General features: G+C 41.2%; 4 protein-coding genes and 1 long non-coding RNA gene across 5 annotated transcripts; 4 read left to right on the forward strand and 1 right to left on the reverse strand.

Moving 5' to 3' along the window:
• The first annotated feature begins 22478 nt into the window (after nucleotides 1-22478).
• On the forward strand, nucleotides 22479-23800 carry LOC135496640 (uncharacterized). Its single transcript, XR_010448705.1, has 3 exons — nucleotides 22479-22610; nucleotides 23143-23235; nucleotides 23779-23800. It is a non-coding gene; the product is annotated as an uncharacterized LOC135496640 (long non-coding RNA).
• A 20779-nt stretch (nucleotides 23801-44579) lies between these two features.
• Nucleotides 44580-45750, forward strand: LOC135496642 (uncharacterized). The gene is made up of 3 exons (XM_064786070.1): nucleotides 44580-44691; nucleotides 44943-45091; nucleotides 45527-45750. The coding sequence occupies exons 1-3, from the start codon at nucleotides 44672-44674 to the stop codon at nucleotides 45679-45681; spliced, it is 324 nt and encodes a 107-aa protein (XP_064642140.1). The 5' UTR covers nucleotides 44580-44671; the 3' UTR covers nucleotides 45682-45750.
• A 662-nt stretch (nucleotides 45751-46412) lies between these two features.
• Nucleotides 46413-47269, reverse strand: LOC135497223 (P2X purinoceptor 7-like). Its single transcript, XM_064786986.1, has 2 exons — nucleotides 47109-47269; nucleotides 46413-46809 (listed from the first exon to the last, which is right to left on the reverse strand). Exons 1-2 carry the CDS (start codon nucleotides 47267-47269, stop codon nucleotides 46413-46415), a joined length of 558 nt encoding a protein of 185 aa, XP_064643056.1.
• Nucleotides 47270-50599: 3330 nt separating this feature from the next.
• Nucleotides 50600-51870, forward strand: LOC135497224 (nuclear apoptosis-inducing factor 1-like). The gene is made up of 2 exons (XM_064786987.1): nucleotides 50600-51028; nucleotides 51415-51870. Exons 1-2 carry the CDS (start codon nucleotides 50600-50602, stop codon nucleotides 51868-51870), a joined length of 885 nt encoding a protein of 294 aa, XP_064643057.1.
• A 14983-nt stretch (nucleotides 51871-66853) lies between these two features.
• LOC135497358 (uncharacterized) lies at nucleotides 66854-69825 on the forward strand. The gene is made up of 4 exons (XM_064787187.1): nucleotides 66854-66923; nucleotides 67241-67314; nucleotides 68987-69068; nucleotides 69386-69825. The coding sequence occupies exons 3-4, from the start codon at nucleotides 68998-69000 to the stop codon at nucleotides 69786-69788; spliced, it is 474 nt and encodes a 157-aa protein (XP_064643257.1). The 5' UTR covers nucleotides 66854-66923; nucleotides 67241-67314; nucleotides 68987-68997; the 3' UTR covers nucleotides 69789-69825.
• Nucleotides 69826-72089: the final 2264 nt, after the last annotated feature.

Below are 72089 nucleotides of genomic sequence, written 5' to 3' on the forward strand. Positions count from 1 at the left end.
CGGTACGAAAAATACTCACTGATAACTGGCAGTCTTTATCTAAATCTATAAACATTTGTTCCCCATACGGAATGTTACGTTTTCCACCTAAATGTTTATCGAAATGCCCATATAAAACCTCTTGCCATCTCAGTGTGTTATGCGTCATGAAAACAATATCACAGGGTGAATACGTCACCTGCCCTTTAATAATGTCACGACTATAGTCTATAAACATATGATCAGGCTGTTTCCTTATAATTCCATCTCTAAGGGTTTTCCTCCGTTTTGAAGCAAGCTCGGGGTTAATATCAATTTTTGAAGAGAACTCATCTATTCTAGAAACTAGCAAATCCTTCCTCCCAGTACTCACTGTGGGCTTGTGGTATTCGACTCGATGACTCGACGACGCGATGACTCGATGACGCGATCAAGTTGGAATCTTTTTAAAGAATATCACTGCCTGGACTGTAATTTATACATAGAATCATAAGTGGAGGAAAATAAAAAAGAACCGATCATTACCAACCCCTTTCCAGCTGTTTTCACCGTATCTAATCCGACCATTTTTCGTTTCCTACAAGTTCGCATTTTTGATAAAACCATGCGCCATGTTGCTATGCAAGCTTACCGTCATACAGCTGAATACACCTAAATATAGCTGGTTCAGATCAACCTCCTACCCAGGTTCTTTACGAGCAGAAATTCCAATGTTAAAATGACACGCGAGTTCCTGGAGACAAGGTTGGCTCTGGATGTCCGTTCAGCACGGCAATATTAAATGTCCTATACACCTTTCCAGAATTGGGGCGCTGAGTGTCCGAAATAGTGATGTCATAAGGGGAAACTAGGCCTGTGGTGGAGGGACAAAGGAGATAGTCATGGTTGACCAACACACTTGGATGCCTTTAATGACGGACAAGGGGGAAAAAGTTAGTTCCAATGCAAGCCACCAATTTCGGAAAGCATGTATAGGGGCTGATGTATTGGGGGGGGGGGGGGGGGGGGGGGGGGGCAGATGTCAAGGGGCGGAAGAGGGACTGAGTGACTGAGTCTAAAAAACGAATGTTGACAGACTACCACATGACATCTTACATTGGCCACTAGAAGCTTGTTTGTCAATTAAATCTCCGGTCATTTTGCATGCTATGAAACTTCCGCGAGTCCTTTAAATATCAAAATCAATCGCGGGGACCAATCTTCAGTGGCCATGGCTGGGGGGAGGGGGGCACATCCTTCTACATACCGTAGCTGGGTATGGGAAGGCCGAGCTAAAACCTCTGCTGTTGCAGCGGTAGCCCGGACACCAGGATCATGGGATTCCGTATTTTAGCAAAATCCATAGCAACGATCGCGTCATCGAGCCATCGCGTCTTCGAGTCGAATACCACAAGCCCTCACTGTGGACCCACAGTCTGACTCGTAATGTATATCGGGTCGTATATCATTATTGACCTCTACATTGTGTACATCCCTACATGATCCTATGGAATTAGCCCTTGTCCTCCTACCTGTACCTGTATCTGTACACAGGTCAGCAGGCTGTACATTGTCCATGCTATTAGCCATGCCTGGCCAACACAGCCAGACTATAGCTACGAAAAACACTGCCAAATACACATTATTGTCCAAATAATCGGGATAAAAATGGAATTAATCGTATCCTTGGGATCCACTCTTTCATATGATCCAGTTCAATTCATTTCTTCATACATTTTAAAAGTCAAAACAGAAGAAATTATTGGAGCACCTCTTTTGCATGTATTTGCATGTATTCCATTTAGCGAATTCCATTTAGCGAATCATTTAGCGAATTTTTAGAAAAATGATAATTCATATATCTCCCTGATCGAATCACTGTCTCAACCCAGCTATGGTCCCAGTTTCTTGAGTTCGTCCTGTTCCAAGAGAAACTGCCCGGCACAGTAGTAGCCAGGATGCTTCTTCCGACTTCTTAACGGTTTATCTAACTTTTCCTGATTTATCCGACAAAGGTCCTCCTGAAAGGTTGGATTTCTAGAAAACGTGTGAAAAGTTCCAGTGCTTCCCAAATTAAGGACATTTATAAAGATCGAATGCCTGTGTTTAAGAGAGTAAATGAGGGGTGTGCCAAACACTCAGAGTGACCTAATGAGTGAGCTAATTAGTATTCACATTGTGGAAACTGCACCCTGATATACTATAATGCGAAACAAAAGATAGAGGAGACAAGTACATAACCATGTTCATATCACTGCAGCACGCCCTGACGCCGATCACTGTATTGCAGCACTGTTATTGTAATACAGAGTTTTCCATCACAGGTAAGCGCTGCCATCCAACCCGCGTCACGCCCTGCGGGACTGACCAGTCAAGCAATGCGGCCTGAATACGATTTACAGTCTGAACTGGTGACGCAGATTATGACATAGGATTATCAAAGATGCCGATATCCAAGATGGCGGCAATTGATCAATTTCAGTGGCTGAAATTTTTCAATTTCGGCACTCTGTGAGTTTATTTCGAAGGGTCCTGGATAGGTGCCGATATTTTCTTATGGCTCTTTTGAAATAAAATTATAGCGCATTTGAAGTCAAACATGTAAAAAATAGCCTGAAAGTTTCAACCAAATTTGTCAAGTGGTAGCGTAAAAAGGACAAGAATCATTGCCCTTCGTGAATGTACACACATACATACTAAAACAATGACTCGTAACCATAGTTACTGAATTGTAAACATCCTCTTGGGTCCAATCCTCGAAAATCCAGAGTCAGCCGTATTCTCAACCCCTCGCACACGTTGGGATGCTTGGGTCCTGAAATAAGATGAAAGAAAAAACAAACATGGTGTAGTCACTGTCCACTATGGTTACAACAGCGCTAGTAGACGACAATAACACATTTGAAAACTCCGACAGATTCAATAGCGAATAATTCTTGTTCTATTGCACTCGGCGAGGATTTGCTGGAAGGCATTTCTTGATGATAACTTAAGACATCTGCTCGTAGGTTTATGTTGATGTAGCTGTTTTGAATAAGTAGAAAAAAAGTAGACCTATGCCTAGTTCAGGGTACGAAATGCGTTTATTTCTCCGGTATCTGCCTAAGTTGTTAGGATTATTGCATAATAATAATAATAATAATAATAATAATAATAGGTATTGGATCAGGATAGTACGGGGAAGAAAGAGCCAATTTAGTTGGTTCGTACTATTCATCATTTCCGGTATTATATAGGTGAGTTAGTATGTTAGAAAATGGAAGAGTGCTGAATCAGAAAGGTTCTGATGGAGGCATGGCAAGAAGCCATTATGGAAAGTGTGCAAGTGAAAAAGGTTTCACACTGTCGAGGTCCTGAAGATGTTAATATTATTGTTAAGGGAGTTTGGAGAATGGGGTCACGGCCGGTTATAGACCGGCTGCCCAAGGCAGCATTTTTCTGAAAAGATAAAAAGATAAAATATATACATATTATAGAATTTGGAAAGAAATTTATTAATTTTATTGACGGTTTCTACTGGTGTCTCTTTTCTAAAAGAAGAAAAAGAAAGATAATTTGTGATTGGGAAAAAATGTTGTTAAAAAAACTGCATGGGAAAGAAAGTTTTTTTTTTTTTTTTTTAAAAACTACTAATTACTGCATAGGGGGAAAAAAGAACTAGTGAAACGAGGGATCCGTCGCCCACCTGATTGAGAGCTGGGACCCCCTGCTGTCAAAAAGGAGATATCTTCACTCTAGTGTGGAAGAGATAATTGGCAGACTAAGCGATATCGACAGAGAAGACAAGATCGTCATTGTCATCAATGTCGCAGAATACATTAGTATGACACCAGAAGACCAAAAACTTGTTTAGATTGTTTGTGTGACGATAGAAATCGAAATCAGTCCTTATGATGTTCTTGAGATATGATTTGAAAAGTTTGTGAGAGTCTGTTGGGCCAGTGCCAAAGCTTTTGTTCGAAATGGCTTTATAGGTTGCCGCCTTGGACAGCACAAATATAAGATTGAGGTGCTTTCTAACAGTCGAAGTGGGTGCAATGAGAAATATGTAATCAGCTTGAGTGAAAACATAGCCTGGGTCAAGACCACTGGTCAGTCGAATTACAAGTGCGCTGAGAGTATTAATGGACGGGCAGTCTAAGAAAGTATGCTTTAAATCGTCATGAGCATGGCAAAATAAACATCCAGGGGTCCGGGCAAAACCAGCATTATAACGGAAATCTTGGTTTGCTATCGCACCATGTGAGATACGCCACTGCACGTCACCGTGCTCCTTTGGTATAGGTTGAGTATAAAAAGCGGAGAAAAATGGGTAGTTTTCAGACAGTAATATATCTTTCCACTTATAACCCGGAAGATTGACATTTTTGTGTGAGTAGTGTATTCTACATAGAGTATTGTAGAAATTCCTGGTAGACAAATCCTGAAAGTTAAAAGAATTTTCTGAATCAAAGGGTTCTATGACGCTTAAGGGCGTGCATTTTAGTTCGTCCCCAGGGGGAGTCTCCGGAAGCCGAATGGCTTCAAGCCAGGTATCTGGAATGGCATTGAGTAGTGCATTGTGCTCTTTGTGCAATAAGCGAAGAGAATGGTTGCTCGCGAGCTGATGGATATCTTCCACGGCTTTCAGGGAACCATCTGGTTTAAAAAGATCAGAAATAGTGGAGATATGAGCAAGATATAATATTGAATTTGTTGGAGTTTTGTCCGGTAAGATGCTAGGGTTGAAAAAGATTGGTTCGCAGAGAATATAATGCTTTGTAGCAACATAGCTCAGTATAGTCAAAAGGGATTGAGAAATGAGGCACTCCCGCATGTATTGATTGAGTTTTGTGAGCGGAGGCCAAAACTCCACCGGTGGAACACATAAAAACCACTGAATATCATAATTCAAGGCCAGATATTGTCGGAAAATGTAACGGCACATTCCAAAAGCGGGATGGTCCGCCTCACTGAAAAGCATGTGTTTGCAGAAGACAAGGCGAAACGACGAGATCTTGGACGCAACATCAACCAAGCCAAGGCCACCATCATCCGGGTGAAGCGATAATATGCCTTGGTTGACCCAGTGACGCTTGCCATGCCAGAAGGAGTTGATAAAAACATCTTGAATGTCAGATACGAGTTTCTTGGGAGGCGACAAAATATGAAACTTATGCCACAGCTTCGAGGCTACTAAACAGTTAATAACTAGGACTCGCCCTTTTAGGGAGAGAAACGGAAAAATGGACTTCCAGCGAATAACTGCACGTTTAACAGATTCTAAGGTATCGTCCCAGTTTTGATATTCGTAGAACGCGCTATTTCCAAGATGGATTCCGAGGAACTTGAGCCCATGACTAGTCCAGACGAGATTGAGTGGCGTATCCGCTCTCCCCTTCCAGGCGCCACACCACAGACCCTTTGTTTTTGACATATTTATCTTTGCAGACGAGGCGAGCTCATACAGATCAAGACAATTTGAGAGGATCATAAACTCTGAATTTTTGACTATGAAAACGTCAATGTCATCAGCATAACCAGAAAGTTTTTGAAAGTTTTTCCCGTCGACCGAAAAACCGGAGATACCAGGGTTTCCCCTAATGTAATGAAGAAGAGGCTCTATACAAATAGCATAGAGTGAACCTGAAAGAGGGCAACCCTGACGAATACCCCTTGCGAATTTGATAGGGCAAGTAAACTCCCCGTTTAGTTTAAGAAGGCACTCAGGGTCCCTATAGATAAGTTTGACGCAAGATATAAACTTCTCACCATACCCTAGGGCCGAGAGAATCTTGAAGAGCCAATCGTGATCAACACGATCAAATGCTTTCTCCTGATCAAGTGAGATTATTGCCAAAGGAATGTTCTGGTCATTAGAAAGGTTGATAGAATCCCGAATCAAAGATAGGTTGTGATATATGGTTCGATTTGGGACCGTGTATGTCTGATCTGGGTGAATTACTTCATCCAGGGACTGCCGGAGCCTGTTTGAAAGCACTTTGGTGAAAAGTTTGTAATCAGTACACAACAAAGAAACTGGGCGCCAGTTTTTGATAAGACCAAGATTTCCAGACTTAGGTAAGAGAGTAATGACAGATCTAGTACAAGACTTGGGAAGTTCATTGTTTTCGACCGAGTAGATGAACACCTCGAACATATCCCTCCCCAAAGTGTCCCAGAAAGTTCTGTAGAACTCAAAAGGAAGACCATCTATTCCAGGCGTCTTGTTCCGTGGACTTTCTTTAACTGCCTGAGCGAATTCATTAAAATCAAGGTCTGCATCAAGGGTATCCCTGGATAACTCTGAGAGACGAGGCATATCCTTGAGAAGGACATCCTGGGCTTTTTCATCCGTAGGAGATTTTGTGTATAGTCGTTGGTAAAAGGCTTTGGCAGTTTCCTTGATTTCCAAAGGGTCTCTTGTCATTTCACCGTTTTCCTTTTCTAAGGATGATAGGGCTCTCTTGCTGCCGTTTCTGCGCTCTAAGTTAAAGAAAAACTTCGTGGGTGAGTTGAGGTGATGCAGGAATTCGAACTTGGTCCTAATACAAGCACCCCGGACTTTGCTGGACGTTATTTCTTCAAGCTGTTGCCTTTTTTCAGATAAAAATGCAGCCTCCTCTTCCGAAAGTGAAGATTGGTTTTCTAGCCTGTCGATGGAGCGTCGTAGATTACATTCAGCGTCCCGGATCAACTTGCTGCGATACGAACAATAATCTTTGGTAATTGCCCTTACATGGTTTTTGCCTATTTCCCACCACATGGAAAGAGACTGAAAATCGCCACGACTATTCTTCCAGTCAGACCAAAACGACTTAATTTCATCTGTGTATTGCCGTTCTGTAAGAATTGAGTGATTAAGACACCAATGACTTGAAGATTTAGATTCAGCGCCAAGCTGCAGAGACAATTTGACTGGATTGTGATCAGACCTAAACGACGGGAGTATGGACGAATGACGGGCGAAAGGAAGGAAAGGTTTGTTGATGTAGAATCTGTCAAGCCTTGCTGCCGAAGAACTTGTGTCTTCACTCCTTTTCCAAGTATACTGAACTAAATTGGGATGATGATCGCGCCAGACATCAATTAGGTCATGTTTGACGAGAAGGGCTCGAAGAGCGACACTAGACGGAAGATGCGTCTCCTTTTTACTCTTTCTATCCAGTATAGGGTTTATGGTTGAATTATAGTCTCCACCCAGCAGGATCAAGTCATTTTTATCTAAGGTGGAGAGGAAGACGTCAAGCGTCCTGATAAATTGAAGGCGGTCCCCTCCTTGAGTAGGGGCATGAACGTTGACTAAATGTATATTTACCTCCTCTAATTGGAAAGCAAAATGAACACACCTCCCATTAAGTATAACATTGGAAGATATATTCTTTGGATTTACCCTTGGGGAGAATAGGAGTGTCTGACCACCAGAAGCAGCTGTGCCATGGGAGAAAAAACACTGACCCCCCCAAAGAAGTCTCCATCCGTCTTCATCCAAAGTAGTAGCGTGAGTTTCCGACAGTAAAATCACGTGCGCCTCGGTAATTTTCAGAAATTGAATCACTTCATCTCTTTTGGTTTGCTCACCGCAACCATTCACATTATATGACAGAAACGAAAATGCCATTAAGCACAGCGAGAATCGACAAAAACCTATGAACGTGAATGTTAAAGAGGGAGGAGCTACTCAGGTGGATTGTTGAGGTTTTTAATGACACGTTTAATTCTTCTTTCCTCATTCTGAGATAGCTTAACTGCTTTCCTGTATTTGTTGAGGGACCGAGCGAGCTTCGGAACGTCGGATGTGAGTTCTCTCGCTTTGTCATGGACTTTGCGAACATTTTTTAACTTATTGAGGAGGGCAACGCATTGGGCGATTGTGAAATACTCTACATGCGATTGTTCCAAATCATCGTCCAGGTCGATCGAGGCTACTGAGAGACAATCAGACTCATCCATCATCTCGACGTCATCACTTGCGATCGCGAACAAGGACTCCGGAACCTCGGAATCCTGGGAAACCATGGCACCGTCCTGTCCCGGTTGAGCGTTACCAACAAGAGGGTTCGTGCTTTCCGCAGCGGAAAAGGGGTCGGTAATTGAGAAATCCAGTCCTGTTTGGCTGTTACTGAGAAGTGGGTTCGTGCCCTCTGCAGCAGAACTGGGCAGAGTCTTCGAGACATCCTGACCTGGTTGGCCGTTGCTGCCAGCTGGGTTTGTAGTTTCCTCACCGGATGTAGGCTGGGTATTTGGGACAACACGCTCTTGTTGACCTTTCGCGCTTTCTGCATCGAGAGGTGGCTGAGAGGAAACGACGGAAGCGGGTGTATTTGAGACCTCACGCCTTGGCTTTAGTTGAACGCGAGATAGCACAGTTGGATTAGGAGCTAAGACTTCCGGTTGAGATGTTGGTTTTGTGGAGGGGACATCCGCAGGTTTTTTGGAGGGGGCATCGGCAGGGCGAGTCCCAATGGAGGCAACATCCTTACCTTGCGCAATTGCAGAGGGTGCAGTGGGTTTGTCCCCTGATGTTTCATCAGAAGAAGTTGTCGGCGCAGAGGACTTCTTGGATGGTCCACTTCTGCCTTTTTGTTCTGGTTCTTTGGGCGTTGAAGTATTTGGCCTCAACTTGCAACGATACGTTGAATGGCCTATTTTCTTACAGAACTCACACCTCAAATTGGAGTCTGTGGACAAGTATACGGTGTACAAGTCGGTGCCGTACGGCACCATGAGTTGATAGGGCAAATCATTTCCTGGTGTCAACGAAATTCTAGTTGACCGTCGAAATGACTTGACATGACCAAGACCTTTCCTTCTTGTACCGAGTGGTATATAACGCAGACTTTGCAGGGTCCCAAAGTCTCTGAGCTGCATTTCTAAAACTTCATTTGGGACGAAAGGTGGCACGCCTGAAATTATGAGGTTTGTACTGGGTTTACCAATCTGGTGTACATCCAGGAACTGACCATTTATTGGCAGGCCATGGGCCGTGACCAAGTTGGCCAAATCCTGTGTCTTTAGAAAAACTTTGGCCTTGCGATCACATTTCGAAGCAGCAATAATATTGTCTGGGCCTACTAGTTCTGCAATTGCGACCAGGTAATCATCGATTCTGCTATTGTCTAAGAACTTACATTCAACGCCATGTTCGCGTCCGAGACCCCAAAAAGGATCATCTCGTAATAGTTGACTCATAGGATCATTTTGGAGTTCATTGACAGCGTCAGCGAAGGTCTTTTCGCCTGACGTAATGGTAGAAGGCCTACGTTGTTTATCTACATGTTCTCCATGCAGTGCATTGGCCCCAGTGCTTGGGCCAGGGTTTTGTGAAGGCATTTCGAAAAATGCAATAAAAACTCCACAAACCCGACAACAAAAGCAAAAATTAATCACAAACACCAGTGTACCTTCACTGTATGTTCTTACAAAAACAGATACGAGCAAATATATATGAAAGCAAATCAAATAGTACGAATAAAACGAGAAAAAATCGGGAGCTTTGAAGAAGCACGTCCGTCCTCTTCAACGAATAATAATAATAATAATAATAATAATAATAATAATAATAAACGATATTTGCATGGCGCCGTTCATGTATATATCGCGGCGCCTCACAGAGATAAAAATAAATAGGCCCAGATACATTACTTAAAAACGTTACGTATTAAAGGTATTAATACATATTATAAAATGATTTGAAAAGGTGGGTCTTCAGACTCTTCCTGAAAGCTGGCAGCGAGCTGGCAGATTTTATTGACAGAGGGAGATCGTTCCAGAGCCTTGGGGCTGCAACTAAGAAGGAACTATCTCCAATGGTACGCCTAGTGCGTGGTACTGCCAGCTTCAGGGAGTCTGAAGACCGTAGTGATATGGTTGGAGTATAAAACTCAAGTTTTAGATAAAATGGTGACATGTTGTGCAAACACTTGAAGACAAGGACGAGTAGTACTGAGTGTTATCAGTCTAGCAGAAAGATTTTGAAGTCTCTGGAGACGTGCAATGTGTGCAGTAGAAGCACCAGCCAGAAGTGAGTTGCAGTAATCTAAACGCGATGTCACGAGGGAGTGGACTGCAGTCTTGCAGGTGTCAGTGTCAATGACACTCCGAATCTGACCAAGCTGTCTAAGGTGGAAACTGCAACTTGACAAGATGCTACTAACTTGACGTTGCATGGTCAGTTGGGAGTCGAGCTCCACACCCAGACTTCGAACATGACATCTTGGCTTAATCATTGCATCGCCAACTTTCAGCACAAGAGATTCACAGAGCTTGATCTGCTGTTTGCTGGCTGCAAAGCAAATAAATTCCGTTTTAGGGTCATTAAACATCCGTTGGTTTAGAGTCAGCCAAGAACGGAGCTCATTGACACCATCGACAAGTGAATCCATGGCTACAGAAATGGCTGCAGGGTTGGGGTCACAGAACTTGTAAACATCCTCGTCGTCAGCATATTTGTGATATAATGTTTCACACGCGCTCATGATATCCTGGGTTGGAGATGTGTAGGCGTTAAAGAGTATGGGTCCTAGAACCGATCCCTGTGGGACACCATACTGCATGTGCTGTGCTGTGTTGCACAAACACCAGAATATAGGAAGATATGATAACAAGCACTTGGCTCAAAGTGTTCTATAAAATGTCGTAAAATGCAATAAAAAAGGCAGACGGTCCGCTATCGTTACCTGTGTCACTGTCATGACGGTACAAGTGTAACCATAGTGGACAGTCATGGCAGAGCATGAAAGTAACCAGAGCGGACAGTCTGCCGTCTTATATTGCATTTTAAGTCACTTTATAGAACACTTTGAGTCAAATACTTGTGATCATATCTGCCTATTCTGGTGTACAGTCCTGATCATATTAATATCAACACCTTCTTCATTCAATATCTCCCAATCGAGTGCACCAATTCCAATGCGGTTTTCAGGATATTATCAGGAAATATCGTTTTCTATTTATTCATTATGGCAGGAATGCGAATGCACGAGTCTTTCATTATGTAATCAGCCAATTAAAAACCCTAACAAAAAACTTTTTTGTTTCAAACTTTTTCGAAATATTTTTACGCTAGAACGATAGTACTCAAAATTCTAAGGATATACTGACAAAAATCATCAAAATCAAACGAATGAAAATGAAGATAGAACCATTAATACATTTTTGATAAATCAAGTGTTTCACTCCCAAAAGCATGTTTTTCTCGCGAAAACATGCCATTTGGCAATGAATGCGCTGATAAAAATAGCACTATCTTCATTAATACTCGTTCGATTTTGATGACTTTTTGTTAGTATTCTTAGAATTTTGTGTTTTATCGTTGTAGCGAAACGGCCAAGGGCCATTGTGCTCACCGGATATTTGGTGGTAAATAATTCAGTGATTTTTTATTTTGAACATTATTATTGCAATGACTCACAGTTTTTCTCTCCTGTAAAGTGTTTTTCCGGTAGATCTGGCCCAAGCTACTTGGCTGACCTCTTTTCACTAAACTTTAATTATGTGATCACAAATAGTAGTTGAGCGTTTTTGGTTGATACCGTGGAAGAGCATTAGTTTAGCATACCCTGAGGATAATCTAGTGTTGTGCAATACCTAAATTGTGAACTGGTGACAATCCTGATCCTGAGTTGAACTGAAGTACTTTTTGCCATAACGATACTCATGTTGTGTTAACACCAGCATCGTGAAATATTATGCTGTTTAAACAGCAGAAAAAGCAGTAACGTAAGCTATAATGTTATAAAAGTCACATTATATATGTTATAGAATTACTCACCGTCATTTCACCAGACCTCTTTTCATAAGCGGCATTTGCAAATACACGGATGATGGACTGTGGTGAATGTACCACCTAATTTGTATATACAGCAAAGTAAGGCTACACATTCATACAATTCATATCAACAGGCTTAGTACGCAGAGACGACTGGATTGTCGTCGCATGGAAAATGTCAATTTTCATTGCTCTGAACGACGTCGATGTTTGAATCTGAATGCAGTTGGCATATTTCGAAATAATATTCTTGATTCATGGATTATATCAACAGACAGGTCTCTCAATCTGCAGTATGACTGAGTCTGAAGTACTCATCTGCTTGTCATGTGCTAATTAATTGACGTGATACTCGTAAATCACTGAGATGATGGTGGAATCGGGGAGTTCGTTAAAAAGAGTCATCTTCGACAAAATACATTTACATGGCTCTTTGTACGACTTTCAAAATCTGCCTTTTATACCACAAGTTGTCGACCACAAACGTGCGCTGTCTTAGAAAAAAAGATTTTGGAGCTTTTGAAAAACCATTAAGGGTTTTTCGGCCAATGCAAGAGATGCACCTCGCAGAGGTTTTTCAGTGAAGCTCTTGGGGTTTTCACTATCTCATAGACCATTTGAGTTTCATTCTTCATTTTACCAAAAACCTCTTCTGGGTGCATATCTGTGTGTTTATGTCCTATTTCCTATGTATATTTTCGATAACTGAGCGACTACAACTGATACAACCATGACAACAGAGCAATTGGAGCTGCAAACATCTGAAGCATCACCTGATCGGACGATCCAGAATCTAGAATTTGCCCTCCAAATAATGACACAGTATGTGTGGGTTGTTGTCGTCGTGCTTGGAATTCCAGGAAACATAATTTCTGGCTTGGTCGCTGTGCATGCACAGAACCAGCAGGTGTCAATGTGTGTCTACATGCTAGCTCTATCTATCTGTGACGCATGTGTTTTATTGCAGTTTGGTTGGCAGTGGCCGCTAACCTACTACGGCATCGACGAGACAGAACTGTTTCTTCCAAGGGAGTATATATTCAAGTAAGGGAGTTTCTCAATATTGGTTGAGGTTATTATTCGCTTCTTGCCCCCCCCCCCCCCCCCACCACCGCTCCAACTTTTGAAAGACGAAACATAGAAAGCGAAAACTTCATTTCATTGGCGGAAGTTTCATCTTCTTCGATTGGTGTTATGTTAAGTCACAGAGAGAAACACAGAACTACCATCAAAACTTGACCTTGGGCTCTTGACGTAATCCGAAAAAAGGAGTAAAATAGGTCATCACCAGCTAGATTTCGAGTAAAATGTGTCTAAATGTGAAAAGTTAGGCATTTACAAAGAAATTTGCAAAACGCATCAACTCATAATCTCTGCCTCCTCCTGGCCAACGCGATGAATTCTTGTCGAAATTTCTAATCAATAAATTTTTCGAATCGATAACAAGCATGACAAGGTATACCCCAAGGTACTGTTCAATAACAGATATTCACTGCTGTTTTTTGTTGTTTTTCAGAATCGCGTGGTATTTTGAGTACATATTCGCAATGGCATCTGGGACTTTCCTTGCCATGATGTCATGTGACCGCTTAATTGCTGTGAGATTTCCATTGGCAGCGCGCCGCCTATGCGATCCAGCTAGAACTAAACGAATAGTAGTAGTCAGTTTTATCGTCATTACTGTTCTGAACTTAAATTTTTTCTTTACCTATCAGTACGTTAAGGATGAAACTACAGGTATGTGTGACTTAAGAAATTGTTGCGGAACTGGCTTTCTTTCGTCACTCGGATTGATATAGAAAATGCTGGCCAAAACACGAAGCGTCCGCAAACAGTTTTAAACGTACTAGTGTACTTTGAGATCTATCCTAGTTATCATGATCAAAAGAAAAACTAAACGGACCAACGGCAAGGTGTTTATTTTTATTCTAAAATGGCTCAGGATCAACCTTTGCCTTCAAATTAAAACCAAGGGGTCCTTTCGCTGCGATACTTTGCTTTAGAAAACCCCACTCTGCCTCAATCGGATCAACTCTCCAATTTACAAGTTACGGCTGGTACATTCATTTCAAAGAACAGACTAACAGATACCACAGAAAATAGCAAATTCACGACATGGAAAACTTTCAACATATCTTACCACCCGTAACTCTATATCCAGGAGTTTTGTGGCTGTTTATAATGGTTTATAGAAATGATCTGCAGTTTGTACCTCCATATTTTTCAGGATCCGATATATTAATTATATTGGTTCCGAATCAGCCTGCCATCGAAGTCCTCACCAGTACCTTTTACATTGTGTTTGGAACATTCCTGCCTTTTACCATCATCTCAATCTGCAACATTGCAATATTAATCACAGTAAAACAGGCCTCTAAACAACGGCTGAAGTTGGACCAGTCCGGGAACCCAAGTTCAAAGGATCGTCACCAGAGGGATACAGCGCATTTAACCCGGATGTTGATCTTCATTTCTGCAGGTTATGTTGTGACGACACTTCCGCTCCGGATGCATTATTTTGTTGTAGAAATACCGGATGTTGCGGCAAAGTACGATATGAGCGACCCCTATTGGAATCTGAGGTATACACTTGAGAATCTAACAATCGCCATTATTTGGGCAAGTAATCATGCCATTAATTTTTACCTTTACGTGGTGGCTGGTGGGAGGAAATTTCGACAAGACATCAGAGAGGTTTCACGAAAGTTGGCATGTTGCTGTCGGATGAAAACACGTTGAAATCTCCCAGCAAAACATTTGAAGTAAAATCTTCGTGGTGACGGAATATTTATGTTCTGGAATTTGTCAAATCGAAATCGACTCATTTACGAAATACTCTAGTGTAAGTGAATCTGTGTGGTGTCGAAATGAATGATGAAATGTTACAAACTTGCGGTGGTTGTTCTTTTTAGAAAAATGATAATTCATACATATCCCTGAGCGAAGCACTGCCTCAACCCAGCTATGGTCCCAGTTTCTTGAGTTCGTCCTGTCCCAAGAGAAACTACCCGTCACACTTGTAGCCAGGATGCTTTTTCCGACTTCTTAACGGTAAATCTAACTTTTCCTGATTTATCCGACAAAGGTCCTCCTGAAAGGTCGGAATTCTAGAAAACGTGTGAAAAATTCTAGCGCTTCCCAAGTTAAGGATATTTAAGATCAAATGCCTGTGTTTAATGGAGTAAATGAGGTGTGTGCCAAACACTCAGAGTGACCTAATTTGTGAGCTAATTAGTATTCACATTAAAGGTCACTCTTTGTGTCGGGTTCACATGTCTTATAAATCAGGGAAAAGATAGAGAAGTCGGAAAAAGCATCCTGCCAGTGTTACCTATTGCCGCCTGATTGCATTGCGTCCCTGGAGAAACTGCCCGGTAATTCTTGCCTCAAGAGAGGCTGCCCGTATTCAAGTCTTTTGGGTGAAAACTGCACCATCCGATATACTAACTCGCGAAACAAAAGGTAGAGGAGACAAGAACATAACCATGTTCATATCATTGCAGCACGCCCTGACACTGGCTTTATATTCATGAAAATCGACACATAACCTTTTTCCGTGTTTACAAAACTTTGTACTGCCTACACGTGATGAATTATCGCATACGGTAGAATAATTTAAAGTGGCTATCGTACTATGCGACATACCCAATGTGGCATTTACGTGATAATTCGTCAACCAAACCGTTACAATGACTCTTTTTTTAGGGTGACAATATTTTTGTTGTTAAAATATGGAATTGGCCTAACCAAACTGTGAGGACAAGAATAGCAATTTCACCGATTCAGCTCCTTATGACGCAGGTCAGTTCTTCTAGAAGTTCCGACTGTTCATCTCCACCAAAAGAGAATACAAAATAGACCATCTACCGGTCATAATATCATAATATCTAAGAAGGAGCACCATTCTAAGCCCATGTTCACGGTGGCTAAAGGTATCGGTTTGCCTACGTGATTTTTTATCTGGAGAGGAAATGACAACACAAAAGAAACATACAAAATATTAGTTTATGTTGAGGGGCGTAAGGCCCGTAATAATTATTTTGATCCGAGTGTCCCCTTCAACACTGTAATGGGACAGCCTTGTTTCTATTGCGTTGCAAAGGTAAACCACCGTGATGTTAGCATGATTATACAATTATTATGCATGTAAATTTAGTGTGCATATTCATCGTCATAGTCATTCGCATTCCTTCGACTTCCTGGTACCGGTGTAGAAGTTTAAAATGTCCTAGGATAAAATGTCCGGGAACAAAGGATTATATTATGCGCTGAGCTATTGACGGTCATTGCCTCTATAGAACCATATGCCATAATCTGTCAGAATACAATAGGCCCGGACACTTTTTCTAGGGGGGACACTTTTTACTTTTACACCGGCATTGAATGGCACATTGCCCAGTTCACCCAATCAACTCTAAAAATACATAAACTATATTGTCAAAGTATATATAAGGCGAGGGTATTTTTGATATTGTCAAATAAGGACAAATAAGGTATAAATTCAGTCATAGCACTTTATGCCGATCATCAGAACAAGTGAGGTGAAGGGGCCGTCCGCTTAGCATGGTTTACTATCGAAATCAAGTGAATCATGAACTTAGTTACTCAAGCTGGTTTATAATGCACACTTTTTAAGCATTGGATATTTTTAAAAAATCGATTCAGCAAAGTTGTTGTTATTCCTATTCCTTAGGCATGGTTTCTAAGAACAAACGCACCAAATTTGCGCGGTCTAAAACCATGGTAACTGGTGAGCCACATTGCTCTGAAAATGTTAGTGACCACTGTTTTTTATTTATTGAAATTAAAATTGATCTTATGCGTCGCTTGATAAAAAAAACAAATGTTCTGAGTGACATTTCTAAATCCTCAAAACATTCCTTGATGTTCATAATCATGAAAGTAGCACAGTTGGAACTGTTGGAACAGTTTTCTTAAAGGGAGACTATAGGCAGGAACAGAGGGGATAATTTGGCCATCTTCAGGTGGCACAGTATATATACACAGTATTAGGGCCCTGGGTCATGTCAGATTCAGCACAATATGTATTCCTCGTACAAACGTTAATCATTTCGACGTACTGTGATATGTGAGAAACACCTATTGGCGACTTTGTGTAACTTTATCTTGCCTGCCTAGCTGCTGCCTATATTGTCCCTTTAAGACATGCACTGGACATCTTCATTATGGTACAAAACCAAGGCGTTAGATACATTGCGAGAGGATTTGTTTGAAGTGATGTGTTTGCGAATGAAAATGAGTGGATGTCACTGAGTGACCTTTTCCTCTGGGGACGAGGCACGTTACATGTAGACGTAAATACAACAGTTTTCTTCCATAATGATTCAGTTCCACCAAAGACACCAGTTGTATCTGGATTTGAACCTGCTGCTATCGGCTCGTACCGTGAGCTCGGCTGCGATGCGTTTCAACCTGACGCGGGGACCATCACCTATAAATGGTATAAATACTCGCCACCGGATACAACTGGAAATACATGGGAGAGCAAGGGACCTATTGGTACAAGTCATAAATACATCTTCAATTCAGTGACTGAGAGACAAGTTTTCTACAAAGGTGGCAAAAGTGAGTTGGTCGGTGGGAAGTACCTGTGTCGAGCATCGAACTCAGCCGGAACAAGAGACAGCGAATGGGGAGATCTGTATGTCTATACACCATGTGAGTTATTCAAAATAATATATGCTTCTGAGAGGTAAATGCCGACGTCCTTGTGAGCCGCTCTGCTAAAATCGATTTGCTCGAAGTTTAGTTTAACTTAATTGAATCTTATTTGGGATCTAAAAGCATTTCTACATTTTAGTAGCCATGGTTACGGTATACTATTGTGCATATTGTATTCGTGTAGACTGGCGTTGTAGTGCATTGATATTTGAATATTTTTGCTCTGAATCACTTATTTCATCATGTAATCGGCCATTTAAAATTAAGACTCTTACAAAAAGAACGGTTTTGCTGTTGACGTTTAGTTCCTCAGAACGGAGCAATACGAGCAACTGGAGATACAGCTATTAAAAGACAGCGTACTTACAGTATAACAGCTGGTGTGCTCTATGGTTGAAATGGGAAGCACTTGTGCATTTGTTTTGTTATATTTTCAGCATCGCTTATTCGTATTTTATCTAAGGTTAATATCACAAATCTTCGAATTTTGTGTTCCGGCATTTTAACGAACAATTAAAAAAAGGTTCAAAGAAAATAAAGAGTAAGCTGTAAGCTGTAAGCTTTTTAAATGGCCTATTATATTATTATCATATAATTAAAAAATATGCTATCACATTTCTGTTTAGAAAACAAAATTTGCTAAAAGTGCATTGAATTTGGTGCATTAGTTTGGGAGATATCGTATGAAGTGAGTGTTGTTCTTGAGCTAGACTGTATGCACAACGTACTATTATTTTTTCACCCGGTGCTAACAGGGATGCATCTTTCTACTTTTGGCATATCTATAACAAAGGTTTTACATAGAGACTATGTCAAATGAAATGGAATACACGAGGTTCTTGAGCTCATTGAAACAACATTTCTGAGAAAGAGTTCGATAGAAATACTTTACAGCAATCTCGCTGTGTGTTTGGAATTTCATTCTTAATAACGATGCCTCGAATGGAGAGGTAGCCATTATCGAGTGATTGTTTTCCAGCGACTCTTATGATTGAATCCACCATTACAAGGATATCACTTCTCCTCTAATTCCCTAACATTCACTACAAAAGTCTTAATTACAAACGGACTACCCGATATGTCAAATGAAAATAATGCACTTGTGAGGTTCTCATGTTTTCTCTTTGCTATAGTGTTTTCATATTATATCGTTCTGGCCAAATGTACTTAGTTGAACTTAGGAATTTGACAAGGTCACAGTTACTAGAGGATAGTGGTGTTGCACAACCCTAGATTATCCTCAGTGTTCACCTTTGTACCAATGCTCTTTCACGGTGTCAAATAAAGCCGGTCACCAATGACAACAGCTGCCCTGCCCAAGGCTGTGAAACATTTTTTTTGTGATCACAGTATTAGGTCTGGCCAACACGATAATCTTCTGTTCCACTTCCAGGTTGAGTGTTTCTCCAGCCAAACCTGCTATCGGAACTACATTCACCTTCAAATATTACATACCCTATCCTAGTGGAACGACTGTGAATGACTTAATACTTATTATGAGTTTCGTAATTCTTCCTTTCTGTGACTCTTCTGTCCCTTTCCAGGTTCATTGTATACTGTGAGTGTTTCACCAACCAGAAATCGGAAGAAAATTCATCCTCAACTGTTACATACCCAATCCTATAGAGGAAAGACCGTGAATGACTTTTAAGTATTAAAATACTTATTATGAGGTTCTTAATTATTACTCTCTGTGACTCGTCTGTCCCTTTCCAGGTACATTGTATTCTGTGAGTGTTTCACCACCGAAACCTTCAATCGGAAGTACATTCACCCTCAACTGTTACATACCCAATCCAAGCGGAGTGACTGTGAATTGGTTAAAGAAGGATGATACTTCATCTCCAGCTGAAGATGTAGCAGCAGCAAATAGGAAGGGATGCCGTGCTCCGAGTAACCCGCGCTACAGTTGGAGCAACTGCAGACCACCAAGCATCTCATCATTGACAATGTCATTCAATCTACAAGTCACCAATGCTCAGCCTTCTGATTTTGCTTACTGGATTTGTCAGGATATTGGTCTTAGCTGCAACAGTAACCCAGTCAAGCTAGTGATGCAAGGTAAAGCATTTCTTCTCCCTTTTTCTAATAAAATAACTTTCGACCGCATAAAGGAACGGAGAGCACGCAACTAAAATAGTCATCTACACCGAAGACTGTTTCTTAATTTTCAGTACGTATTTCAGGTAGCTACAATAGCTACAATTCAGGTAGCTACAAATAGCTACAAATACTATGACCAGCTATGTGTATAGTGTATATACTACTTCTTTTGGGAGCCCATACTACAATAGCCAGAGCACCATTGAGTCGTGCTGCCAGTGCATCGTGAAAAATATAGAAGCCAAGTAAAATGCCACAATTAAGTGAAAGACAGAGGCAAGCAAAATTGACCACGATTTGCCACTCTAAGTCACGATACGAGAAGGGCGTTGGTATTCAAAACCACCCTCTTGCAATCCAATGAATTTTTTTCAGTGGCACAGATCACCGGTTTCCCATCTGGACCAGTCATTGCTGGAACACAGCTCAACTTGAAGTGTGTGGCCTCGCCTCCTGGAGATACCTACGACTGGTATAAAGATGGTACAAAGGTTACAACATCATTGAGTTACGACTTCCAAGTGACGAAGGAGAGTGCTGGTGTCTACAAATGTGTGGCGAGAAATGATGTCGGGTCTGCTCCAAGCCGTGACAAGACATTAGTTGTTTATTGTAAGTTAAGTTTTTTTTCCATTATTTTCATATTGATATATTTTTCCATATGATTAAGAGTGAATCTTTTCGACCGCTCTACGTGACATTTTACGAATAAACACACGATGTGAGAAACACTGTTGATGCAATCGTTACTACTTCCTTATTGAGAACACCACAATGCATATACATGTATATGTAGGCAAGTTTATAAAATTGAAAAGATATAATCGCGACAGGACAATGTCCAAACTCATAACGATTCCTCTCACTTTTTTTCCTGTCACATTGACATGTGAAGCAAGAGGGGGTAACCCGACATCGTACACCTACATATGGCATTATAACTGGATACAAATACCGAATATGACTTCAAGACAAAACAGAGTATCATCAATTCAGTACAACAGAAGTAGGGAGTATCGCTGTCGTGCGGTCTACTATTCTAAATATTGATTATCTTTTCAATCTCAGCCGAAGTTGAAATTGTGGAAGAGTCATCTAACTCAATCTTCTGATGTCTAGTCAAACTATCTTCTGATGTCTAGTAAAACTATCTTCTGATGTCTCGGTTGCCCCAAGACAGCTCTATCATACTGGGTTTGCAGAGTCTGTGCTAATCTAAAGGACATGCCTCGTTCATCTAACTGTTGATTGCGGAAGTAAGTTTGTTATATCAGTTAATGGCCACGCCGCCAGATGTTCGACCCTTAACAGCTATTCATTACCCAATATATCCTGATTGACAGAAAATCGTATTCCTACTAAAGGCAGACTTGACTTCGGCGGGTTCCACGTTTGAATGACTAAGTTGTTCTCACTGTCCAATTTCATACACTTGCAGACAAAGCAAAACGGGAAGCGTTGCAAGCAAACCATTACGACCAGTCAGGTTTACACTCCATGTCATCGCCAACCCTCGACCAACGAATGTTACGTGGTATCACCCAAATCACAAAATGGCAACTGGGGAAAGCTTTATCCCCGCGGAAGTAAATGGGACATACACACTGAGCAAGGGATCTGTAGGGACTCCAGACTATGGAAACTACACCGTCAAAGTGACTAATTCTGTTGGAATGACATATCTTGTTTTTGCGCTGCTACGGCCAGGTATGATACAAGTGCTTCGCCAATGATCTATCCTGAAACATTTCAGCAATAGCAATGATTGTATTTTCAAGTGCCGCAATTTTCACTATTGTTGGAAAATTTTAATGAACGGTTATCACTGAAATGCTCCAAAATCATTACTTTTCTTTTACCTTCGGATTTTTTTTTCATTTCTTCCTATTCAACTCAAAGGCACATGTAACTCTTACCACTAGCGATGAAATTCCTCTAATAAAGCGCAGCCAAGTGCACTGCATGTGATGCACTTACTGCACTGTGAAGTTAAATTTGGATTATAGAATGTCATATTATTGTTCTAGGTCCGCCACGCATTCCCTGCTGTATGAAATCCCTCCGAGTCACAGCAGTATCAGTGACCTTGACCTTTAGGAGTAACTTCAATGGCGGATCACAACAGCAGTTCACCATCGGGAGCAAAAATGGAAGCACCATCGACAGATACATCAATATAGCAGACCTGGGCTTTGCGAAAGATGTAGTGAGAAAAATAGCAGGACTGAAGAGCAATTCGATGTATGAATTCCGGGTGAAAGCGGACAACGAATATGGTAGCAGTGGCTATGGGGCGTACTTACAGTACACACACCAGGTATCGGATTTTCCGTTTATCGTTGTATTGATAATCCGGCCTTCCTACCTTTCAGCCGACTGGAGAATTGGGTGGCGATGAAGCCGTCAAAAGTCGCATGATTTGGTCAAGGCATTCGCTCTCCAACCTTTCTGAAGGTTTGGAATTAGTATTAACAGACAAATTGACGGTGCAGGGCCAACTGCAAATGAACTGCATCAATTGCTTTGGTATGTTTGCAGAAGCCACGCAGTTTCTCACTAGACAGGTTTTAAACAGATTTTGGCGAAGTAAACAAAATGCTAGACGTATTCCTAGTGCCGTCGTTTCACCTTAGCTTATGTAATGTACGGTGCTCTTGTCCATTCTAAAACACTCTCATTTGTTCTTTCAGCTTCTCCAAGTATCCCCACATTTACGATCACTCGGAAAGGACTGTCGGTGACTGTGGTGTTCTCGGCGCCTTTGACTGGGCCCTTCACCAGGTTTGAGCTCCAGTTCTGCAGGCCGAGGCGGACGCCAAAAACGACAGGATGCACTAGGTCTTTCGTTCCTATCCAAGATTCTGCAAAAACAAAGTACACAATTCATGTGACACATGCGACAACAACTTACGTCTTCTATTTGAATTTTTATAATGGAGATGATGTTGTTTATAGTTCAGGTCCTGTGCACCCTGAGAATGAACAACGACCGTGTCTGCTAGAAGTAGTCCTGATGGTGGCATGATAGCTGGTGTGGTTGTAGCTGTCATCATAGTTGTTGCTGTGGTCGTGGTCGTGGTTGTCGTTCTACATAGGAGGAATATAGCATGCTTCGCTGGTAGGTTTTGATATTAGAGAATGCATTTTGATACCAACCTGATGATAAAACCTAAGAAATTAGCCTACCAGTGATATGTTGGCGTTGTTGTTTAATACTAAAGATACAAATAGTTCGGTCAATTTATCTTTGCATTACCATGTTTTAAATGAAAGCCTTGCCGATACAGTGTGGAGGCCAGTGTGGTTGAATCGTGTTAAGACTTTTCCGTCCGAATATTTTTATGTATACTGATCTTTGGACGCTCACACTCGAGAAGTGCACCCTACGGTGTCTGCAGATAATACCTCGCTTTCAATTTGTGCACTGAAGGTAGAAGATCCAAACGCACATCTCGAACATTCTCGAGAGCTCGGCTTCGGCCTTACTCTGAAATATTTATTTGACCCATCAGATTTGAGCCTGTGCATGAGCAGAGTCAATCACAAGTATTGTTGGCCAGGCCGAGGTGCTTGGTATTTCAGGATCTTGCGAACGGGACAGCCCTGATGATACACTCAACTCTGGTTTAACCTTATTGTTTTCCGTTTAGGGCGGAATAAACCTGAAGGATCGAATCGGGACGATGAGAGAACTGGCACTCCGCAACCTGAATCCGTTTTTCACGTCAACAGGGCATTTGAAGGTAAATATTTTAGTTTATAATGAGTTTAAAATGCAGTGTAGTATGGTTGCGGGATCATGTTAAATGTAGATAAATGATTGGTATATGTTATTGAAGGCTGCTGACATATGCTTCATTATGAATATGCCACGCCTCTCTTCCTTGATGGCTGTGATTGCCCTTGGACCAAAAAATCACCTTCACTTTTATTTGGCTAGATCTTAAAATCCTATTGTGACCAGAACTCCTTCGAAAAGAAGTGAATGCCAATTTCAAGGGGGGGGGGGGGCTATGTTCTTTGTTTTCCAGAGAATAGCCTCCTAAGAAATGGACATTCGCTTAATCGTGAAGGAGTTCTGATTGCTTTAGGTTTTCAAGTTCTTGAAAAAAATAGTAGCGCCTATGGTCAACTCTCAATAAGATAGCATCAATTTATAAAGACGCCAATAGTCTAGTACAGAGTGTAGATTTGCAGATTCTGTTCATTAGCAGTGTATAATGTACAAGTGAGTAGTGATAGCCATGCGTACAATGCTTACATTTCCTCTACCCCTCCCCCACTAGGTGAAGATACACAACCTGGGCCGGTTATGAGAATGATCCTAAACAGGATTCTGTTAAAGGTAAGCAATTGTCTTTTTTTACCATGGACTAGTACTGTTTTTTACCATTGACTAGTACTGTACCCACCAAAACCATGATAACGCACGTAGACTCTCGTCGTCCAAGTCCGCCAATTTCATCCGAGTTTTACTTTCTTGAATGAATTTACACACCCTTTTTTTAAAAGGATATGAAGTGAAAGTTGAAAGATAGAAATTATAAAATACAAAACGGAGAACCCCTGGTGTCCAGTATCCTGCAAACTGACGCCCTTTGGTCAATATTGTTTCAGAAGTGATTTACGACGATACAAATCTGACCAAGATGCAAAGTGGCGAAGAAGCTGCTCGGAAAGTCGAAGGTCAGTGAATGTCATGCATCTTTCATGTAATTTCAATCATTATCTTATTTGGCACTGAACATACCCACCCCCCCCCCCCTGCATATTCAACGGTGGATCCGGAACAGCAGAATTGTCAAGTTTCAATACAGGCGATACTGTAGACACTAATTTATTGCATCAGCCTTAAACGCAGAAGTAAATACCTCATAAAATCTTCAACAGACGTTCCTCATGATTTCCAATATGGCTACAAGATTTGACTGCTCTTTCAGATATTTCAATCGAAGATTTCAAACTGAGGCTCCTATCAGAATACGTTTTACTCCTACTATTCTGCTTTTATTGTCTGGTCCGTGTGTATCATCGGTTGATCCTGTACTTCTCAACATGTGCCATTTGGACAGCCCACCTGCTTGACTACAACAGAGTGTTTCAACAACAGAGTCGCAACAACGTCTATAACGTCACAACGTCATTGACAAACCATCCCTGAGTCATGATGTCATTCAAACTGTGAACTTCGAACAAGACAGATGCAAGTCGACCCCAGCCACCCTGATGAAGCCTAGAGGGGCAGAAACGCGCGTCGGTGGAGCAACACAACAGCCCAACAATAGGGACCGATGGACATTGTTGTAAACTACAGTGACGGTATCCAGTTTTACTTCTAAGTTCTACTATTCCTATCAGAATACGTGACAGAATCAACTTATGAACGACTAGCTAAGAACGGGCTCAACGAGGCAAGGTTCTTCGTAATATCACAAAGAGAAGACATCAAGAAGATGCATATCAAGCCCTTGGCTCAGGAGGCCTTGTTACGCAAATTGGTGAAGGATATCAATGAGACCAGGCAGAGTACGAGTGAGAGCAGTGAAGGAAAGAAACCTGGAGGTCCCACAGGCAAGTACCACTATCAGGCGTGTAAACGTCAGTCTGGGTTGTTGTATTGAGGGCGGTCATGGCAAGCATAACTAAATGTGCGCAAGGTTTCAGCGTTTTGCCTACGCTTACTAATGTAAGTCCTGATGCGATACAGGAGCTTATTCAAATAGTTGCATCACTGGTTCATTGAGGTTTCAATTTCATATGAAGGCGGAGGTTAAACTTTGAAATTGATACCGAAATTCGTTTTATTCCCTGCGGGTTCTGTGTCAGATCTTGGTGGTTTGTATTCGATCGCTGTTTGATCGGTGTATGCCCGATCATCCTTTAGAATGATAAACTCAAATTGATAACGTTCTTTACTTCATGACTGTTTTTCGCTGAAGAAGAAAACCCGTATGATGAAATGGAAAATCAATATGCCGCCTTGAACATCACGGTAAGACGATGACCGCCGCTTCAACAACCATAGTTCCTTGAAATAACAATCTTAGGAATTCGCGTTGTTGGTGCAAAATATGGAAGCAGTCAAAACGCATTTAAAAACCATATTATTCGTCGCTTAATTTGATGTGTATTATAATAGAAATTATGGCTCGCTGTCGGTATTGATCATCTCACTAAAACTGCTCGGGTGTATACTTTTAAGAATACGCATATTCAACATACGAAATCTATGCTACCACTGTTGGGTGGTATGACAAAATGACCAAAATCAACTTAAGTTGATGAATCATACAGTACTAAGTTTAGAAGTAATTGGTATAATTTGTGTTGTCAAATGATTTTTTCCGATTCAGTACATGCATATCAATTCACTTATTTATGAAAAATCGTATTCAAGATTATCCGTTGTATTATACTTGAGATCTGTAGTTGTGGATAAACATTTTCTGTACAATGATGAAAGCATCTCCAATAATAACATCATATAACTTTGTAAATTTGGGTGATATGTTTTTATTCGTAAAATGTATAGAAATTAAAATATGTTTCGCCAATTTCGACATGTTTGCCTTCGTCAGTGTTGCGCTACGCTACCTACTCTATGAATCGTGGAGTAGCGGATCGGAAGAGGTGGCCCGCGCTCGCTGTTTCGTATGCCGTAGTTAAGCGAAAATGAGTTCATAGTCCCGAGTCTATATGCGAATAGTGGCCAGACCTGTCCAACAAATTGAAACAAACTTGTTTTTATTTGGCTGGAACGTGTTTACTGAACCCACAGGATATTTTTATTAAAAGTTCAACAAAATCCAAGCATAGAAACTGCCTAAGACATGCCAAAGCAGCAACATTCATGAATGTCCACTGTTTATCTATGCCTTCTATTACAAATTCGAGTGGAAAGGATAGGAATATGGCACCTCTTATGAAAAAGCATAGAGTTTGATACTAACATCATTTCCAATTCCAACGCCATGTGAAAAAGCACAACCTGGCTTCAGACTTGTGAAAAAAAGGGGTTATTGTTCAAGTCGTTTTTTTGGTCAATCTATAAACAAAGCAGTATTTTAATACCAAAAGAATCATGCCATATTGAGTGCAAGGTGAATACAAATGACGGAAAGGAAACAAAATTTACAAATATAACACTGTCAGATAAAACAACTCAGGACGCACAGGGGCCAATAATCCAGATTAGATACTTGATATAAGAATCTCAGTTCTTATTCAGTATCGCATTATCTCTTTTGATTTTTACGACTAAATATTTAGGTGTATTCTGGCACAGGAGCCACCGTAGTATCGTGTACATGCACAAGTTCATTTATTTCACTTTCTTTTTTAAATCTGAAGTAATAATCTTACAAGAATCTTGTGAAGAATGTGCACATTCGACACAAACTGAATATAAATCTTTATCAAGACTCTTGATATTAAACTATCTGGATTTTCGACATTGATTGATCAAGATGAACAAAGTCAAGTGCGTGAAGAAGAAGAAAAATCATTTATATACAGTATACATTCAGTAGTTTTAGTAAGATTCACAAATTCATTCACGGTCATCCAGCTTATGTAGCAGATCGATTTATGGAATCTATAGGCTACAGCCAGCAGCAAGATTAAGTTAATTTTAAACACGAAATGACCAATTTCACAGTGACCGGTGTGACAGCGGATATAGTACCCTGGAGTCATAGTCTGGTAGCATTGTATTTGACTAATTAAGCAGCATGATCTATTGTACCGCTAACCCTAACCAAAACATTTAGCAATGCGGGCTATTGTTACACGGACTATCAGCCCTAGGACTACTATCCCTTGCACACCTGTACATCAAATCTGCATGTTCACGCTTACACCAGGAATTTTGTTTATGGCTAAACAGAACACGATCAAGTCCTGTAACTGTGCCCATTAAAAGTAAAGACCGCTAATCTGACCGCCGAGCTCCTGCCTGCCTTTTGACTGCTTCCACATATTGCATCAACCCAAGTAGTTATGGTTGCCCAACCTTAACCGCGGCTGCAAAAAAAGGCACGTTGCTCTCCAAACGCTAACTCCTTTGTTACTTTCAATTCAACTAAACCAGCTGGCCCTGGAACCAATCCTCAACTGCCCACAATATACCCGATCCAAATAAGATACTCACCAAAGCCAACCGACCAATGCGTTCTGTCAAACTGGCACAAACAGTGATCAGATTCATACTTTCAACCGTAACTTCTTTCATACTAACAAAATATACGATACACATGTCTACAATACATATGTTTGATGATATTATACAACTATAATAAGTCTATATGTCATCGGTTAACCTTCATATTCCAAGGCCTACGCACATGTCTCACTTACAATGACACACCTAGTTGATCATCCAAACTAATACATTTCAAATGTAGTTCGATCACTCTACACAATCAGCCAAGAAGACCTAGACTCCCTTGGCAGCCCATCGCATCATATTGAACACTTGTTAACAGTAACAGGCACCGCGGCACGGGATATATCCAACAATAAAAAACATGTACTGGAATATTCCTAATACTTTCGCTGCAAAACCTTAATATGTTCCTTCATTTGAGCGTCGAGCCTGGCCAAGTCACAACGGATGTCGCCACAACCACACGGCGCGGATTTTACTTTGCTTCTACGTCATGCCAAAATATCGAGAAACGAAATATTGGAAGTCCCTGTAGAATAATACGAGGATGCCACCATGCTCTACTTCCAGTTCTCATGTATTCTCATGCATATTGCGAGCTAAATTAACATGCAGTGATCGGAAAAATAGATGCACGCAGCAATAAAAACTAGCTTGAGATGTTGAAAGGCAAAGCCCTGAAATGGCTCAAATATTAGTCATGTATTTGTCATTTCAGCAAAATAACGTTTTGCAGCGCCCCCTATAGAAAGTGCTCTCCATTGTCGTTTTACTTCTTTCGAACGATTGACATAGAAAATGGTCTGCATGTTTTCACGGATCATTTCCACATCAGCCGTGGTGGGGAGAAGTTAAAACCTGGCGAATATTTTAAATACGTTTAATCAGTTATGTCGGTGTCCCCCCCCCCCCCCCCCCCCCCCCCATATAAGTCCGACATCCCACAAGTCCGAAGCATCATCAGTAAAATTTACCACAATTCCGACATCCCTAAGTCCGACATTCAGAGAAAGGTATCATAAGTCCGAAGTACCAGAAGTCCGACATCCCACAAGTCCGACGTTCAGAGAAAGGTATCAAAGTCCGACTTTAAGGCGTTATTCTTGGGATTTATTTGAAATAAATGTTTTCAGCAAACAGCACCAATGACATCGTGTCATCAGTTGACAAAATGTCAAGATAACGCTATTCTTGCCAACACTCTTCTGATAACTAGTACCAAACTAAACTGAATGTGTTCCTTTTAGCATGATATTCAACTCGGTCTTGAACAACTTTTTCGACCAATCGGAATACACAACCTTTAAAAAGTGCATATCTTTCGGACTCATGGTACTTCGGACTTTATGGCCATTGCCATTGACAAGCTCTCCATTGCCGGCCACACCCAATGCCATCTTCGTCGTCTCTGTGTTCACATCGTTTGCGGCTGATTTCTGGTTAGAATGGCACAGACTGGAGTGAATATCCTTCATACCATGCGTTCTGGTTATGACTTAGTCCTTATAGGATCAAAATGGGATAATGGCAAAAATAATTAAACACAACATACTCACTCTATCCTGCCACACAATAAGATGACCATAATAGCCATCTGGGCCTATCGGTGACACGGGAAGTGCCAGTTACATTTTCTCAATCCACAAATAATGTACTTTCGAGGAATATTTGTATTGAGGGCAAACTGGATTCTACGGCAGCATTTTAGTGCCACTAAAGAAGAAGAAAAAAAGAAAACATTTCTCGTAATAACGACTTTTAATCTCGTAATAACGACTTTATTTCTCGTTATAACGACTTTATTTCTCGTAATAAGGTTAATCTCGTAATACAATGTCATATTTAAGTAACCCTAAATTAAATTATAACTAAATATGGACTTAGCAAAGCAAAACCAAGTATTTTTTATATAATATTGGATTGTTATTATAAATCGATGATAAAATTGGCAAGTGTGAAGGTCAATCGTGTCAAAGCAGCGGCTGTGACTTTATCATTTTGAGTTAAAGAACGACTGTCGTGAGCTTTTATAACAATGCACGAAACGTCGGCGAGCAGTCATCCTTTGAATTCAGATAATCGCAAATAACATATTGATCATCGAACTTCTTACATTCGGGTGAGCTTATTCATTAATGCATAAGTTGGGTTTCAGTTGAATTGATGTTGGTCGGCGCAACTTCGTGAATCATGTCCGGCGTTCTAATAACTGAAATTTGTATTCAAATATCATTGGTTTACCAATCGTCCGTCAAAGCGGCAACAAGAACAGCTGATTTCGCGGTTAGGACTTTGTGCTACCTCACAATTTTTGATGAATTATTTAAGATGATTGAGATTCCGTAATCGTTATCAAAATAGCACTTATATTACGCTCTTTGAATGATCTATTGTCGAGGTCGGTTGGTCAACAGAACTGAAAGTTTTGCCCTAACACCTCACCTCCGCGTACTGTTGAACCTGGTCTCCATGGCGTAGCAATATATCTAGACTAATAGATCATTCAAAGAGCGTAATATAAGTGCTATTTTGATAACGATTACGGAATCTCAATCATCTTAAATAATTCATCAAAAATTGTGAGGTAGCACAAAGTCCTAACCGCGAAATCAGCTGTTCTTGTTGCCGCTTTGACGGACGATTGGTAAACCAATGATATTTGAATACAAATTTCAGTTATTAGAACGCCGGACATGATTCACGAAGTTGCGCCGACCAACATCAATTCAACTGAAACCCAACTTATGCATTAATGAATAAGCTCACCCGAATGTAAGAAGTTCGATGATCAATATGTTATTTGCGATTATCTGAATTCAAAGGATGACTGCTCGCCGACGTTTCGTGCATTGTTATAAAAGCTCACGACAGTCGTTCTTTAACTCAAAATGATAAAGTCACAGCCGCTGCTTTGACACGATTGACCTTCACACTTGCCAATTTTATCATCGATTTATAATAACAATCCAATATTATATAAAAAATACTTGGTTTTGCTTTGCTAAGTCCATATTTAGTTATAATTTAATTTAGGGTTACTTAAATATGACATTGTATTTTCAAATTGAAAAAACCACATTCGCAAACGACACTCTAATTCATCGTTAACAGCTCAAAATACGCATGTGTCATCACAAAACCTGATCATTGCGAAAAAAGTTCAACAGATTCTCATTATAGATCTTCTGGATGCAAATATTATGCCGCTTTAACATATTATTCCATCGATTTCTTTCACAAACCAGCTCATGAAATAGCCAATTTAGCCTGCTCACTCAGTCAAAGCGAATACCGCCAATACCCCAACGTTATCGTTCTTCAAGGCCGTGGCCCGAGGCCGTGGTGAACCCAATACCCAAATGGTATTTTAACACAAATACAAATGACAATCAGTATGCCGGTTTAACAGTTTTAAAAAGGTCCCCCGGGAGAGGGTGTTCTACCAAATTGTTGACGAATTAAAGTTAATTCTAAAACGACCCAAGGCCCCCCATGCCTTGGCAAATAGACTTTAGATCAAAATTTAATCTATTGACGCAGACACTCAATCTCAAAAAAGATTTTCCGACCACACCGGGATAAGACATTTTGCATCGTTCTCATGTCAGTTATTCACTGGTAAATCCAAATACCACTCATGCCTGTGTAGATTAGTAGAAAATACCCAGGAAAACGTGTCTGACCCAATGACGGATATGGCATGTAGTGGCCATGTCCGTCAATAGCCATGAGAGATATAAAGCGTATAATAGACTCCTTTGTTCCTAAGACATTTCAAACGTTTACACTAGAAAAACCTCGGAAATATCGTCCGCCAATAACCATCCAGAAATCTGCTGAAATGAACACCTGAATTACAGTGAATCATTCAAAACGACCACTATTCGAACAAATAATGAGGAACAGGAAATAATAAGATGTCCTAACCTACGATGGCTGGGGAAAGGCATCATATAATTTTATTTTTGTCCCCAATCTCGGAATTCCGACTTTTTATCTTGGAATTCCGACTTTCTGTCTCGGAATTCCGAGTGATACGGCAACTGAGGCCAACATTCTCTCAATGACTCGACCATCTTGTTGATCACTAATACCAAACTTTTCCAAACTAACAATGCTTTTACGCAAAAGTGTATGGGAAAGCGTACGGCGAAAGCGGACGTGCTCGACACTTAAATGGGTTGTAGCCTTGATTTCGTAACGCAGAATTCCGAGATAGAAAGTCAGAATTCTGAGATAAAAAGTCGAAATTCCAAGATAGGGTCGGGGCAAAAATTAAATTGTATGATATCCTTTCCCTGCCACTGTAGTAACCAGTGTGGGGATTCGGACAGCGCTGTTATAACCATAGAGGACAGTGACTTGTTGACACTGTCCGAATCCCCACACTCCTAACTGCTCGGCTACAAAACTATTACCGGGGACCTGTTTCATAAAGCTTAATGGAGTTCCTTTAGGCCTAAAGGCACGTTAACGACGTTCCTTAAAGGACCTAGCCGTTTCATAAAGCTTCCATTAACTATCTAGGTTAATGGTGGCTTTAATGAGTGTTTCAGGTAGTGCCATTAACCTTCCTTTAGTTAACAGAATTCTTTTAAATCTGAAGGAGGTTCGGGGCTCCTTCAAGCTTCCTTTACGAGTTCTTTCTGCCTTCGGACGTCGAGCAGAGTGGACGTGCCATCATGCTGCGCTTAATACGAGAGCGTGAGAGACGCGCTATTCGGCGGGAGAGGATATTCCGTGATCGATTTGACCCGATTGATTCGATGCGGGAGGATTTATTTATGAAACGATACAGATTTCCAAAAAACATTTGCATCCATTTTTGTAGAGAGCTTTCGGCGGAGCTTCAGCATCCGACAGAGAGGAACCACACCCTTACTGTGTCAATGCAAGTATGCACTGCGTTGCGTTTTTTTGCCAGTGGCAATAACCAATCGAGTGTTGGGGACAATCATCACATTAGTGTGTCAAGCGCTTCACGATGCATAAATGCAGTTTCCTCTGCTTTGGCGGCTCGTATCGATCAACACGTGTACTTCCCGAACAATCTACAGCATGTGAAGGCGAAGTTTTTCGAAAAAACGGAATTTCCCCGCGTGATTGAGTCGATTGATGGGACCCACGTCCGCATCAGTAAACCAAGCATCAACGAAAATATATACGTGAATCGAAAGGGGTTTCACAGCATCAATGCGATGCTTGTGTGTGACTGGGACATGATAATAAATAACTGTGTAGCCCGTTTTCCTGGTGGAACACACGACTCCTACGTCCTTCACAGTTCAGCACTAGGCCGAGAATTCGAGAGAAATCCAACAAATGGTTGGCTGTTGGGAGATTCTGGGTATCCTTCCAAGAGATGGATTATGACACCTCTTGGTAATGCTCAAACACGACAGGAAAAACATTATCAACGGAGGCAATGTAAAGCTAGGAGCATCATTGAGCGTTGCAATGGATTGTTGAAGCAACGCTTCAGATGCCTCAGGAAGGAGCTACATTACACTCCTGCAAAAGCATCTATGGTAATTCAGTCTTGCTGTGCTCTTCACAATGTTTCCGTCAGATACAAGTTGCCAGTCTTACATGATCCGGATAGTACAGACGATGATTCCTCTGATAGTGATGTTGGGGATGACGAGTTTCCAAATAAGAGAGGAATTGGTTGCAACATTATAGACTGATTCATGGGGATAAGGGACCATCTCAAAGTAAAAGTAAAGCCAAAAATATTTGTTTATTTATCAATGACCCCCCCCCCCCCTTTAAAAGTTTGGTGGTCATTTGCCAAAATGCTTGTCAAACACGCTGCACGAAGGGCCTATATCCAACATAATTACATCACATAACGAACCGGCAGAGTGCCTCTGAGCAGATATTACCGCATTTCAATTGAATTCCGACTAAGCGTTCGAGTAAATTTTAATGGGCGCTTGGTGGGTGAACCGTAGATTCACCTGCTAAAGGAAGGGCAGGCTAAAGGTACCTTCAAGCCAGTTTGTGAAACGCTCTGATGTTGTTCCTTTAAATTTTAAATAACCCCTTCTTTTATGGTTCCTTAAATGAACTCCTTTAAAAAGTTTTATGAAACAGGCCCCTGGAAGTTAAGTTTTTAATGTGTTTCCCCTCGTGGTTTAGGAACGCTGAATGACAGATTGACAATTTTTTTCTGTTTCCCCCTATTGTCATGACAGAGAAGTTATGGTCTCTCATTGTTTGTTGTATGGAAACATTGAAGGTACACAACAAAAAAGGTTTGCACCAGCACAGCATTTCAGGTCGATTTGATTTCATAGCGTTTGTCGTATTTATTATAGATTGGATTCAAAGAGTAGGCCAGGAGGAAATATTGATTCTTTGCTTTTAAAGATTTAAGATAAACCAAGTGAATTAGTGGCCCACTGATTATTCTGATGGTTGCAGATGTCTGTTGTCAAATTTCGACCACCCTTTTGAGGCTTAGCGACAGTCAAGCATGGTGAGATACGCTCTCATCGCAGATCGCCAAGGGGTTTTTAACTTAGCGCCGCCGAGGACACCGACAAAACTGGGCGATGACGAAGTAGGGTGTCAAAACATGGCGGCCGACACCGACGATCGATGGTCCTGTCGTGTCCAAAAAGATCACAATCTATTATGGTTCAGTGTGATTTTCAAGACGCGACCTCCTGCCTAAATCTCTTTTCGTTTTTTTGCTAGTACGCCTGCCTACACGAGGAATATGGAAAGTCTTAAGCACCCGATCAATAACCGAGCAATTCGTATGGTTGAAACTTGCGATATAGCTATACAAAAATGACGACTGAGACTGCAAACCGGCCGCCGATTGGTTAAATCACAGTAAAATGTCATGATTTCATGGCTACGTCGCAGGTCGTAGCGATATATATATTGAATCGCTTGCGAAGTGCTCGGTGAATTGCTGTCGATATAAATTATTTGGCAGGTTTCGCATTCTTACGAAAAGCTACACGAAATCCCCGATGCTTCGTCAAGTCAATGAAAGTCGATTAACGAGTGTCACGTACATAGCATATGATTACGCGCAGGACTTGATAACACGATAGACATTCGTACTTCGTCGACCAAATTCGTAAGGCTTGGAAAATATGCTCATTTATCAGAAGAGAAAAAACATGATTTTATTCGACATTATATAACAACAAAGCAGTATACACGACATGATGCGGTCGTCTATAGCCAATCAATATTTTGAGGGAGGTTTCGGCATCTAACTCGTAACGAGCGCCATGATTGGTCAATTTTACTGGCAAGTAACCAATTAAAGAGCTCGTTACAATTTGTTGATTCTAGATGACTGGGTCTGTGTTGATGAAAATGTTTTTCCTTTTGTTTGATGGTTAAGTTTATGAACGGCAGTTGAATATATTTAAAACAAAGCTGCTTTGAAATTTGAAGCTATTATCCAGACAACGCACTGACAATAAAATGTGCACGGCTGCATTACCTTTGAATTTCAAATAATCTCATGCTACCTTTTGACGTTGCGATTACAGTCATGACACAAAATACATTGTACTCGGGTTAAAGCAGAAGGCAGATAAGCTCGGAATCAACACTCATGAGAATGATGACTGCTGCTCATCAAAAGTGCCTCGAAGAATGTCGTTGTTGACGGGAAAAATACTGCGTAGGCCAGGATGGGTTCCGTGGGCTTCCCACAATGTACAATGTTAATGCACCCATTACCGAGAGTAAAAGGTATCGTTCGAAATTCTCCAGAAAGCAAACCTTGTGATTTGCTAAAGTCTGTCGACTGCCAAATTCTGTGCTGCATAGATCAAGTGGAAATCTCCCAAAACACAATCTCTCTGAGGTTCCTGTATTTGCTACGCTTTCACAATTGTCATCCGTTTCGATATCGAGACTGCAGATCGAGCTCTCAAGAGCTGCTCAAGGTACAAAAATCCGGATGCGTAGATAACATTTTATTCTGTTCTGTACACATGTGCCATGTACACAGTCAATCCCTTTCTTGCAAGATTCCGGATTAAGACTTTAAACATGTTAAACCAAAATTGTACGAATTGTACATGTACATACAAAACTATGATCTGAGCTAAGAATCTTATAATCTTCTCGCCCCGGAATTTTCGACTTGAATGATCATGACATGGTGCAACAAAGTTTTCGAACCATCGGAATTACGCCCTCCTTTCACTTTTTAGGGTAGGTTCAACGGAGGGCGATTGCGGAAATGCACGCCTCACGGCACCCACACAGAACCAACAAAAACGTTCGCTTAAGAGTGATGTCGCAAGCTCTGCGAGAATTGAATAAAATCGCAAATTAGGATGGAAGCCTACCCTTACCGGGTCTACTATTTCACTGTATCGATATCCAACGCAACACTGCGATCCTTGTTCCGATAACACAGACCACAGAATATCTTCTTACACTCAGCTCGATAGAGCGGCAACGAAATGGCATATATCAAGTAATTTGCACTAAAATTAATATAGTGGAAAGTGAACGCGCAATCAGTTGACACGCGGATTAGAGCGGCATAGAGAGGGTCCGCTCCTTCCCACTCGTTCATTTCACCGACGCTTTCCATTATCCCAAGGACACTGTAGGGCACCATTGCGATAACGTAAACAACAGAGACCAAAATGAGATTGAAGATAATTTTCACCTCATACTTTTGAAACGCTGTTTTTTCAGTGGACCAACGGCTTCATTAGTTCGCTGTAGGCCACACACAAGCACCACATTTAGTATCACCACGACTATGATGGGAATTATCTTATAAATTGCAAAATCGATCACAAATAATATTAGAAATTCCAAAAGTAGGAATGGACGAGGCCGACATTGGGTCACCTTCTCGCCTGAGTCATCTTCGATTTCGTAAAAATTAAATTGAATCGCAATAACTGCCCCCAAAGCGCAAGAAATGAGAAAGATACAAAATAAGACAATCCTTCGCTTTCGCGTCGTGAAAATAGTTGCGACTTTTAATGGTTTCCATATTGCTACGCACCGCTCAATGCAGAATGCTATGAGTGTCCAAATAGATACGATTCCAAATGTCTGGAATACGAACATGTTTAACTTACAACCGGCAGCTGATGCTGACTCTTCTATAAGTATCTTTCCTCCTGAAAATGCATAGATGCCCTCGTCAAGCCACACGTTGATGCCGACACACAGGTTGATGAAATCGTACACCGCCAGGGGTCAGAGGTAGGTTGAGGTCACAATATCTCGGCGCCGGAGCCGGTAGAATACAACAACAGAGAGCAGGTTACCAAAACACCCGGAGACGAGAATCACTGCGGCCACGTGAAAGACACCGTAATGAAGGACAACTGCTCTGAAGACTAGCAGAAAGCTCCCCGGTTCCTGGTGGCGGGTTGCCGGAGAACCATGGGTGGAGTTGGACGATTTGATTTCCTCTGCTATGGTATGATTCATGGATGATGTGTCAACCGTTGGTACAGGAACACTGTACACGCGATAGAAATCTTCATTGTAACCCATGTTGCTGACTTCACTCATGAAGATCAGGTAGTGGTTCGTCGAAAGTCAAAGAGATGAAAACAATTTTTGTTTTTCAATAGGCCCCTACTCATCCGATAATCGCATTGGAAATTAATTATAAAGCGTAACTGTAAATGTATATTGGCCAAACGCATGCACATCTGAATTCAACATTTTCAGCGGAAAATAGATGTAAAGTTAATTTGACAGTTGACGCGCTTCCGATTGACACCAATGTCGTTGATATTGGCCGAAAAACGATACCTTTTTTAGACGTTATTAAGTGATATTTGCACAACGGCGAAACAAATTAATCGTCACTCAAAAAGGTGGCGACCAAACAAATGAAAAAAGATAGCAAGGTATATTGTTCTGCGAACATGCACTGTTGTTGTCCAACAATCGAATATTTATTTTTTAGTTTTCAGCAGGTACGCTCTCACCCTTCCTCGACAGCATCCGACCAGTACTCATTATCAATGCTTGAAGAGCAAAAGTTTTTGGTCCTTAGAGTTTTACGGCGTCGAATGTCTGGTGTCATTGTAAGTTTTGACTGTCATTTCCTTGAATCATAAGAGTCGATCGTTCCTCTTCGTTAGGCTTGCGAAACCTGCCTCAATTAGTATTTGGGAAAAAAATGTAAACACACGATAAGGACTTCTGCTTCTCCTGAACTTGCGCCGTCGTATTACTGACTCTTGACAACTGCACCTATATGAACCACGTTCCCGGTCTCATATTCATATTTTTTTTCTTGACTGTAATAAAATCAGACAAAGGCAATGCTTCACTTCAACAATTTATAGTAGCGCGAACAATCTAAAATTGAACGGAACCTTCTCTCGTGGCTATTTTGATTCAACTGATCATGTTCGATTTTAGTTTCTTAAAGCAATTTTTTGCTAAGTATCATATGACTTTGATTATGATAACACCACGCAACTAATTATGAACTTTTAAATACCTGATCATGTTTTTTGTAAAAAAACGTATTTTGACACGAGGCTGGATCACAGATCGGTTGTTAATGAATCAGATCCTTTCAAGATTAATATGATGTACATAGATTTTTCTAATGCGTTTTCTAATGCCATTTAGACTTAACGCCAAGTTAAGCTAACGCCTGCGTTAGTGACAAAACTTGATTTGAACAACTGGGCCTTGAATTAGGGGTTATCTTCCCGGTAGGAAGCAAGGAGTGTTTACGGATGGTTCCTCGTCTCCAACCTTGGATGTACCTTACGAGGGTATCAGGACACTTCCCCCCTGGACATTTGCCCCCGAACTTCTGCCCCCGGACTTCTGCCCCCCTAGGACATCTGCCCCCCGGATTTTTGCCCCCCGGACATTAGCCCCCCTAGGACTTCTGCCTCCCTAGGACATCTGCCCCCCGGATTTTTGCCCCCCGGACATTAGCCCCCCTATGACTTCTGCCCCCTAGGACATCTGCCCCCCGGACATTTGCCCCCCGGACATTAGCCCCCATAGGATTTCTGAATACATCTTTTCTATTTATAGTAACGATAATTCTATATATAGTAACGTCGCGGAATGCTATTCCGATGCTTGTGAAGGGATAGGCATGCGTAGCTAAGCCCGAATAAAAAAAAAGTTAGTTGGCGTCCCCCTTCCTACCCGACAAAGTGCTCGAGAGCCAAAATAATGTATAGTGCATTTTACACTAGAATGTACACCTACCCGGATTTTATCATGATTCAGATTTTTTTTATTTGCTCAGCAGCTATATTTTCAGCCTTAAAATGAATTAAAAAAAACAAAAACACCTCCCCCTACCCACCTCCTCCCAGAAGCAAGGACGCTAACCAGCTTTTTTTTAAAGTGGCCTAATGATACTCCTTTCCTGAGAAATGCCTCCGTCATACAATGTTTCTGTAAATCTATTTTTAGTACATGTACATGTATATCTGATGTTTTGAAACGTGTTTGTTGTTTGATTAAAATAGAAAACTTCACATGACACCTCCGTCTCCTTCCACCATCACAACCAATCAAGAAATGAAGTTATAGTACAGGTCAAAGAAGGTAATCATTATTTAAATTATTTTGTGCTGAAAATTACTGAAGGGTGGCCTACCTGCTACCTTCAGTAATTCTGCTACCTTCAGTAATTTTCATTTAAAAGAAATACAGCAATCCTTACCATTCTTACATTAGACCTATGGATTGCCCTGGAGTAATGCACATAAGTATGCTCTTAAATCTATTAATACAGGCCAAAGCTGATCATCCTGCTACTCTTGGACTGACCGACTCATCCAAGTTCTCTTTGACTGTCCCCGGTGGTAAATGTCCGGGGGGCAGACGTCCTAGGGGGGCTAATGTCCGGGGGGGAAAATGTCCGGGGGGCAGATGTCCTAGGGGGGCAGAAGTCCTAGGGGGGCTAATGTCCGGGGGGAAAATGTCCGGGGGGCAGATGTCCTAGGGGGGCAGAAGTCCTAGGGGGGCTAATGTCCGGGAGGCAAAAATCCGGGGGGAAAGATCCGGGGGGCAGATGTCCGGGGGGCAAATGCCCTAGAATCCCTTACGAGGTACAACAGGGGTCAATTTTAGAACCTCTTCTATTTTTGCTTTATATGTATAATTATGAACGATGGCGAAGTGCTTGCTCTACATAGTGAACCAAGTTACTTCTCTTTGGAGTGACCAGGCAACGTGGTTGTTTGCAAATAACTAGGCTGATGTTACATAGGAATGAGCTACTCACGCCACATTTTTCATCGACTCACGGCTCATTTTCACGTGTCACTCCTCATTTGTCACGAGTGACCGCGGCGGTTTACATACAGATCATTTTTCGCTCGTTCATTTGTCACTTGGATTTTCTCGGCGACGCACATGGACTCAGAAGAAGAAGAGATGGCAGCCATGCTGCTCCTGATGGAGAATAGAAAACGAAAGCGGAGGCGACGGACGAGAACAATGTGGTACATAAAAGTGCTGCATTTTTGCATTTTTTGTTTCTCATTTCCAATCGAAATAAGCTATTGTATTAATGTGTAAACTAATGAAAATGCCGAAAAGTAGCTATACTCACAGTTTCGAAGGCGATATCACTACAAATGCACATGGACGTCCACTTTCTTTGCCAGCTCATTTCACAAAGAATGAACATGTCCATTCATCGCCTCACGCGTGAAATGACATGAAATGACGTGAGGCGACGAATGCGGGCAAAACTTACAAAATTTACTTCAATGAGAACAGGTTAATAGGTTTCCCAATGTCCATTCATCAGCTCACGAATGACAAGTGACAAATGAGTCGTGAGTCGATGAAACGTGAGGTCTCTGTAACTTCAGCCTTAAAGGCGTACAGAATAAAATGTACATGTAATTGATTCAGCTGCATATCGTCTCTTACTTCAGATTTGTGAATAAAATAATGTTGTGAAAAGTGGGTCATGCATTTGATGAGCCCATCAAAGTGGCAATGTTAGTCAATTACTCGTACAAGAAAAGGAAGTCCAATTTTGTTTTATTGTAATGTGAACGGTCAACTTTGTGCCAGTTTCCTAACTTTAGGGATTTGGGCCTAATATCGGGCTAATAGGACATGGTTAATCGCAGACATTAGGAGAACTACACGGGCAAGATACCACCATACTGTAAAGTCTGAGAAAAAACAAAATAATATAGCAGAAAGCGATAATCTAGCAATATGGCCTACATTGACAAAATTGATGGTGATTTTTGGAAAATGGTTGAAAAACGAGCAGGTAGTAAACCTAGTCATGATCATGTTGTCAAAATAGACGAGGCCAGTGACGCCCCATCTATAGCAGAAGAGTTTGCGGATGAGTATGAGCAATTACACTCATCTGTTGGTCATGACGAAAACCTAATGAGGGATGTGATTAATGAGTTAGATGGTAAGATTGCTCAGGTAGGCTTATTATAAACCGCGAGATGCGGAATGCGAAATCGCGAGATGCCAACCACGATACGAGTACCATGCGCCACAGGATGTATTGCAAATATGGAACCTGAAAAGGCGTACATTCATGAGACCGAGGCTGTAGTACGGAGCTATCCTTGTTTTGATCGGCCCATTGAAATACACTCCGCTGTGCGATGTGTGGAATTTAACCTAATTTATAGCCTGGTTTCGGGTAGTTGTAAAACAAGAAACACAGAAACGAAACAGAAACACAGAAACGCAGAAACGAAACGCAGAAACGAAACGCAGAAACGAAAATCAAACGGGTTTTCATAAAAGTTGGAATCAAGCGGCACGCCGATACTTTCCTTGCCCAATCCGTTGTTATTGTCGTTTAAAAGTAAAATCTGAGGTTGGTGGGTTGCGGCCAGCCGGAATGCAATAGAGTTGTTGAGGGGATACATGGAGCAACTTGGGGGGGGGGGGGGGGGGAGGGGGCGGCACGATATGGGTGAAGTCTTTTGAGGTGGTGGTGTAGTACTTTGGTAGGTTCGATTCGATTCCTACAGCATGTTATTTTAAATGAAGGTGCAGTGCAACATCTTGCCTTGTAGTGTTCAATTTACATGAAGTACCAGGATCATCCTACAAATCCCGTCTGATGCAGCACTAAATGCAAGGTACGGTACCAGTACATGGGTGAATCATTTCGACGTTATGTGAGACGTGAGAGACCAATTTTGGCGACTAGAATAGAGTAAAGTGGGGGGGGGCGGGGGGGCACTAGACTTGGACTTGGAGTAACTCAATCTTGCCTGCCCAGCTGCTGCCTTTAAATAGTCCCTTTAAATATCTGTTTATGTTAATGAGGTTGCAGTAGGGAAGTTCAGCCTAGTGTCGTGCACAGGCCATGGAATGTACAAAAGAACAGGACTCGCTACTCGAAGGACTATTTTCTATTTACGCCGTGTAGTACATACATGTTGTGTATTGGGGAGGTCAGTGTAAATAGAAAATAGTCCTTCGAATAGAGAGTCATGTTCTATTGTACATTCCTAGCAGGCCTATGGTCGTGTTCTGGTCATTGGTCATGCCGACTTACTGGCGGCTCATATCGATCATAAAGTCCTCATGCCCAACAGATGGTGGATCGGCATGGTCAGGGGCACGATCAAAATCTGCGCACACGTTGATGAGGCTAAAAGGGGTATTGGGAAATGAGCATTCCTCCTTCCATTCCGACTGAATACCAGTTTTAGTTACACCCGCGTTCGCGGCCACAACCATGGCAACAAGATGGAGTCTGCAGACCAGAATTCGCCACAAGACTGGTTTCTGCGTTTCGTTTCTGTGTTTCTGTGTTTCTGTTTCGTTTCTGTGTTTCTTGTTTTACAACTACCCCCTGGTTTCGATGGTCAGACCATCCCGCGCTATTTTTAGGGATGACCAGACGTTCACCAGGTGCATGCCCTGTGTTATCGTTCAATCTTTTGTGTGGTGACTTGTGCCACCAGGCGTAACGTGTAAATAATCTTGATACATGCAGCATCCTGAACCTCGTGGTATTATACTCACCGAATATCTTGATAAGTTCCAAAAACCTTTGTGGTCAAGATAAACATGCAGTTGCATGTAACCTTTGTAATGTCTCCGGCCCTGCTATCATTGAATGGAGAAGTGGACAGCAGCATTAGAAATGGTGATTGTCATGGTCCAGGGAAGTAGAAAATCTTGTGGCAGAAAATAAGGCTTACTCATCTCGCGATTTCGCAATTTCTCATCTCGCGGTTTAGAATAAGCCCTCTTGATCCTGCTTTCTTTATAATTTCCAGTGTGATTATCGGATGAGTAGGGGGCTATATAAAAATAATATTTGTTTACATCTGTTTTACTTTCGACGGACCACGTGGTTCAAAATGCAATTCTCCAGGAAACACGTGGAGGTCAATCCCGTCTCATCCATAACATGCGGTATGAGCCCTGGGCTTCCAACTGTACTTCATAATTGAAGTCGGCGTCAATCGTGTGTCTTGTAACCTGACATTCGACTTTCTCTAATTTAATCAAATTTTCCTTAATTTATCGGGTCACAGGCAACATTGACATAAGCTGAAATTGGTCTGACCTACGTCACGAGACAATAAGTGAGCTCAGGAATCTAGCGCTTCTCGCTTAAAATCATTAATCCCAGGCGCAGAAGCCCATTTGCCTTCCAAACATTATGCTATAACATTACTTGGTCCCTGAGGTCTCTAATGTTATCATTCCGCCCTCTAACGACGTTTCGCCCTCTATTTTGATCTTCGTGTCTTTTTTGGAAACATTCTGAGCCTGCAGTTACATATACGTCGACTATTCTGTCATGTATCCGTGTGGTTCTTATATTGAACATTGTGGCAGTTTAAGGCATTTTGAGGTAAATCAATATCCTTTGAGCTACGCTCAAGGTGCAGCTTGTACAAGGTTTTGTTTTCTGGGGTAACCTTATTCCAATTGGGTATTTTGTAATTTTTTGACCTGGCCATTGTCGTTAATAACAAGCTCAACAGGGATATTTATTCGATTGACGAGCGCTGAATGATCAGAAAAATTGTCAAGATGATGCATAGCCTTAAGCTCAGTAGTGTCATTGTACAGATTATCTGTCACAAAGAAGTGATCAATAATCGATCTACTATTATTAATTTGACTTTCATACGTATAGTCAATATCACCAAAGTCCGCAGCTGAACGATGCTGCCCCTAAAAAAAATCAAGGTATTGAGTATTTCCAAACAGTATCCGCCATCTGTCAACCTAGAATTATTGTTTCTATGTTTTCCGACATAAATATTGCATTTTAAAAATTGCATGGTTTCAATATGGATTCCTCATTATATTCCTCACCTGGCATGTACACATTGCAGAGCATAATTTTTAAATAATTGAACTCCACTGTTACCGCACAAATACGAGTAGAGTTGTAAATACTTGGTTCTGCTGACTGCTTTATATTCCCACGTTATTGTATAGCCAACCCACCATGTAGTCTGCCTTTTGTTCGTACCTGTGGTACGATAAGTGCAACTATGAATATCGTTTATTTGAGCAACAGTTAAAATGGTATATCGGACCAAAACTAGAATTTGTCACAATAATATATGCATATAAACTGTCAATAAATGGCACCTGATAAACTTTATTTCTCCGTAGTTTTCATTATTTTGGCATTTTTGTGTGTCTCTCTTTCCGGCCGAACGAGGAAAAAAACACCTTGAAAACGCTCGGCAATCTTCGGTAATCTTCGGCAGTGACGTCATTACAGGGAGCTCATACTGCAAACAATAATTTGATAATGGTTGAATGCATTGTTCAGCTATTTTGAATTGCCGTATTTGTTCTCCATTATGCCCAACTATTGTGTAGTTGGGGGCTGCAAGAACGTGGCCAATGCCGCACTTGGCATTTCGACGTTTGCTTTCCCGGCTGTTGGGTCGGAGGGAAGGCCCGCATGGGTAAAATTTGTACAGAGGTCGAGGATTGGGTTTCAGGAACCTGCCCCAGGCAACAGATCGGCTGTGATTTGTTCAAGGCATTTCACCAGCGATTGTATTACCCAGCCTCCAGATATCATGTTGGGGAATGGAAAAAGGTAGGCCCCTAATATGTTCCGCCGACGATATATAGCTAATAGTAGCCTACTAAGTAAACAATGTCATCTGGCTCGTAGTAAATAGAGAATTGCTCAAACAAAAAGCATGTGTATTTTACATTACAAAATGTACACTTGTGTTATGACATGATGTACAGTAAATGAAGGCTAGGCACACACTATATTCTATAGTCATTGTTGATCATTTCAAGGTAAATCAAGGTTATTTTTTATGATTTGTGTACTTGCAGGCTGCAGCTGGCCGCTCTCCACTTCAATGAGAACTCCGGTCGAGGTCAACGCATTGCTAGGAATGGGATTCCTTACTTCAACAGGGTGACCCCCAGGGGTAGAGAAGGACACAGCATTGTCATACCAGTGAAGAAGACTCCGACATTTGGTAAGTTCACATGATGTTGACATGCACATTCATTGTGAAAGGTGTCCTGCAAGGGCTGGCGATTCCAATGCTTGAAGCAACTTGAGGATCTAAAGATTCTGCCCACAGAGCCCGAATTAGAGTACCAAACTGAGAGTATTATTGTCTATTCGGATTAGATTCAGTGCCTGGTTTTTGGATATGAATGACTCTTTCAAACCCCTTCATATTGAACAGACAGTACCAGAGATATGCTTTTCAAGCACTGAAACTGGAGTTTATGGATACTGGTGAGCCCAAAAATAGCTTGAAAAAATGAGTGTGCAGAAGTATGTTGGCCTTTCTACTAGAATGCAACTGAGGCCTGGCTGCTAAGGAAGCTCATTATGTAAAGTAAAGCAGTCATTTTTGTTTGTAATCATTTTTCAAATAACATGTGCGTCGCTTTTCTTTCAGGATATGTGCAGATATTTTTCACTGAAGTTCAGAAATTGGTCACCAGTGGACAGTCCTATGTAATCTTGGAGGACCCACCAACAGTTTGTTCCAAGTTTGATCGCCCTTCCAAAGAAGAGCTGATCAAAGATAGAAAGTCCTTCGAACGCTTTTGACTTATTCTGTGTATGGGACATTTCCAATAGTTTAGGTGGAGTACTACAAAGTACATATAGACAACTTGAATGTTCAGACATTTCCTTGTTGATGGTATGGGTTGTAAAACATGATTTTGTGTCACCTTACAAACTGCTAATCTATATTATTGACTAAAATAAAAGAGTTCATTGTGTAAATTACCCTTTTGGTGATTCATTTGATATATATGTACATTGTACCTTCTTTTATCCCTGAAGATGGGTTGAAAAAACCAAAACTGAAATTTTTTTGCAGCTATTCATTTTTGTGCTTGGGTGGAAATTCCCAAAAAGATTTATATCTTGTGCCACTTAATTTTGCTGAAACGATGACGGTTGCCCTTCAGCTAACCTGAATAAAAGTTTATATTTTGCGCTGGTAGATATTAGTGGTTTACTGGCACCCGCACAATTAAATAGCCAGCAAAAATTTCTGGTTTTACAGTATGACATTTCAGGATAACCTTGTTTCCTGATATTGAGTGATGGGGACATGAAAAACAGAATAAAGTGCTTACTGCTGTATTGCACCACTGGGTCCGGTAGGGATTTCACTGGGTCTGGTTGGAACTTCATTTTCCTACTATGACATGTATAATGTCTCCACTGACCTATGTCAATGCATTGTAACAACCATGCCCAGATGCCTGAAAGCTGTTCTAACTGCATGAAAAATGAAGAATTGATTCTAGTTATCCTTTTTATTGTCTTCATTCATCGAACATATGAACTCCCTCAAAGTGGGCATCCTCCTCAAGTCCAGGGGGTGGGAAGAATGCCCGCCCCTTGCACACCACGCACGACGGCAGAACAACACGAATGTCTTTCCCCAAATATCCTTGTGTCCACCTAACAAATTGTCTGTATGCAACATGCCTCAGTCTTGCGTGTTTCAGTCCCTCGTATGCATTCTTCTTGTACTGCTGCTTGTAGGCAAGCCACGCCACATCCAGCACTCCTTCATGTAAACATATCGGCCCAAAGTCACGATGATCAGTGATGCAATTAATCTCCTCTGTTAGAACCAAGCTGTTGACTTGATCAGTTTTTCGGCAGCACAGGCACTCTCTCTTCACAGACATCGGCTGGCAATTATCACAGGAGCACCTGAAAGTGAAAAGATAAGCATGATAAGAAATATTTTTTAGGAAAAAAAATTACCCATTATTGACGAAGTGTTGACTTTATTATGGCATGGCCACACATCCGAACATTGATTTCTAGTAACTAGTGGGTGCATTGGATTGATTGGGAATCTATTTTCGGACATTTCAAACGTCTCAAAAGTCACAGAATGATGACAAAATACGAGGTGGGTACACTTCTGTAGAATAACCTAACCTAAGCCTTGGCCATTTTGGCGGTGAGGATATTATGCCTAGTATACAAATCGGAATAAAACGTACCATCTATCCAAATGCAACCAGTCATCGTCATCCATTTGACATTCTTCCTCCTCCTCTGCCGACTCCCCGTCTGTCATCGGTTCGAATTGGTATGGAGCAATCCCATTCTCCATCTCCGTGTCGTAGAACACACTACCACTACCTTCCTCGTCTTCAAACATCGGGCATCCGTAAAACACTTTCCATAGGCTACGGAAGTACACTTTATACACAATTTATTTCTTGAATATGAACTAATTACATATTTTGGTCCGATATACCACTTTAAATTGCCCGAGTAAGTCTGTGATACTTCTTTGCCAATAAATAAAGTTTTAAACGATTTTGATGCTGTATGGCAGTTAGTAATAATAGTAATAATAGTAAAAATAGTAACAATAGTAAACATAGTAACAATAGTTACAATAGTTACAATAGTTACAATAGTTACAATAGTAACAATAGTAACAATAGTAACAATAGTAACAATAGTCACAATAGTCACAATAGTCACAAGAGTCACAATAGTCACAATAGTCACAATAGTCATAATACTAATATCAGTGAGACAAAAACTGCCACACCACTACGTTAGGCATTAAAGGACCATACGTCTTCACCAGCCGGAAAATCGGAGTCTTACGCGGTTCCAAGCTACCCGATCCAGTGTCTTGGCGAAAAACCTGCTCCCTTGTTTTAAATACCAACTCAGTTCTTATTTTACCTGGGCCTTTGGATCTTGGCTCTTTAGAAACACAATGGTCCAGGTTTCAAATTAAAACCTCCATTCTGTAGGCTGAATTAAGTTGTTTTTAATGACTTGGTAGCTTATTTTTAGGTTTCGTGCTTATACAATGTACTTGCTATATCAGCAGCGCTATGGTGATGGAAATCTGTCCAAAGCAGGCTAAGTATTTCGAGATCAGAATGCAAATATCATCTTGGAACGTAGGTATGCCGGGAGAGAGTCGTTTTTGTAGTGGTTCTATTGGCGTCAAAAACATACCATATGGCGGCACACTCGATATCACATAGATGCTACAAACGGCCAAATATAAAGCCGATTTTTTAGAGTCTTGCCAAGAAGTCCCCATATGTCAGAATGAAGTATTCCAGCGATTTTGGCAACCAAAATCATGGTTGTTCCTTATTGTTCTCCCTCACAAAAATAAATTCAATAGCTAGATGTAAGGTTGTGTTCCAGGCAGTCAACCCTTTAAGTATAATCCCTATTACCTTCTTTAAGCCAATGGCTAGGTTATTGTGCTGACTGCCTGGTTGAACACTGTTGTGCTCCATTGTATTATTATGTATTTATAGTATTATAGTATAGTATATGTTAGTATTATGTAAGGCACACCGAATGTCTTTTGGTGTGGCCCCTTCTTGTGGAGAAGGCCTTGATAGTCCAGAGAGGACTGACGTACATGTACTTACAGAGAGAGACATTAAAGACGAAGTTAGTTAGACAGAGAACGTGTTGATGTTGTGAGATATGTTCAGGGATCCGCGGTAGGTGAGGACCAGAGACGGTTACATTTTGGGGGCTCAGGTACCTTCACCTGAACTCAGACCGTTGCTCAGGCATTGGGGATCTTTGTTGGTGAAGGATGGTGTTCTATATAAATCAAGTGTTTTTGACGGGAAGGAAGTGGAGAGGATCGTACTTCCGAGCTCATTAAAAGATTCTGTATTACATCAGTTGCATGATGATATGGGTCACCTCGGAAGGGATAGAGTTCTCGATTTGGTCCAAAGTAGATTTTTCTGGCCAGGTTATACCATGTGTGTAGAGAATTATGTCAAGTCATGTGGGCGTTGCGTTAGGCGTAAGCCTAGCAATGAGAAAAGTTCTCTAGTTTCAATTAGTACGTCGCAACCTCTCGAGTTGGTCTGTATGGACTTTTTGACGGTTGAACCTTCTCGAGGTTGTGAGAACATCCTGGTCTTGACAGATCATTTTACAAAGTACTCGGTAGCAATAGCGACACGGAACCAAACAGCCAAAACAACAGCTAAAGCTCTGTACGAACATTTCATTGTGCATTATGGTTTCCCTGCTAGGTTCCATAGCGACCAAGGTCGAAATTTTGAGTCGAGTGTGATCAAGGAACTGTGTTTGTTAGGTGGGATGGATAAGTCTCATACCACCCCTTATCATCCAATGGGCAATGGGTTGTGTGAAAGATTTAATCGCACACTACTTTCTATGTTAGGGACATTGTCAGAGGAGAAAAAGAACAACTGGTCACAGTACCTGTCCACCCTCACGCACGCCTATAACTGCACAAAGCACGATTCTACAGGCTATAGCCCATACTTTCTCATGTTTAGAAGAAATCCACAGTTACCTGTTGATGTTGCTTTTGATATCGGTAGTGACAAGGGCACGGATGGTGTAGATTTTACGTCGTATACCAAGTCATTGAAGGAACGCCTTACTTGTGCTTTTGAGATGGCTCAGAGGCATCAAGGTGTATCTTCCGGTTATCAGAAGTCCAAATATGATTTGAAAGCTAGAGCTGCGGTAATAAGTCCTGGTGATTCTGTCTTGGTCAGGCAAGTCCACCTTCGGGGCTGCCATAAGTTGGCGGACAAATGGTCTGAAGAAGTTTTCACTGTGCTAAGCCAGTGGCAGTTCACCTAATGATTCTAAAGCTAATGAATCCTCCTCTGCTCCACCTAGTAGCCCCATGTCAGATACTCATTCTCCGTCCCCCATCCGACCTGCAAGGCCTGTGAGGAATACAAGACCTCCTGTGAGATTTGGTGATTATGTCATGGGCAGCCATCAGCCAACACCAAACACGAGTTGTCCTGCTCCTGCGCAGCGTCCTGGGTGGCGGGACAAAGTAGATCATTTTATGTCATTGTTACCTCGACCAGAAGTGTCTGAGAATCCGGCAGTAATGGATCGGATAATTTTACTGATGAAAGACGGCGAGTAACTGACAATAATATTAGTTTTATTTTCAGATCACAACTGACGTGATGACGTGAATAGAAGATATATGTTACTTTTAATGTGGCAGCGACTGACAGTTAAAAATTGTAGAGTATAGTTTAGATTTGACAATTAGTCGGATCCGGTGACTATTTGGAATCAAACACTGATCTAACAGATAATGTTTCTTCGAGTGCGAGCTTCTCTTTCAGTCAATGTGTACTGACTGTACAAAGTCCAGGGTCCTTATTCACGAAGCTTCCGCAAATTTTTGAGTTACGGTACCGCAAATAGGGCCTTACGGTGGCATTGCGGGACCGTGAAATGTTGGTTAAGGGTATTCACAAAACATCCCGTAACGACTCCATAAATGTGAGGATCCGTAAATTGCGCAATGACCGCAACTCGGCTAAAAATTGTGAAGGCATAATCAATGGATAGCAATGGGACAAATATTCCTCTTACATAAGACTCTTATTGCCTTATTCGTCAGTGTTTCGGCATGCGTTTTAATACACTGGCCAGACGTTTGTAGAGTCACTTGGTCTGTGGTTCTGAAGCCGTGAAGATGTCGGAGCCAAAGAGGACGAGAAAGAAAAACTTCACTCCCAACGAAACTAATCGACTAATTGAGTTGGTGGAGGACAACTACCGTATTATTTCATCGAAATTCAGTGACCAAGTCACCCTTAAAAGAAAAAATGACGCGTGGTTGGAAATATCTAGGAAGTTAAACGCCATCAGCCCGTGTCTACGAACTGTAGAGGAAGTAAAAAAGAAGTGGGACGATATTGAAGTGCGTGCCAAGAAAAAAGCCAACGAGGATCGGACAAGGGATGGCAAGACCGGTAATGTCCCGAGGAGTCCCAAGAGCGATTCTCTGACCGATACAGAGCGACGTGTCATCGGGATGCTGGGAGCTGCTCAAGTTTTCGGTATTAACAACCGTGACGAGTATGACACCGCCGCTTTACCGAGCTATAAGAAAGAATCAAAGGTAGGAACTTGTGAAAATAAGCTTTAATCACATAAGTTACTGAACCCTTGACATACCACACACTTCGGCTAATTAACTTATCAAATTATTGCATCCCATAACAACATTTATCTCGTGCGTCATTTTCCCTCTGGTAGCAGCTTGGACTAGGCCTATTGTTCGATCTGACCCAGTTTTGAATGCCTACCAGGGGGCGGTAGCAGGTATTCCTCCTCTAAGGACGTATTAGCGTATTGTTTGGTCAGACGTCGGCTGGATAACATGCTGAAATACAATTCAAAGTATTCATATAACCTTAAATCTACAAGAATGAAGTTATACCTCATCATGGCGAAATAATTTCCACTGTAGGCAGTCAATATTACGTCACATTGTTTGTATTGCAGCGTTCGCGTCAAAGTGCAACGGCAACTCGTGCTTGTGTCGAGTCCGATGATGCTTTCGATGAGCTGATGGAGGCACCGACACAGACATTCGGCAATTACTCCGACTTCGATGAACCAGCTGATAGCCAGGACGAGGACTTTCGCGTTGAAAAGCCGCCTCCAAAAAAGACTCCCCGTGTTAGCCCAACTACAAGTAACAGTACAAGTGCAGGGAAGAAATCCGTAACCGAAATGATGCTGGACGTTGAAACCCGCCGGCTTGATGTTGACAAGCGCCGCTTGCAGGTCGAAGAGAAGACTCTGACCACTCTTGAGCAACTTGTTGACATTGAAAAGAAAAAATTGGAACTGATGACTCGCCAACAATCTATCAGCAATGCTCCTAAACCCCGTCCCAATGTAAGCGCCATCACTGAAGGTTTATCTCAAAAGCTGGGTAAGAAGGGTGCGCACTAGCCTTCTTCCAAAAGTTATCAAGTAATGTATGCGGAAGCCACTCTGTATTGCAACTATGTATTGTATTATTGAATAATTACATACTTCAATTTCCGAAATTTTGTCTAATTACTCTGTTCCTTACAGCTTGACCATCCGCATCATCTGGATAGAGTGGGGGGTTTCTGTCCAAGTCTGCATCGTCCACCAAGTTAGGTGGTGCACCCCGTGGCACTGGTAAACCATGCACCTCACATATATTATGGAGGACAGCAGTTGCCATGATAACCTTGCAACTTCTCTCCGGCCGGAGTGTAAGGTTGCCACCTAAAAGAAATGCAAATGAGTTTTACATACTTAATGTAGGTCCACTCTATCTGAAACCTGACAATAAAGTCAAAGATAGCCAAACTGGATAATGATGGCACTGTATAGACCTTACAACAGCGGTTTTATGGCACTACTTACCATCTCTATGTAGGCACAACCACCGCATTTTCCACCTCGAAAATGTTCCCTCAATTCTTTGTCTCATACGTCTTTGATGAGAATTATACCTCCTCTCTGCCTCGTTTTCTGTATTTCGAATTGGTGTCAAAAGCCACGGCGCCAAGGGATACGCACTGTCTCCAAGTAGGTAGCCATCGTTTCCTCCACCATTCTGCAACAACCGGCTGAGATCGCATTGGCGCCAAATGAACGCGTCATGAGTAGCCCCTGGCCAATTTGCAACTATGTTGAGGAATTTTTTATCCTCCGAGCAGACACCTTGCACGTTTATTGCTGGGCATTGATGCCTGCATACATAAGCCTCTTCATTTTGTGAAGGGCGCTTGATCGGCACGAGACTACCATCTACACATCCCAAGACATTTGGGATCCTGCGGTCATCACTGTAAAAGCCCTCTTTCAATCTATTTTGTCCAGCTTGGTCCATCGGAAATCGAATTATCCTGGCAGACACCTCTTGTAGAGCAGACGAAACTCTGAAGATTATTCGGGATATGGATGGCTGACTTACATTACCGAGGTCTCCCGTAACAAGCTGAAAACTTCCAGTTGCGTAATACCTGATTGCACGTAGGATTTGAAGCACAGCTGGAATTGCATGCGACCTAGTGGTTGGGTGTTCGACTTCGTCACGAATCAGATCTATCACTTCCATCAAAACATGCCTTGGCATCCTGTACCGTGATATGAGGTCTCTGTCATCATAAATATCGAATGGCTGAAGTCTGTCCCGAAACACTCGCTGACGCCTCCACGCACGCCTGTTTATTCCTTCCTCGACTATCAATACGACTGCCATTACAAATCGGTATATCTGTAGTAATGCTTGCGGACGGCGCAGGACCTCACGCTGATTTGCGGTCCTGACATACGGATCCGCAAAGTTACGGTCGCTCTGTGAATACAGCGGAAATATTCGCGGTGCCGTAAGTATGTCTTACGGTACCGTAAGTCCTTACGGAAGCTTCGTGAATAAGGACCCTGATTCTTAAATATTGGACGTACTGCGCATATTTCTTCTGTGTATATATTTCTTGGCAAAGTTGCAAAGTAGAGACTTTTCCTCTGAGGCGTTCTGATTCGGTTTTGATGTTTGAAAGTGATCATGGGTATCTTGGTTCCTTTGCGTTGTTTCATTCGATTCAGAGTTGATTAGGCCTTTAGAATAGAACTGGTATAATTCTATTGCTATTTGAGGTTTAAGTGTGTTTTTATGTGTTGAAGTAGTAAATGTCAGGAGCCATTTTCTATTGACGGGGGAATATGTAATGTTGTGTTCCAGGCAGTCAACCCTTTAAGTATAATCCCTATTACCTTCTTTAGCCAATGGCTAGGTTATTGTGCTGACTGCCTGGTTGAACACTGTTGTGCTCCATTGTATTATTATGTATTTATAGTATTATAGTATAGTATATGTTAGTATTATGTAAGGCACACCGAATGTCTTTTGGTGTGGCCCCTTCTTGTGGAGAAGGCCTTGATGGTCCAGAGAGGACTGACGTACATTTACATTGTACTTACAGAGAGAGACATTAAAGACTAAGTTAGTTAGACAGAGAACGTGTTGATGTTGTGAGATATGTTCAGGGATCCGCGGTAGGTGAGGACCAGAGACGGTTACATAGACATGACGCGCACGATCGATTGAACGGAACGCCGTTTTTATATGACCTACTTTAGAGGATGGACGCCTTCGGCTGATATTGAAACTGTGGCGTGAAACCTCATCTGATGAATTGAATATGGTCAGCGCAATATTGAAGCAAAACAGACGAGGGAAAGCCGCTTGTAATAAGGCGGCTGTTATGCTGAATATAAAATCGTGTTGTTATCATTTTTTACTCTGCAACTCATCAGACTACTAGACATTTTATGGCATGAATTGAATGAATATAAAAGAGCTATTTTCAATTCTATGAAATATATCTGCCTGAATGATGAGAATTCATGTCATCGGTAAGTGCTATCGGATGCATGGGTACTGTGTGTTTAGAAACGCATTTACACTTTTATTTCTGGTACAGGTTGGCACAAGAATAACATCCCGATGTAATGGTTATGTTTGATGTCCGAAAATGGATTGGCCTACTGCAATAATATCTTTCATGCGAGGATTTATGTCCGTCATACACAACAAATTAAAGAATGAAAAGATATAAAATCATTCAAAATGTGAGACACCAGCGAGAAAACTCAAAACTGACCATAGTTCCGCACAGAAATATTGCCACAAGCACTACGTCGGCCATTAAAATCGGTCATTCAGGGATACACGTCTTCACCACCCGGAGAATCGAAATCCAGAACTCCAAGCATAACGCGGTTCCGAACTCCCAAATGTCTCGGCTAGAAACCTGCTCCCCTGTTTGAAATAACCAACTCGGTTCATTATTTTACCTGGGCATTCGGATCTAGGACTCTTTGGAAACACAATGGTCGAGGTGTCACATTAAAACCTCCATTTTGTAGGCGGAATTAAATTTAAAACGACTTTTGATTTGGTTGCTTATTTTATGGTTTGCAATCATACAGTGCAGTTTGCCCTAAACGTCAATTTTTATAATCTGCTCCCATCAGCTAAAACAGTAGGCAAGACACACGAGGCTTGCAGAGAATGCTGAACTTAAACGAATGCTCAAAATGCAAGCGTATTGTTTTATAATTTTTACAATATCATGTTTTCAGAAGTCATCAGAAAGTGATATTTCTCTACGATAAAGATGTCATCAGAAAAGATGTCAAAATCTTGTCTTCAAAAGAGTTAGATAATTAGCTACGCTCCGTACCCTGTCAATCGTGGCAAATTTAGTAAAGGGTTCCCAAACCAATTTGAAAAAAGGATGTTTTGACAAAAAAGGCAGAGTCCTGAGGAAGCTTTCGAAGGCACTTTCAAGGCATGTGGTTTCAATACCAGTAGGTAGCGCTACACTTGATACCACCCAGATCCTACAAACTGTCAGAAACCAGGCAAAACGTTTTGAGAGTTTGGCCAAGACGCTACGTATCACTGCTATATGAACGTAGAGGTACACCAGTTTGTAATCTAAACTCCTCCTCAGTCAATGGTTTAGATTGGATGACAACAAAAACTTTTCAGGAGATTGATACAGGGTGTGTCTTGGCGGGCATTGATTTCGGAATTCTGGAATGATTATGGAGAAATATATGTTTGATAGTTTTGTATTTTGAGGGAATTCCCTTGCGATAGGGCTGCATTTCATAAGTCAGAAGTGAGGAAAATTTACCGAAATCTACAGGAAAAGTATGAATACATTGTTCAATACTTATCCTGAATTTGTCATTCTATTTTAAGTTTATTTAGGGGCCTTTGCTCCCTTCTATATTATGAAACATGACATTGGCCCAAAAATCAGCCAACCTTCAATTCTAATGCATGTACTGGTGTGACTCACCATAGTCTCTACATGTAGGTACTCCAGGTATAGAATACACAATAGGTCATATGCATTGAACAGTATACAGGCCATGATAAGGGATTAGTAATTAGCATATTTTATTTTAGTCCAGAATCTATTTAGGTTGGGGCACCCCTCGGGGCCCGCAAGAGGGATAATTCTACAGAGAGGCCCGATAGGAATTAACCACACATATTCTACTATGAGCTTTCGATCTTTGTGCATGGTGCTCTTTAATCTAGCACCAACAATAGGGAAGCCCACTCTGCAGCTGCACCGGAATGATTAGGATTGTTGGTCTCACGAGGCTAAAAGGTCAAATTATGGGGCTCAGATAATGGGCCTTGAGTTGGTGCTCGACGTCGATATGCCAATGTTGAACTTTAGACAGCAAAAGGCACCAAATACAGTTCATTTTGTGTTAAACTATCTTTTCAATTAATCAATGACACTGAATTAGAATTTCAATGCAGTTCAATTATTTTTCCCATGCAATTCAAGGTATGGTCTACCCCATTTTCACCCTCCTCGAAAGTCCAGAGTCAGTCGTATCTTCCTCCTCTTGCACACGTTACTGTCGGTCGAGTGTTGACCTGGGGTTAGGCTGATTTCAACTTACCTTCTCCCAAGATAATTTGCTTTAGTCAGAAGGAAAATAGTTCTGGCGATCCGTCATGATTGTTGTTATTTGTTGTCCTACCTGACTGAAGCTGCATAATAAAAACAAATTGATTGGAAGGAATGGGACTGCTGAGTTAAAGGAACGCCGTTTTTATAGGATTTACTTTATGGGTAGGTGTTTTCGACCAGCTTCTTAACACTGTATGACCATATCTGATGAATTCAGATAGTCACCGCAATATCGATTGAGTGTTTAAAGACACAAAAAAGATGAGGGAAAGCCGCTTCAATCAAGGCCAAGAGACTTTTTCCCTGATATAAAAAAGCACACGTGCAGTTAAGCCATTGTTGTCGATGAAACCGGACTACATTATTAATAATCAAAGGCTGATGGTCAGCGCAATATCGATACAAAAACACGAGGGAAAGAGGCTTCAATCAAGGCCAAGTGCCTTTTTCCCTTGAGATAAAAAAGCACATGAGGGAATCCATTGAGCCATTGTTGTCGATGAAACCGGACTACATTATTCATAATTAAAGGTCGATGCTATTTTGTTTATAAAGTGCAGAATATGATAGTTTGATCCCATATGAAGAGTCATGCTAAGACCAATCACGAATTCAGTTAACGCGTCTTACGTTAACGCGTCTCACGTTAACACCAGCGTTGGTAACATAACTTGTTTTTAGGCTTTCTGGATGGCGTTTCTGTGTCGCTTAGAATGCTCACTGGGATAACAGTTATGAGAAGCGCAGCTCTATTCTACTTACTGTTTAAATTTGTAAAACTTACATTATGCATAAGCATAAACATCTTAAGTTATACGGTTTCGTTGAGAAAGTGGAGATACTAGTACATGTATTTTATGAGAAATTAGAAACAAAAAGTGAACCAATATTACATAAAATACGCAGTAATCTACAGGTGTTGGAATAAAGTCGTAGTAAAACATGTCTTGTGATAAAAATTTCAATGAATAATATGAATACTCATTATGACAAACCTTATAAAATAATAAATTCAATGCTCTCATTATCCACTTCCCATACCGGAAAGAAGAGTCACATCAGGTAGGTTTTTGTCCGGCGATAGCAGTGGTTGTTCATACCGCTGTCCAAATTCTTTAAGGCTTTTTGCGTGTGGTGTGAAGTATCAACCTTGATATTGGCTCTGTGGCGACACCGATGTTTTGATAGGGATGAGGTGGGAACCAGCTATCGATTAGGGGAGGCATCTCTTTAGCTTTGGGTATTTGATTTGGACTTGTAATGTCATAATGTGGATGTCTCTTTGTCACGATTCTTGTGTTACATGACACTTGTCTACAGGATGGCCTAGAATTATTTTCCCTCACACATGGACACACAATAGAATTATATTGTCCAAAGGAAAATAATTCTGGGCCACCCTGTAGAACTCACTCTGGCTTCAAAACATGGCACGATATGACATGTGTGCAATGAGGGTGAAAAGTGACCAAGTGAATCGTATTATGTAGCCCGCTATCTGGAAATGGCTGTCAATGATCATCTTGAAGTGACAAACATAAATTTGATTTGATTCCACCTTTTTATACAAAATTCAAAGTATTTAAAAAGTGAAATGTTCGAGCCCGAATTTTCCTGGATATCCGTTGCTTTTAGTATCATCCACGGGAGAATGATCGTCATGAGCAAAATATTTCCTTTTATGACACTGTAGTGACGAGGCTTGGCTAACCGACTTGTTCTTATTTGTTTCAGTTGCATTATCTGTCGCAGAAAACACTCAAGATGAAGGTGAGACTTTATTTTCTCTGCCCCCCCCCCCCTCCATTTTTCATCGACCTTTTCGCACTGGCAAATTCTTTCTCTACCTATATGCCTTCCTCCCCTGTGTTTTCCATTTCAACTGTGCATTATTGGCTTCGTTCTTACTCCTTCAACTCTTCGTCTTCCTCTTCTACAGCGTCCACTGTGTACTTGGAGGGGTTATTTCCCGGAGATTACTCCACCAATGCTAAAGAGCGTTTGTTAATGCCACTACGATTACGCACCAATTTCGGCTACTGGTCGTCATCTACGTTTTCACACATTTTTTTCTGACACTCGTTTTTTATATTACCGTAATGGTTTGCTGTTTCCCCATCGGTTCCACTTGTAACTTGGAGAGGTTCCTTCAAAGCGAGATAAGGCTCAATGCATAGTAATGTAATCAAATATATCAAATTTTCAATGAAAAAATTCCCTAAAGCAGTTGTTAGCAGAGTTAAATACCTATCAGGTTTTGTAGAAAGCTCATGCCTTGTACGTTTAATTCCAAGTTTTTGTTGTTCGTCAGATTGGGTTGTGATAGGTCATTTCGTATCTTCTGAAACATAGCCGCTGTGCACTCTTAGAATGAATTAGTAAAAGCAACTATTCTACTTGTATAGTGATTTTTTTCCTACTTTGATAATTCCTATTGTACCGACTATGAAATTAGTTGTTTTTATCAAAATAGTTATTCTGAACCATTTTAATAGTTATTTTTGCTACATTTTAGCTATTAACAAAATAATGGTCAGTTTCGTTTCTTATTTTACTAATTTCACAGTTGGTGTAAAAAGAACTACCAGATGAGACGTTTTTACAAACAAATTTTAAGAGTGTGGCAGCTTTCCTAAATTTACCACTTGCTCATTGGACGATTAGTCCCATTTTAAAACTTAATTCGGTGATAAGGGGATTAGATATCACTCGAATAGCAGCATCTTCCCCTCTTAAACATGACGACAGCGCCAGCCATCCCGACTTCAGTTTTAGCAAAGTAACTGACAAATACTTCGACGTTTGATCCAAATAGTTTGTGCTCATTATAGAGGTAATTAGAAAAAGTTCTTTTCAGCCGCTAACGGCAACCATCTTGAAAATTGTTTTCGCATGCTATCTTTCTGTTCGCTGTGGAACTGATGTTCTCACACCACAATCACATATCTTGTTTCAAACATAACTGTTAGCAGAGTTAAATACCTATCAGGTTTTGTAGAAAGCTCTTGCCTTGTACGTTTAATTCCAAGTTTTTGTTGTTCGTCAGATTGGGTTGTGATAGGTCATTTCGTATCTTCTGAAACATAGCCGCTGTGCACTCTTAGAATGAATTAGTAAAAGCAACTATTCTACTTGTATAGTGATTTTTTTCCTACTTTGATAGTTCCTATTGTACCGACTATGAAATTAGTTGTTTTTATCAAAATAGTTATTCTGAACCATTTTAATAGTTATTTTTGCTACATTTTAGCTATTAACAAAATAATGGTCAGTTTCGTTTCTAATTTTACTAATTTCACAGTTGGTGTAAAAAGAACTACCAGATGAGACGTTTTTACAAACAAATTTTAAGAGTGTGGCAGCTTTCCTAAATTTACCACTTGCTCATTGGACGATTAGTCCCATTTTAAAACTTAATTCGGTGATAAGGGGATTAGATATCACTCGAATAGCAGCATCTTCCCCTCTTAAACATGACGACAGCGCCAGCCATCCCGACTTCAGTTTTAGCAAAGTAACTGACAAATACTTCGACGTTTGATCCAAATAGTTTGTGCTCATTATAGAGGTAATTAGAAAAAGTTCTTTTCAGCCGCTAACGGCAACCATCTTGAAAATTGTTTTCGCATGCTATCTTTCTGTTCGCTGTGGAACTGATGTTCTCACACCACAATCACATATCTTGTTTCAAACATAACTGGCTGCCAATTTAAAAAGGGACTGAACAACGTAATTGATTAGGGTTCCGGTCCTGCACAAATATGATGGTATTCTTCCTGGGGTAATGACGTAATGCTGACGAACATCTGCAATAGTAGAAATTTGAAGACGGTGGTAGTGAATGGTTGGAAAAAATTGTGATACAGGTAATTTTAAGAAACGGCACTCTCATGTGATCCAGATAATCATGTCCGTGACCTTTTGATTGTTACAGATTGCCTGTTTCGTGATTGCTCTCGTGCTGGTGATTAGCTTCACAGATGCCCTGTGGGTTTCAGGTCCTGGCAATAGAAACGACTGCGAAATTAAATGTGACAAAACCTACGCCAACTGCATTAAGTGCCAGTACAAAAGCCCGCCAGCGGACCCAAAGAAGTTCAGAAGACAGTGCGTCGGAACGTGTAACGTACACAACAGCAACTGCAGGAAGAAATGCTAGAAGTTGACCCACACTGTTCTTTCCCTGTAACAGGTTAAGCATGAAATAAATATTGTGTAATGGAAATGCTTTATTTCTCCGTCTTCTTTTCTGATGAGCAAAAAGGGATTAATGGCCCGTTGGTCAATACTGTTTGACCTACATCCCTTTAACGTAGATAGTTGCGACATAGCGCTCAAAGGATAAACACGGCATGGCATTTATTACCAAGCTGTCGTCTGTCTAGCCGCCTCACAGAAGTATGTGGTAGTTTCCAGCACTATTCTTAAAGCTGTCATGCATGCATAAAATCCAAGGCGGCCAAGATAGAAACCAGAAACGCCCGACCGCCAAATGAAACTAAAATTATTGTGGCCAGGCCAGACCTCTATTACACTCTGTGTACATTACGTGTACATTAATGGAATGGTAAAAAAGGACCCCTGGGGCAAATCGATCCTCACCAAAATTAATATGTGTTTAGAAGAACCCTTCACCAATATCATAATAAAATTTTACAACATTCCAATACCAAATGCCTGAGAAAAAATGTCTACTGTACAGCCTATTCGCTAAATTGGCACTCGTGTATTGGTATGGCCCTCTCAAAATGAGAGTTCGAAACTGACCAGTGAGACCGCATTTTTTAACATATATTGTCCAAAAACATATTTCTGTGATGGCATGATTCTGTAGATTAAAATCAGCCACAGATTGAGAATTAATTCCATCCCAGCCATGTATTTACCACAACATGACATTTTAATAAGCTCTATGTGACTGAGCCACACTTCTGCTCGTGGATGAATAGCCTACATGTCTCTGCCCGCCAGGCTGATCTGATGAACCAGTGTATTTCTTCAAGTAGAGTCGTGTGACAAACTGTTTGTGACTAGAATGGTTTGATATATCACAACTCAAGTATATCCATCAATGCGTGGCCATATCAATTGACTGTGACTCGTCTGTGTCTGGTAAAACACGGATTGATGCATTATCCAAAGCAGGCATAATGTTGAAGCATCTTCTCTCGCCGATATTAACCTAGGCGTGCGATCTTGTTCAACTAATGACTAACTCTTCAAAAACATTGAAACAAAACAAAATTTCAGCACATACTTTTTTATTCAAATCTCAATTGAACGATTACAGAATTAAGCATACCAGTACAAAATGACACATTGTATTATTAATACATCTACAAATGAAACGGCCATCGGCCATTGTGCTCACCGTTCTGGTTAATATTATAAAGATATAAATTAATGTTCATGTCCACAATCATGCCATATGAATTACTAAGAACGCCTAATTCCAGGTTTTATCACAGCAAACAGCTCATCAAGCTAGACAAAATGGCCGAATGTGGGGTTGGTCCAAAACCTGGCACTGGCACTGGCACAGGCATTGAGATTTTTTTCATTCTAAAGAAAGCAAATACAGAACAAATACCAGTACCATGTTTCAATGATATTTTTTTCAAAGAGAATCTGGTGGTTAGCACTCAGTTGAATCTATTCAAAGTGTGAACAAAACAGAGCATAGTGAAGTGAGGGTCGATTTATTTTATTTTATTTATTTATTTAATCGTACATAAGAGTACATTCAACAGAGTGCAGTGCTGTATTGTGCAGTGAGAAAAATAAATAGATGGAACAACATTTTAAAACAAGTTAGAAACAGGCAGCGAATGCCACAACTAATTACCAGTGATACTCAATTGAACTTGTTTATACAGATATTATATTGGCCATCAACAAATTATTCAGTCTCAGGTGTCTGTAGAATTTAGTTTACACATAAATCATTTAATATAGTATTAATCTCATCAAGATTAAAGAAATTGCGGTCTCTATTGTCTCTCAAACTTATCATATCTCTGATGACATTTGCCTTGTCTCTTAGAATGACTGTTGCATCATTTAAAAACACAGTTTTATTTATAGAAATCTGTGTAACATCATATTTTGTAACATCCGCTTTTGCACACACGGTATTGATGTTGTTAGCGACCTGTGAATTACTACGCTTAAGGGCCAACTGACCGGCGATTCTTAGCAATGGGTTAGTGCTACTTGCTATCCCACCGATGAATTTTAAGAAGCGCGTATGGAGTTGCAGTTCTGGGGGTAGGTCTTCACAGATGAGTGGGAGCAGATTAGAGTGTGTCAATTAGGACACATTATATAATTTCCTGACACATTTCGTCCAGGCGACGCAGAATAGATCAAGTTTTCTGGGGGTAAAATTCCAGAGTACGCATCCATATAGTGCCATTGCGAAGGATTTGAATAACTTGTATTTTGTTACTGAGTGGCAATGTCCAAATACATGACTATTGCACTGGCAAAGGGCACTGGCACTGCTGGCACTTTGTTTTTGGGCTGATTTTTAATGGCATCAGTTTTTACTGATTCTTTTAATCACCTATGCCCATACCTAATAGGCCTTAGACAGTAACTAAATTAAATGTCTAGCCAACATAGGCCAACTGGTCATACATTATAAACAAGTCAACCGACACGTTCACATTTTGCCAAGTTGAGAATCAGGCCAAGTTAAGAATCAGGCCGGTGTAATGTTTTTGAGTGTTTCTGTTTTTGAGTGTTTCCCCTCATTGTTTGGGAACGCTCAAACATAGATTGACAAGTTTTTCTGTGTATCCCCTCTATTGAAAAGTCGTGGTCTCTCTAGCTGCCTATTGTTTGGAAACACTGACACATGGGAAACAACCACAGATGTTACACCGGACTTAAATTCAGTGTTAGAGGTCTAGAGGCTAGGGCATCATGTGTAGGCCTACCGGTACTGAATAACAAGAAAAAAGCTTAAGCTATAAAGAAAGGTGCCATGGTTACACCCTAAGGCTAAACAGCAAATTTACACCATTTCACCTCTGTGACCTTGAAAAGTACGAGACATCGACCTACTTTTTTGTGAACTTGTAGAGCTGCCTAACAGGTGTCAACATACCAAATTTAAAGACTATAGGATGAATAATGACAAAACGTGCCACTATCAGAGAAATTTTATAGTTTGACCTCTGTGACCTTAAAATGTAGATCTAATTTAAAACCCGTACGATATGTGATGTATCCTTGCTAGGGGTACCCACCATAAAAGTTTCAGCAAAAACAAATCAGTAATAAGGGAGATATTGCACTTTTTAAGTTTTTGGTTTTAGCCCCCTGGTGGCCAAGTCAAGAATTAGACCGGAGCGAAATTCAGTGTCGGGGTACATATGACCTTGAGAATGATGTATATAAAGTTTCAGGTACATAGCACAGGCGGTTCAGAAACGTGCCACAGGATACGACGGACGACGACGACGACGGACACAGCGCTATTGTATAGACTCCCCTACGGTGAGCCAAAAATAGCACCAAGGGATTCGGCGGGGGGGGAGACGGGATCACACATATGAATTTATATGAACTTGATCTGTTGAAAATTGTCTGTACTATTTACGCCATTTTACCTATATCAGCTTCGAAATTGGTAAAATCAAAAAAATGTATTATATATTATGACACCCCATTCTGCTGTTGTTAAACGTTATACACTAGTAAAATGTTAGCATTGTTAACGCTGATCTGCGCGTCTATTAGACATCTAGTATACGGCCGCGCTAACATTTTAGCCTTGATCATCGAATGTTTTGTTGGTGCGATACCTTACTGAGACCGCACCCTTTTGTCGAATCGCGAAGTTAGTACGATAACTTATTCTCGTCGTTCAACCATCTCTATTTGTTTATAAGGGTAGTTGTAAAACAAGAAACACAGAAACGAAACGGAAACACAGAAACACAGAAACGAAACGCAGAAACCAGTCTTGTGGCGAATTCTGGTCTGCAGACTCCATCTTGTTGCCATGGTTGTGGCCGCGAACGCGGGTGTAACTAAAACTGGTATTCAGTCGGAATGGAAGGAGGAATGCTCATTTCCCAATACCCCTTTTAGCCTGATCAACGTGTGCGCAGATTGGCAGCATCCGGCCTTGATCGTGCCCCTGACCAAAAACGGCCCCAAGTCGAAACGGCCCCACTTTATTTTCATGAGATCACTCCTGACAGTCTTATTTGCAGTTTCTCTTCAATATAATCATCTTGGTTAGTTAAAATTTAGTAAAATTGGTTGAATTCAGGAATTTTTAAAGAATAATTGACTCATTTAAGCAAGTTTGGAGACTTTAAAAAAATCCACTTGACAACTGAACATTCTTCATTTTGACCCTGATTAATGCATCTAAAACACTAAAGGCATAACACCTGATTGATCAGTTAAACTCGTATTTCAATTTCAAACTTTAAATCAAGTAAAAAATCCAAATCAAAAGCAATGATGTCTCACTATGTAAACCAGGGGCCGTTTTTATTAGGGGCCGTTTTGACTGGACACCATCGACATATCGTGGTGCAAGCACATGGAGCATCCCCAACATGTCCGAGGAGGGGTTTTCATTCTCGCCGGAGAAATCTCCCAATTTCTACCGGAATTTCTATTTGCAGAATAGAGGAACTAATAGGTAAATCTGACGTGAAAATTGTCAACAAGTGATATTGTGTCTTGATTCTCCTACATGCTCTTTTTTAGCTATAGGCCTACAAGTAATAAGTTCAACACTGGCACTGCAGCAGCTGCACGCTGTGCAGCACAGCGTGTTGCTACATGCAAGGTTAGGCCCTGGTCTATGCATTGCAGCATACTCGGTGTCAGGTTGGGTACTGTGTGTAAATCAGTGGTGAGTATGTGTATTAGTCGAGCATAGAAACGAGGTTGGAAAGAGATTTGTATCCTGATTTTAAGCAAAGTGTGAGGTTATCAAAATATGTTAATGATGCTTGTATATATATTTGCAAATAAAGAAGTAGTGGTAGCAATTTGTAGTATTGTTTTGCGTTTGATTTCGAGAAAGAATCGTGACTTCAACACCCACCTTCAAGAGACAAGACCACAATTGATTTTTTAAGCCTTTTAGCAGTTAAATTGTCAATGTTTGACCGCGACGCATCAAAGAATGCGTCAACTAGTGAAACTGAAATTCGGATATGATATACGGGTTAGTCTTGCGAGTAACTGGTGCGATTTAAATTGGTGATTGACCACGGAAATTTTTTTTTAATCGACAAATTAGACAGACTTTGATATTTCCACTGTTTTCAGCCAACTGGCAGAAAAAACTCAAAACACGCCCCCTATTACCCAATTAGCAAAATTCGAAATTAATTTTTTCATCAAATAATTTCTTTATATCTGTAGACTTGCCACAGCAAATATTTTTTCAATACCTCTCCAAATATGTACTTGAGAGTAAAAAACATGCACTCGTCTAATAGATAGGCCTCGACCCTCCAACCTATGAATATTGATTAGTGGTCTTGTCTCTCAACACGGGGCTATATCGGGCGCCGCCATTGCCGTAAGTGTATTTTGCAATCAATCTCCAAAAGCAGAGTAATGTAGGTCGACACTACTGTTACTGTCACTGCTCCGCAATCGCTTTCATTTAAAAATATTCAGCCCAGGTTCGTTCCATTTGAGACTTGTCTCTTACTTTCTTTTGACGTTGAAATTTATATTTTTCCCGAGATTATACTAGATTATACTTCATGACGACGAAGTATGCCGGAAAGCGGAACTTGCCGCAAAGCACATGCGTTCCATTGTTTTCCTGTCATTCTGAGTGCGAGTAGGCCTACCTGTTCAAACATCGCAAAAATACGGTAAATAGCCAAAATTGATTTCTTAGATTTAGTTGTGGTGTTCTTGTGATCATCTAGAATGCATGTGTACGAGTCATTGTCTGTGTTTTTGCTTCGCGAACGCAATAATTGCGTCGGAAGTGCGATATCCGAATTGACAATTTGTGCATGTTTCGGCCGGTCGCCATCGATCGATTCCGGTCGGTCATCTTACTGTGGTCATCAATTATCTCTGAAATTTACCTCCAACAACACAAAAACGACATGCTATTTGCATTCTAAACCATTCTTGAATGTTCTACGATCCCTCCATTGCATTTGAGGCTCATATTTGTGTTATGACATCACTGATCTTTTCATCCGATCTCGACACAGAATATTGGGTAGATGAATTACGTGAAGCGAAAACCGATTCAGCCATCTCTACAAAATCGTCCATCATCGACTTCCTACATCGCTCAATCGTATATTTAACCACATTTTGTTAATCTTTAAAACGGAATGTGTTTCATCCATCCCATAAATTTCCTGTCTAACGGTTCATATACTACAAAACGAGACTTGTTTTGTAATCTATTTTATTCCATTTTTTGCAGAGACCGCGCTCGCATACGAGACCGTGTTCTTTTCATGTACATATCTGATCAACCATCATCACCCCATATTTCTTATAAAGGTTAGTACATTACGATACTTATCTCTGAAAGGTAAATCAGACTTGGTACATACATTCAAATATGAGAAGACTGTCCATGCATCAATCCATGCCGCTTTCGCAAAGCACACAAATAACAGTTATTTTGTTTTTGATTGTACACAATGACATTGCCAACCGTCCATACACCGACATCTTGAATGGCAGCATGAAGCACTGCTATAAAATGAATGATGACCACGACTGACGGATACGGCGGCGGCGACGATGATGATGATGATGATGATGATGACAAACTTTTTCCTGCAAAATCATATTTACACTTATTCTCCTTCCAGGTTCATCCAGTATCGGTAATAGTCGATTCAACCACATGGTACACGTACACCATCCCTCCTCTTCATCAACTAAGGTTAGTAACTTTGACAACCAATCAATATCATGACATCTCATCTCTCTCATACACCTGATGAACTCGTGTGAGATATCACACTGAACCAGTGTCCTGTTCCTCCTCCTCCTCCTCCTCCTCCTCCCCCCCCCTTCTATTGTTACATCCATCCTTTAAAGGGGATATTACCGTAGCAAACACCTTAAATTCAATGACATTAAACTTCACATTATCAAACGCTTGTAAAATCAATGAAATGGCCAGGGCCATTGTGCTCACCTCATGTGGAGGAAAGATGGATAAAGAGCATGGTATTGTGTCATGTAGTGTTAGGTTTGATGTAGGTCCAAGCAATTACAATTTCCCCAAAATGGCCAATTTACAGTACATTCGACCTCTGTGACCTTGAAAAGTAGGTCAAATCAAAGAAGACCCGGGTGACACATTGAATGGTTGTTAGAATTAGATGTACCTATGATATAAAATTGGTGCCAATCAGGCAAGTAATACTAGGAATAATGGCATTTTGAAGAATTTAGGATTTGGCCCCCTCCCTGGAGGCCAAACGGCAAATCAGATCGCACCAAACTTCGGTACCTGAGACCACCTGACCAAGGGGTACATGTGTACTTAATTTGTGATCAATAGTCATTGCAGTTAAGAAACGTGCCATAGTTACGGCCTGACGGCCAATTTACGCAATTTGACCTCTGTGACCTTGACAAGAAGGTCAAATTAAAAACCTGTGTGACATATACTGTATGGCGGTTAGATGTACCCATGATATCAAATTGGTGGCAATCGGGCAAGAAGTTAAGGAATAATCACATTTTTAAGGTTTTTGGATTTTGCCCCCTGGTGGTCAAGTGGTGAATCATATTAGACCAAACTTCGGTCCCTGAGATTACCTGACTAAGGGGTAAATGTGTACCAAATTTGGGATCAATAGTCATTGCAGTTTAGAAACGTGCCATCGTTACATCCTAACGGCCAATTTACACTATTTGACCTCTGTGACCTTGAAAAGGAGGGCAAATCAAAAACCCGGAGGATATATGATGCACCTTTGTTAGAAGTACCTACCTTATTTTTTTCAAAATTTCCCGACTACTATTAAGGGAGATATTGCATATTTTCACTTTTAACGTTTGGCCCCCTGGTGGCCAAACCATGAAACGAATCGGACCGAAACTTGGTCTCCAAGGTGTCATTACATAAGGGTACATGTGTACCAAGTTTCAACTCAATAGCTCTAACAGTTACGAAACGTGCCCTGCTAACGGACGACGGACGACGACGACGACGACGACGACGACGACGACGGACGACGGACGCCACGGTATGGTATAAGCTCACCTCTGCTAAAAATCATGGAAACATGCCATGGTCATTTTAAAAACGTTTCAACTCAATAGCTCTAACAGTTACGAAACGTGCCCTGCTAACGGACGACGGACGACGACGACGACGACGACGACGACGACGACGACGACGGACGACGGACGCCACGGTATGGGATAAGCTCACCTCTGCTAAAAATCATGGAAACATGCCATGGTCATTTTAAAAACGTAGCAGACAGCTTACCCCTCCACAGCCACTGTAAAAAAGAAATGCATTGGTGACGTCCTAGCGAATGTTCACGCCTGATTGATAGATTTATACTGCTCATGCCAACTACCTTACCTTTCAGTGAAACCAGCTATGTCAACCCCAACAAACACACCAACTAAGGGAACTCCATCGAAATCCAACACCACCCCAAAGAAAGAAACGTAAGTTCAGCAGAGGATTCTGATGTCATGTCACGAAATTCGCCAATAACATGACACTTCATTGCAGTTTGCCATACTTTCCCTTTCGTTTAGAATTCCAATATGCATTTTGGAGTCGTGGCATTATCCAATAACCAATTCATTTAAAACATAGTAAATTGCTCATTTGTCTCATTAATCACAAAATAATCCTAGGATTCCCACAATGAACTACGATCAACACTTCACAGCGAATAAATGAAATTAATGAATGAAATTAAATTTTGTATAGTGCCTTAGCAAATGCACAGTAATCATACTTTATTGTCTTCTTTCAGGTTAGAAACAGAACCTTGGCAGGACGCCATTTACACAGGGCTGTATCACTCTTCCCTTGGGCTAAGGGAGAAAGCGTCGGCTGCCATTGAGAAGGGTTTTCGTTTAGCCAATGCTGCCATTTCGAAGGTACAGAATCAGGCAAACACCTTGTCTGCCAAGGTCGCCTCTCTTGAAGCAAGAGAGCGACATTTAGTCAAGAAGCTAACCGCAACGCAAAACACAAACGACCGCCTGCTCCTTAAAATTGGCCATCTTGATGCAACTATCCAGAGCCTGCAGGATGAGGCTGATGACAAACTGTTAGCAAAGTTTGATGCACCAGTTGAGGCACCTGAAGAGGACAATGTTGCAAATCAAAAAGACGGAAATGATCAACCTGATGAGGAAATGGTTCAGAATTAGACCGGTTAATGTTGAGACTTTTGCCTACTGCAAGGATATACCCAATCTGCTGATTTTTCAGAAACTTCTTATGTACACACAAATCATAATTTTCCTAAATAAAATATGTCTTTGAAATAAAATACCTGACTTTTTCCTCCTCCTTTCAGTAACTTGAAAACCACAACCTAACATGGCCAAACGAAAGAAGCAGAGTTACGAGCAGAAAAAAAATACATGAAAGCACGCAGTCGGGAGCAAAGATCAAAACATTCCATCCAGACAATAACGCAAAGAACCACTTGCACAGAACTGCTGGCGCAATATTTCGCTGATCAGGACACGAAACTCACCAACCTCGCTGGGCACGCTTCTTCATCGTCCCCACGTTGTCCCAGTCCTCAACCCTCCACTTCAAAATCAAAACCAGGATGTGCAAAGACTGTTTCCTTGTCCACGCCAGCAAAAAAAGCCTCCTCGTACATGTCCTTGCCTAAACAAGTGTGTGCTCCAAAACGAAAACTTACTGATCACAATCATGCAGATATACCTAAAAAAACTAAACGTCTTCGCACTGGCCCCAAATGCAACCTATCTGAATCAAAACCAGGATGTGCCAAGAGTGCTTCGTTGTACGCGCCAACACTAACTGTCTCCTCTTCCGGGTCTTCCCCATTGGCCCCAACGACTTCATTACCTAAAAAACTGTATGCTCCCAAACGTAAACTTGTCAATGTTAGTCCTGCAGACTCTGTACCATTACCAAGACAGCGTCTTTGTACTAAATCAAAACCAGGATATTCCAAGGGGGTCTCATTGTACGCGCCACCACAAACTGTCTCCACTCCCGAGTCTTTGCCACTGGGCGCAACGACTTCATTGCCCAAAAAACTGTATGCTCCCAAACATAAACTTGCCAATGTTAGTCCTGCAGACTCTGTACCAAGAAAGCGTCTTCGTACCCCTGAACATAAATGCAAAGCTGCAGCTAGTTTACAAGCTAAACGGAACAACCAATCCCAACAGGAACGATCCACAGTACAACTCCAAGATCGTCGTAGAAAACGGTCCAATAAGGAAACCAAACGAAGACAACTCGTACTCCTCAATGAACAATCTGCTCTTCCAGATGAACCGGAATACTTGACCCCAGCAATTAAAAAGGACCTCCTCGCATACCGAACTGCTATTGCTCAAGGACCAACTTACACGTGTACATGTGGCCTAGAATGCGAACATAATTATTTCTATGTCGCTGGTACCCTTCCCGGAGAAGGGCCATCTCCTCCATGCCAACAAGCACTCTATCACACATGACTGTTCGTTCACTTCGACAACACTGTACTAAAAACCGCGCTAAAACTAGACCCATATCATAGTCATAACTTGTTACTGTTACTCAGCCACAGTCCAACAATGGGCCTGTTTCTTTTGCATAGTAACTGCTTAGATAATAAAAAGACACTCAATTTAGTTAATACGAGCCAACCAGGCTTTTATCAATAATTGACCGCTTGTCTATAACAAGGCCTATTCGGTAACATCGGTAACATCGATTTCCCTTCATTGACAGTTAACCAACGCACGTTGTCAAAAAGCTGTTGTATGTATAGGTGGGCGTTCCTAATGTGCTTTGGTGACCACCAATCAGAAGAAGGACCTTACATATGTATTCATCACAGCAGCGCAGCCCTGGTGGTAATGCTCTTGTAACCAATAGCATCAAAGTTAACAAGCATGGTACGTTGAATTAGGTACTTCTTAGGTTCCCGTCTGTCCCTAACGTTCTATCATGAGACAGACCTACTGGCACGTTAACGACGTTCCTTAAATGACCTAGCCGTTTCATAAAGCTTCCATTAACTATCTAGGTTAATGGTGGCTTTAACGAGTGTTTCAGGTAGTGCCAGTAACCTTCCTTTAGTTAACAGAATTCCTTTAAATCTGAAGGAGGTTCGGGGCTCCTTCAAGCTTCCTTTACGAGTTCTTTCTGCCTTCGGACATCGAGCAGAGTGGACGTGCCATCATGCTGCGCTTAATACGAGAGCGTGAGAGACGCGCTATTCGGCGGGAGAGGATATTCCGTGATCGATTTGACCCGATTGATTCGATGCGGGAGGATTTATTTATGAAACGATACAGATTTCCAAAAAACATTTGCATCGATTTTTGTAGAGAGCTTTCGGCGGAGCTTCAGCATCCGACAGAGAGGAACCACGCCCTTACTGTGTCAATGCAAGTATGCACTGCGTTGCGTTTTTTTGCCAGTGGCAATAACCAATCGAGTGTTGGGGACAATCATCACATTAGTGTGTCAAGCGC

This window comes from Lineus longissimus, chromosome 12 (genome assembly GCF_910592395.1).
Source record: "Lineus longissimus chromosome 12, tnLinLong1.2, whole genome shotgun sequence".
Lineage (NCBI taxonomy): Eukaryota > Metazoa > Nemertea > Pilidiophora > Heteronemertea > Lineidae > Lineus > Lineus longissimus.

Excerpts from the sequence above, each read along its gene's own strand:
- LOC135497224 (XM_064786987.1), top strand. The coding sequence starts at position 50,600 with ATGTCGGAGCCAAAGAGGACGAGAAAGAAAAACTTCACTCCCAACGAA. Across the intron at positions 51,029-51,414 it reads GCTATAAGAAAGAATCAAAG|CGTTCGCGTCAAAGTGCAAC; the intron begins GTAGGAACTTGT and ends TTTGTATTGCAG.
- LOC135497223 (XM_064786986.1), bottom strand. The coding sequence starts at position 47,269 with ATGTTTGAAGACGAGGAAGGTAGTGGTAGTGTGTTCTACGACACGGAG. Across the intron at positions 46,810-47,108 it reads TGGTTGCATTTGGATAGATG|GTGCTCCTGTGATAATTGCC; the intron begins GTACGTTTTATT and ends TTTCACTTTCAG.
- LOC135497358 (XM_064787187.1), top strand. The coding sequence starts at position 68,998 with ATGTCAACCCCAACAAACACACCAACTAAGGGAACTCCATCGAAATCC. Across the intron at positions 69,069-69,385 it reads ACCACCCCAAAGAAAGAAAC|GTTAGAAACAGAACCTTGGC; the intron begins GTAAGTTCAGCA and ends GTCTTCTTTCAG.
- LOC135496642 (XM_064786070.1), top strand. The coding sequence starts at position 44,672 with ATGTTGGGGAATGGAAAAAG. Across the intron at positions 44,692-44,942 it reads ATGTTGGGGAATGGAAAAAG|GCTGCAGCTGGCCGCTCTCC; the intron begins GTAGGCCCCTAA and ends GTGTACTTGCAG. Across the intron at positions 45,092-45,526 it reads GAAGAAGACTCCGACATTTG|GATATGTGCAGATATTTTTC; the intron begins GTAAGTTCACAT and ends CTTTTCTTTCAG.